General features: G+C 42.0%; 2 long non-coding RNA genes across 2 annotated transcripts; both read left to right on the forward strand.

Annotated features, from left to right (window-relative positions):
- The first annotated feature begins 20,363 nt into the window (after positions 1–20,363).
- LOC131278457 (uncharacterized) lies at positions 20,364–35,935 on the forward strand. The gene is made up of 13 exons (XR_009185749.2): positions 20,364–20,513; positions 20,697–20,781; positions 26,108–26,251; positions 27,579–27,600; positions 29,085–29,505; positions 29,593–29,703; positions 30,366–30,437; positions 30,602–30,706; positions 31,605–31,748; positions 32,583–32,658; positions 33,805–33,860; positions 33,949–34,039; positions 35,839–35,935. It is a non-coding gene; the product is annotated as an uncharacterized lncRNA (long non-coding RNA).
- A 679-nt stretch (positions 35,936–36,614) lies between these two features.
- LOC131278459 (uncharacterized) lies at positions 36,615–53,314 on the forward strand. Its single transcript, XR_009185751.2, has 8 exons — positions 36,615–36,678; positions 36,791–36,826; positions 36,904–36,971; positions 46,917–47,010; positions 48,689–48,768; positions 48,897–48,968; positions 51,494–51,650; positions 53,136–53,314. It is a non-coding gene; the product is annotated as an uncharacterized lncRNA (long non-coding RNA).
- The last annotated feature ends 18,775 nt before the right edge of the window (positions 53,315–72,089 follow it).

Raw genomic sequence — 72,089 nt, forward strand, 5'->3', positions numbered from 1 at the left:
ATAGGTATGTTAGATAATGAGAATAGCATGAATTCTGGAGATAGCCATTTTTATATCACAGAGGAGTGGTTTGGTTTTTTTCCTAATTCAATCAGTGATTTAAGTGTGAATCCAGCAGTGGGTATCAACCTTGCTTGCATATTAAAATCACTTGTGGAGTTTAAAGAACTACATCAGACCCCATCCTAGACCATTTAATGCCTGGAAGTGGGAACCCATTCATCCATTCATCAGGTTTTGTTTTGTTTTTTTTCATTTTTATTTTTAAAGAAGCTTTAGATCACATAAAGGTTACGTAAAAAATACAGGGCATTCCCATATGCCCCATGCCCTCCCCCTCCTACACTTTCCCATATTAACAACACCCTTTGTTAGTATGGTCCATTTGTCACAATTGATGAACACCTGTTGAAGCATGGTTATTAACCATGCACTACAGTTTACATTATAGTTTATACTCTGTCCCGCACAATTTTGTAGGTTATGACAAAATATATAGTGGCCTGTATCCATCCTTGCAATGTCATGTAGTACAATTCCAATGCCCTGAAAATGCCCCCATACTACACAGATTTTTCCCTCCCCTTCCCCTCTGAACCTTTGGTGGCCACAGCCTTTACATCAATGATAAAATTCTTCCATTGATAAAATAATGCCTATAATAGAATAATATAAGAAGTCTACATTAGTCCATTATTCATTCCCCAATCTCGAGGATTTGGGGATGGTGATGGTCACTCTAATTGAGAGGGTGCTTAGATCTCATGGGGCAAATGGATGGAACCATCTTGCTTGCAGCTGCAGACTCTCTCTGTTCCTTGGGATGGTTGTTGTCCATCATCATCTTCTTGTTGTCCAGGGTGAGTCCAATGAACTGGAGAGTAGTGCTGCAATTCTGCTGAGATTCAGGGCTCAACTGGCACATGGACAACCCAAAGATTTAAGTCTCTGGGACATGTATTTAAAACCTATAGTGCTAATTATAGGTTCAAATAAAAGGGGCAAAAGAGCCATGTATAGGGAAAGTGTAAATGAATGTAACTGTTACACTGGAGAACATAAATTCCAAAGTAAGGCACACTGACAGAGTGCCAAAACCCTGTGCTTGTCTGCCCTGCTTATACTGTCTGGATGTCTCTAGAGCCCTCAAGAACTCCACTGTTTGAGGCACTGTGTTCATCAGTATTTTGTAAAGCTCTCCAAATGTTTCCAAAGCATAGTTGAGTTTGTGAATCAGTGCTTGAGTAGACAACTTCTTGTATGAGGACTTATGTATATCTATTATACATTAAAATTTGCTTTTCAATTAATTAGGAGCTCTTGCACCTTCATTTGTTTTCACCTGCTGCTAGTTTGGTACTAGTGTTAATCATAATGTTAGTTTGATCATAATGCAGCCTTAAAATAGCTCTCATACTCTGTTAATTTTTTGTAACTGCTTTATTGAAATACAATTCATGATATACGTTGACCTATATGTCAGTGTGACTTGTTTCAGAGAATGTGATGATAGGAACATCCCATGTCATAGGTTATCAATCTCTTATTCTTATTAAAAATTTTATTTTGTTTTTTTTCCCCCCCAAATATAAATACTCCTTTTACATAGAAGTGTCTGTACACATTTCTGATTATTTCCTTAGAGCAAATATCTTAGTTCTGGAAGAAAGTTCTGGGTCAAAAGGCCTGCATATTTTGGGAAATTGATGTGGCTCCCCCTACCATATGGGAGAATCTAGGTTTGATCCCTAGGGCCTCCTGGGAAAAAGAAGAAGAGAAAGCATGCTTGTATGGCAATCCAGTGCCCCTGTGGCAAGCTAAGTGTCCACATAGTGAGCCAGTGCCTGTGCAAGTGAGCCATGCAGCAAGATGATGTTGCAACAAAATGAGTGATGAAGGGGAGAGTCAAGGTTAAGTGCAGCAGAGACCAGGAACTGAGCTGTTTCACTTGACAGGGAACCTCTTTCCATATCAGAGGTCCCCAGGATCAAAACTGGGTGAATCCTAGAGGAGAAAGACAAGAAGAGAAGACAAAAAGAGAAATAAGATCACACAGTGAATGAATACAGACAACTTAAAACCCCAGCAGGGTAGGGGAGAGGGAGGGATAAAAAAAAAAAAGGCCTGCATATTTTGAAGGTAAAGCCAGTCTTCTTGGTAAAAACACAAAGCTTCTTTATTTTTGGCTGTTGATATTAGGGTAGGAATGCAGTGAAGGAGTGATTAAATCTCTTCATGACTGTTCTTATTGTTTAATTGGGATGGGGACCAGGCATCCATAGCTTTTTAAAAGCTCCCTGGATAATTCTAATGCACACCCAGTTGAGAACTACTAGAATAAGTAAAGAGTACTGCTTTGATTAATTCTAATCCTTAGCTGTGGTGTGGTCCAAGGCCATAACATCAACATCAATATCACCTGGGATCTCATTAGAAATGCAAACCTCATAAACTGCATGTTAGCAACATCTCCAGATCTTGTACCTAACAAAATCGTTACTGAAATTTGTGAAACACTCTCTTAAAAAGTCCCAAACTCCTCATAGAGAGAGGAAGGTCTCCTCTGCCCTTCAAAGATACTGAAGATACTTCCCTAGAGCTGAAGTTCTTGGCTGGATTAGAGGTAAGATGAGAAACCAGCAAAGAGGGAAAGAAGGGCAGTAAAGTAATTGGGAACGGCCTAGAAAAAGTTTAGAAAAAGCCAATAACCAAATCTTTTGCTACTTGTAGTTAATTGGCCAGATCTCCTAAATAAAAACACAAAAAGTTTCTAATCGGCTAGAACCAGCTATCTTTGATGGGATGTACATACCAAAACCAGAATTTCCTGGCAAGTATATTTTTAAACCTCCAAAAGGAATTCTGATTCACACTCTTGGTGAAGAACCATTAGCTTAACTAATTTTTTCCCCTTAACTTTGAAGGGCTAATATATTAGTAGAAATCTATAAGTTTTACTGGTTCTGTGTATTTGCTAACATAATGAGAAAATAAAGCATGTGGTACTGTGGTCTGTAGTCCCACTTTCATTTTGCTTCTAAAACTTGCTTTTAAGTTTTTCCCCTTTATCAATATTTCATAAAATTTTAGGTCACTTTCTTATATTTTTAATATAAGCCTTATGATTTGAATTGCTTTTCTATCCATTTTAAGTATGCATTCACCTATATGCATTGTTATACATATACTTAAAAACCATAAATAGGATGGGTAAATGGCTTTGTTGTTGTTTCTATGACTTAAAACACACACTTATGAATTAAGATTATTTCCCTTTTGAAAGGTGGCATTTTATTTCCAACTTTATTTGTTCACATTTTCCCCTATGGGAAATTTCAAACATATGCCAAAACAGAGTGGTGATGTGTATTGAAATATTAATGATCTTACTCTCCCAAATACTGTAAACATGCTGACCACAATTAGAATGTAATCAAGTTTAGAAAACCAGACATTCAAGAGAGCATGTGATACAGACTCGCTTGATGCCTGCTGTAGGGTCACTGCCCCAATAAGGACATTGATGACCAGACCTCAGAGGCAGGATAAAAATGCAGGGCAGACACCACTCCAGTGAGCATCAATCAGGTGGAAGCAGATGATACCCAGGCAGACTGACACCAGCCGCTCTGCTCCCGACTCCAATGCCTGCGCTGTGCTGTGAGGCTGGCTGTCACCCTCCCTGCAGCACTGCAACCAGCACTCCCTCCCCCAACCATGGCTTTGGACTATGCAACATGTCAGACCTGCTTGCCTTCTTGTGGGCCCTCAGGCTGATGGACTTTAGAGGCTCTGGTGTCCTCCACCTTTAAACGTCTTGTGTGCCCTTGACCTGGTTATTGCCTGTTGGTGGTGTTGGCAGCTTGCAATTAAGCAAGCCAATAAATTGCATCGAGCATTTAAAATGTTGTGCCAAATCTGTTTTTAAATAGGGATGACTTTACTTTTGATTCATGCGAGATTTGCATTTGGCTTGCTGAGACAGTTACACTTACAAAGCAGAAGGAGATGATGAATCCCCACAAAACTGCCACTCAGCTTCAATAGTTATCAATTTTATTTAATCTATTCACCCACCCACTTCCCCTCCCCACCTATATTATTAGCAAATCCCAGACACTATATCATTTCCAACATTAATATTTCAGAATGTTTCTCATAATAATACCATTGGCACACCTAAAGTAAACAATAATTTCTTAATTATCAAATATTCTGATGGTGCTCACATTTTTCCAACTGACTTATAGATGTTTTGTTTTAACAGTTATTTCAAATCAGGATCAAATAAGGTTCATATTGCAATAGATGAATATGTTTCTTTCATCTCTCTCAATCTATCGGTTACCCTTTGCTCTTTTTATTTTCTCATAGTTTATTGAATAAACCAGTTGATCAGTTGATTGTCAGAAAGTGTTTATTATGTTTTGATTGAAAATTTTATTTTACTTTATTTTATTTTTTAAAGGTTTTTTAAAAAAGATTTATTTATTTATTTAATTCCCCCCCGCCCCCGGTTGTCTGTTCTCTGTGTCTATTTGCTGCGTCTTGTTTCTTTGTCCGCTTCTGTTGTCGTCAGTGGCAGGGGAAGTGTGGGCCGAGCCATTCCTGGGCAGGCTGCACTTTCTTTCGCGCTGGGCAGCTCTCCTTATGGGCGCACTCCTTGCGCGTGGGGCTCCCCTACGTGGGGGACACCCCTACGCGGGGGACACCCCTACGCGGGGGACACCCCTGCGTGGCAGGGCACTCCTTGCGCGCATCAGCACTGCACATGGGCCAGCTCCACACGGGTCAAGGAGGCCCGGGGTTTGAACCACAGACCTCCCATGTAGTAGACGGACGCCCTAACCACTCGGCCACGTCCGTTTCCCTGAAAATTTTATTGACATAATTTTAGATTGACATGCAGTTGTAAGAAATTATATAGAAAAGACCTCCTGGACTTTTCCCGATTTTTCCAAATGGTAATATTTTTGTTTATGGTGTGGGTTAGGGATCCATTTTAGGGGTCCACTTTCATTCTTTTACATGTGGATATCCAATTTTCCTAGCACTATTTGTTGAAGAGACTGTTCTTTCCCCACTGAGTAGATTTGCCACCCTTGTCAGAAATCAGTTGGCCATGGACGTGATGGTTTATTTATGAACACTCAGTTTTATTCCATTAGTCTTTTTGTCTGACCTTATGTCCGGACCACGCTCTCTTGATTACTGTAGCTTCTTCTTTTTTTTTTACTTTTTATTGTAGTAACATATATATAACAAAAAATTTTCCATTTAACCACTTTTGGTTTTCAGTTCAGTGGTATTCCTTACATTCACAATGTTATGCTGCCATCACCAACATCCATTACCCAGATTTTTCATCTCCTCAGATTCTCTGCATCCATTGAAGCAATAGCTCCTCTGACCACCACTGCCTATCCTCTCTCCCCCACCCCCAGTACCTGGAATCTATTTTTTGTCTCCATGGTTTTGCTTATTCTAGGTCTTTCATATAAGTAAAATGGTAAAATATTTGTCCTTTTGTATCTGGCTTATTTCACTGAATAGATGTCTTACAGGTCCTTCTCAAACTCTTCCCCCAAAAATTGATGATAAAAAATAGAAAAGGAGAGAATACTTCTTTTTTTTTTTAATTATTTATTTATTTTTTTTAAATTACATTAAAAAAAATATGAGGTCCCATTCAACCCCACCGCCCCCGCCCCCCACTCCCCCCACAGCAACACTCTCTCCCATCATCATGACACATCCATTGCACCTGGTAAGTTCATCTCTGAGCATCACTGCACCCCATAGTCAACGGTCCACATCATAGCCCAGACTCTCTCACGTTCCATCCAGTGGGCCCTGGGGGGATCTACAATGTCCCGTAATTGTCCGTGAAGCACTATCCAGGACAACTCCACGTCCCAAAAACGCCTCCACATCTCCTCTCTTCCTCCCGTTCCCCACACCCAACAGCCACCATGGCTACCGTTCCCACACCCATTCCACATTTTCTCTGTGGACATTGGACTGGTTGTGTCCATTGCACACCTATGTGAAGTGAGGGCTTAGATTCCACATGGGTACTGGATGCACTCCTCCCGCTTCCAGTTGTAGACACTCTAGGCTCCATGTTGTGGTGGTTGACCTTCTTCAACTCCATGTTAGCTGAGTGGAGTAAGTCCAATAAATCAAAGTGTAGGAGCTGAAGTCTGTTGAGGCTCTGGGCCTGGGTGTCATATTATCAGTCCAGAGATTCAAATCCCCTACATATATCTTAAACCCAGCACCAACTACAATTCCAATAAAGTAGCATGCAAGTCTTGTGAAAAGAGATCCCCTCTGAGTCCAATTCCATCACGCAGAAACACCAGCTCCAAAGAAGGGCCATCTGTCATGGCAGTGAACCCCTTCTGCCATGACCATAGAACCCGTGGGTCTCTTTATCCCTCAAAAGAACCAATACCTGGGGTTGTATCTACCTTATCTGTCTCTTAGACTCTGTTCAGTTGTACATAGGGGTATTCCTTCTGACAACCTCCAGACTCTTTTTTAGGGACTCACAGCCTTATAATCTCATTTCTCCTTTCCATTTCCCCCTTACATTAGGTCAAACAGCTTCCTGAAGTCATGTTATTATATGTAGATAGGTATATTCTGCTGTTCTGCATTGAATCTTTAATTCAAGGTCATTTTCTAGTTGCTTCTTCAGCTGGTATGTGGTAGTGATCCCTCGGTGCCAGGGAGGCTCATCCCCGGGTGTCGTGTCCCACGCTGGGGGGAATGCATCGCATCTACACGCTGAGTTTGGCTGTGAGAGTGGCCACATTTGAGTAACATGAAGGCTGTCAGGAGGAAACCCCCAGGCACAATGCTACTCTAGGCCTTGTTCTTATTGCAGGTGTATAGGCTCAAAAGTGTAGCCATTAGTATCAAGAGCCCACTGTTGGGCCCTCCTTCCTTCCTGGTTCTTGCCGTTGCACCTGGAGGATTGCCGCTGCTCTCCCAGGGCCCACAACAGTGACCCCCTGGCCAGGAGCCCAGTACCCCCCCAGCTGTTGTTTTTAATTGTTTCCACTATGAGTATATATAGACATTACCATATACCCTGGGCATATGCCCTGTATAACTCCCTGTCAACCATATATATCCTGTCAATAACATCCCATATCAGTATTCCTCCGCTGCCATTGTTGAACCACTCTGTGATCCAAAACTTCCCGTAAAGTGAATCCCAACATAATGTCAGCTTCAGAAGAGTCTTAGATCACCGAAATTCATATATACAATATACAGTATTTCCCCAGATCCACCATAAAACCTTTTCCCTTCCACAGCAATAATCTTTTAACTTATTCATATCATATTTCCTGAAACTGATGTACAGATTCCGAAACTATAGTTTTCAAACAAGGTGACATTTGTGCTTACTATGTGGTCCATACTTTAGGTTGTACAGTTTTCTAAATTTTTTAGTTATCCTATGTTTTGTCTTATGGTTTTCATTATTAGTCTGTCATCCCCTATATGTTTTTGGTGTAATATTAGCTGTTTTATATTCATCCTTGTGTACTCTCACATAACTCCTCTTTTGCCCCCTTATTTACCTTTCTTCCATCCATTCCACATCCATTTTCCCCTCCCCTTAGGGCCACAACGCCTGCCAATCTAATGCCCTGGGAGCCGTCCTTTCTCACGAGAGATACAGTTCTCTCTATTCGACGGCATTAGTCTTCCCCAGGATATGGGTCCACCCCACCCAATGGTAGAACCCACCTTGGCAAAATGAGCCTTCAGCTATTCCCTCCGGAGTCCGTCCCGCATCAGACCGTACCCCCTGAGCGTCCTAACCAGGTAACCCTCCTACTTATACTTTGATACGTTTTACTCAACATTTAGTTCTCAACGAACTTCTGACACTCTCCCATGTTCGTATGTTGCCCCTCCCTCCCACCTATTTCTTGGACCATATTACCCCTCTTCCTATCCCCACCCCCCTCAAACCCAGAAAACCCCACCCGAAGGTAACCCCTTGCCCCCATTTTGTCCCTTCTTTGTGCTCATACTTACCGCCAGCTCATCACAGATTCCACCCCTGCAGACATTAACTCACATCCTTCCTCCACCCCCCGATTTCCTGTAAGCCACTTTTCCAGACTCTAGCTCTCTGAGGCAGTTAACTTATTTCATATCATTGAGGTCATATAGTATTTGTCCTTCAATGCCTGGGTTGCTTCACTCAACATAAGATTCTCAAGGTTCATCCATGTTATCACGTGCGATTGTAGTGTATTGGTTCTTACAGCTGAGTAGTATTCCATTGTGTGTATATACCACATTTTATTGATCCACTCATCTGTTGATGGACATTTGGATTGATTCCAACTTTTGGCGATAGTGAACAATGCTGCTATGAACATTGGTGTACATATATCGGTTTGTGTCCTTATTTTCAGATCTGATGGGTATACACCCAGCAGTTGTATTACTGGGTCATATGGCAAATCTATGGATAATTTTTTGAGAAACCGCCAAACTGTCCTCCAGAATGGTTGGATCCTTCTGCATTCCCACCAGCAATGGATGAGTGTTCCCCTTTCTTCACATCCTCTCCAGCATTTGTATTCTACTGTTTTTTTCATGGCTGCCAATCTTATGGGAGTAAGATGGTATCTCATTGTAGTTTTGATTTGCATTTCCCTGATAGCTAGAGATTTGGAGCATTTTTTCATGTGCTTTTTAGCCATTTGTATTTCTTTTTTGGAGAAGTGTCTGTTTAAATCTTTTTCCCATTTTTTAAATGGGTTGTTTATCTTTTTGTTTTCAAGATATATGAGTTCTTTATATATGCAAGTTATAAGTTTCTTATCAGATATATGGTTGCCAAATATTTTCTCCCATTGTGTGGGTTCCCTTTTTACTTTCTTGACAAACTCCTTTGAGGTGCAGAAGGCTTTAATTTTGAGGTAGTCCCATTTATCTATTTGTTCTTTTGCTGCTCGTGCTTTTGGTGAGATATTCTTGAAGCCATTTCCTATTACAAGGTCCTGTAGATGTTTCCCTACACTGCTTTCTAAGGTCTTTATGGTCTTGGCTCCTATATTTAGGTCTTTGATCCATCTTGAGTTGATCTTTGTATAAGGTGTGAGATGGTAATCCTCTTTCATTCTTCTACATATGGCTATCCAGTTCTCCAGGCACCATTTGTTGAATAGGCCATTCTCTCCCAGTTGAGAGGGTTTGGTGGCTTTATCGAATATTATATGGCTATATACATGAGGTTCTATATCTGAACTTTCAATTCGATTCCATTGGTCTGTGTGTCTCTCCTTATGCCAGTACCATGCTGTTTTCACTACTGTAGCTTTGTAGTATGTTTTGAAGTCAGGAAGTGTGATTCCTCCTATTTCGTTTTTCTTTTTCAATATGTCTTTGGCTATTTGGGGCCTCTTTCTATTCCAAATAAATTTCATAGTTAGTTTTTCTAGTTCCTTAAAGAAGGCTGTGTTGATTTTTATTGGGATTTCATTGAATGTGTAGATCAGTTTTGGTAGGATAGACATCTTAATAATATTCAGTCTTCCTATCCATGAACAGGGAATATTCTTCCATTTATTTAGGTCTTCTTTGATTTCCTTGAACAATCTTGTATAGTTCTCGATGTATAAGTTTTTTACCTCTTTAGTTAAATTTATTCCTAAGTATTTGATTTTTTTATTTACTATTGTGAATGGTATTTGTTTCTTGATTTCCTCCTGATTTTGCTCATTATTGGTGTACAGAAATGCTACTGATTTTTGCGCATTGATCTTATAACCTGCGACTTTGCTAAACTCATTTATGAGTTCTAGGAGCTTTGTTGTAGATCTCTCAGGGTTTTCTATATATAGGATCATGTCATCTGCAAATAATGAAATTTTGACTTCTTCCCTTCCAATTTGAATGCCTTTTATATCTGGTTCTTGTCTCAGTGCTCGAGCAAGTACTTCCAAGACAATGTTAAATAGGAGTGGAGACAATGGGCATCCTTGTCTTGTTCCTGATTTTAGAGGGAAGGATTTCAGGATTTCGCCATTGTAAACAATGTTGGCTTTAGGTTTTTCATATATACTCTTTATCATGTTCAAAAAGTTTCCTTGTATTCTGATCTTTTGGAGTGTTTTTATCAGGAAGGGGTGCTGTATTTTGTCAGATGCCTTTTCTGCATCTATAGATATAATCATGTGGTTTTTTTCTCTCAATCTGTTTATATGGTGTATTACATTGATTGATTTTCTTATGTTGAACCATCCTTGCATACCTGGAATAAATCCCACTTGGTCATGGTGTATAATTCATTTAATGTGTTGTTGAATACGATTAGCAAGTATTTTGTTAAGTATTTTTGCGTCTAGGTTCATTAGAGAAATTGGTCTGTAATTTTCCTTTCTTGTGGTGTCTTTGTTTGGCTTTGGTACTAGGGTAATGTTGGCATCATAGAAGGAATTAGGCAGTGTTCCTTCTGTTTCGATTTTTTGGAATAGTTTCAACAGGATTGGTGTTAGTTCTTTCCGGAATGTTTTGTAGAATTCACCTGTGAAGCCGTCTGGCCCTGGGCTCTTCTTAGTTGGGAGATTTTTAATGACTGATTCTATCTCTTTGCTTGTGATTGGTTTGTTAAGATCATCAATTTCTTCTTTCGTTAGTATGGGCTGCTTATGTGTTTCTAGGAATTTGTCCATTTCCTCTAAATTGTCATTTTTGTTGGAAAATACTTTTTCAAAGTATCCTCTTATGATAGTCTTTATTTCTGTGGGGTCAGTGGTGATATCACCTTTCTCATTTCTTATTTTGTGTATTTGCATCTTTTCTCTTTTTTTCTTTGTTAGTCTCGCTAAAGGTTTGTCAATTTTCTTGATCTTCTTAAAAAACCAGCTCTTGGTCTTCTTTATCTTTTCAAGTGCTTTCTTATTTTCTATTTCATTTAGTTCTGCTCTTATCTTTGTTATTTCCTTCCTTCTTCTTCCTGTTGGGTTACTTTGTTGTTGTTTTTCTAATTCCGTCAAAAGTGCAGTTAGTTCTCCAATTTTTGCTCTTTCTTCTTTTTTGATATATGAATTTATGGCTATAAATTTCCCTCTCAGTACCGCTTTTGCTGCATCCCATAAATTTTGGTATGTTGTGTTATCATTATCATTTGTTTCAAGGTAGTCATTGATTTCTTTTGAGATTTCCTCTTTGACCCACTGTTTTTCTAAGAGTGTGCTGTTTAATTTCCAAATTGCCGTGTGAAGTCTGGGTCTCTGTCCCTTGCAAATTTCCAGCTTTACTCCATTGTGGTCAGAGATATTGTTTTGTATGATTTCGATCTTTCTGAATTCATTAAGCCTTTCTTTGTGGCCTAGCATATGGTCTATCTTGGAGAATGTTCCATGTGCGCTTGAGAAAAATGTATATCCTGCTGAGGTTTGGGTGTAATGATCTATATATGTGTATTAGATCCAGCTCTTCTAATATACTGTTCAAATGTTTTGTTTCTTTAGTGATTCTCTTTTGAGATGTTCTGTCCAGAGTTGATAGTGGTGTATTAAAATCCCCCACTATAATTGTAGATGCATCTATTCTTTCACTTAGTTTTTCCAGTGTTTGCCTCACATATTTAGAGGCGCCCTTGTTAGGATCATAAATATTTATGATTGTTCAATCTTCTTGACAGATTGTCCCTTTCACTAAAATATAGTATCCTTCTTTGTCTCTCACAATTGTTTCGCATTTAAAGTCTATTTTGTCTGATATTAATATAGCTACTCCTGCCTTTTTTTGGTTGTTGTTTGCTTGTATGATTGTTTTCCAGCCATTCACTTTCAACCTCCCTGAGTCTCTGGGTCTAAGATGTGTCTCTTGTAGGCAGCATATAGATGGGTCGTATTTCCTTATCCAGTGTCCCAGTCTGAATCTTTTGATAGGTGAGTTTAATCCGTTGACATTCAGTGTTATTACGTTTAGAGAGTTATTTATGGTAGCCGTATTTTGGTTGGATTTGTGTTTGTTATATTTTGTTTGTATTATTTTATTTTCCCCTTCTATTTTTGTCTTTCTTGTTGCTTTTACACTCTCCTCCATCTCTGACTGTCCTGTTTTTTCCTTTCTTCCTGCAGAACTCCCTTAAGAATTTCTTGAAGGGGAGGTTTCTTGTTGATATACTCTTTCAGTTTCTGTTTATCTGTGACTATTTTGAACTCTCCATCATTTTTGAATGCTAGTTTAGCTGGATAGAGTATTCTTGGTTGGAAATTTTTTTCCTTTAGTACCTTGACTATATCATACCACTGCCTTCTTGCCTCCATCGTTTCAGATGAGAAATCAGCACTTAATCTTATGGAGCTTTCCTTGTATGTGATGGTTTTTTTTTCTCTTGCTGCTTTTAGAATTTTCTCTTTGTCTTGAGCATTGGATAATTTGACAAGTATATGTCTTGGGGTGGGCCTGTTGGGGTTTATGACCAGTGGAGTGCGCTGTGCTTCTTGGATATGTACATCTGTCTCTTTCAGTAGATTTGGGAAGTTTTCAGTCATTATTTCCTGCAACTCTCCTTCTGACCCCTTTCCCTTCTCTTCTCTTTCTGGAATGCCTATAATACGTATGTTTGAGCGTTTTGCATTATCATTCAGGTCCCTAAGTCCTATCTGGATTTTTTCTACCTTTTTATTGACCACTTCTACTATCTGTTTGATTTCCAATGCACTGTCTTCCACATCACTAATTCTCTGCTCTGCCTCTTCTAGTCTGCTGATATTTGCTGCAAGTGTATTTTTGATTTCTTGAATTGTGGTGTTCATTTCCATCATATCTGTTATTTTTTTGCGCATGTCTGCAATTTCCCCTCCAAGTGTTGTCTTCATGCTGTTAACCTCTTTCATTACTTCATCAAATTTGTCGGTGATAAATGTTTTGAGATCTTTCATTGCTTGTGCGAAGTCCTGCCCCCCTTCCTGATTTTTAGTTTGTTGATTGGATTCAGCCATGTTTTCCTGATTACTGGTTTGGTTTGTAGATTTTTGTTGCTGTCTTGTCAACATTTTTTCTTGACGGGTTTAATCAGTTCCTTAGCTTCTTTGTCTAGTCTTGGAGATTAATTAGCTGTTGTTTTTGCGTAAGTGTTATATCTTCTCTTTGTCACTTTGTTCTTCTTATTCCAATTTCTTATTGCTAGTTAAGCTCACTTTAAAGGGAAGTATTAGTGCTGGGGAAAGGCAATTGTGTAAGGAAGGAAAAAGTGTGAAGTAGTATTGGTGATATATGTTAACAAAGCAACAATATGAGTTCTGGGAGGATGGAGGTTAGATCATGTAAATTATGTAGAGTTATAGTAGTAGGAAAGTACCTATAATGAGGTAGACGACTGAATATGGGAGGAATGTGGTACGTACTAAGAGGCTATTGTTTTCATGAGAGAGGGAAAGAGAAAAAAAGGTAATAGTTTCAGGGACGAATACCAGATGGAAAACTAAACAAAGGTATTAGAAATTAAGAGTTAGACACTTTGTGGATCAAAGAAAGGGAGATGGAATATAGGAGAGATAGCAGATGGTAGAGGATATCAAGTTGTAGGGGAAAGGGGATAGTGTAGATAGGCTAAATCTATTCACAGAGAAATGAGGCAGTGGAGGGTGAGGAAACTCAGCAAATGTGAGGTATTTCTTGTAGGACCTATTGTATTGTTAAGATAAAATAGTATAAGAAGAATATTGGGGACAAGAAAGAGAGGATTAAAAAAAAACAAACCAACAACAACAGCAACAACAACAACAAAAAATAAAAAATAAAAAAAAAACAAAGAACAGAAACCCCGCCGCCAGGCTCGGCTAGGCTTGGCTGGGCTCGGCTGGGCTCGGCTGGGCTCGGCTCCCCCGCCCGCCACCCGCCGCGGCTCGGCTGGGCTCGGCTGGGCTCGGCTGGGCTCGGCTCCCCCGCCCGCTGCGGATCGGCTGGGCTCGGCTGGGCTCGGCTTTCCCGCCCGCCGCCCGCTGCGGCGCAGCGCGGCTCGGCTCTCCCGCCCAGCACGGTGTGGCTGGGCTCGACCGAGCTCGTCTGGGCTCGGCTCCCTCGCCCGCCGCGGCTCGGCTGGGCTCGGCTGGGCTCGGCTTCCCCACCCACCGCCCGCCGCGGTGCAGCGCGGCTCGGCTCTCCCACCCGCCGCCCGCCGCGGCGCGGCTAGGCTCGGCTGGGCTCGGCTCCCTAGCCCGCCGCCCGCCGTGGCACAGCGCGGCTCGGCTCTCCCGCCCGCCGCCCGCTGCGGCGCGGCTAGGCTCGGCTGGGCTCGGCTCCCTCGCCCGCCGCCCGCCGTGGCACAGCGCGGCTCGGCTCTCCCGCCTGCCGCCCGCTGCGGCACGGCTAGGCTCGGCTGGGCTCGGCTCCCTCTCCCGCCGCCCACCATGGCACAGCGCGGCTCGGCTCTCCCGCCCGCCGCCCGCCGCAGAGTGGCTCGGATCCCCCGCCCGCTGCCCACCGTGGCCCAGCTAGGCTACCCTGGCCGCCGCCCACCGGGGCTAGGCCCGGTGCTAGCTGCCTCGGCTCCGCCTACCCAAGGAGGGAATCCTCCACAGGTAGCTGGGATCTCCGTGTATATTTCACAGAGGGATCCTCTCTGTTACCTTCCCTACAAACCGATGTCCAGACACCTCCGGACCAGGAAAAATCCCAAAACAGCCTGGTCCCAAAGAGTCTCCGACGCCTCCCAGCCGATTCCCCCCAGGAGCTAGTAACCGGGAAGTTCACTCAGCCGCCATCTTGCCTCCCGTCGAGAATACTTCTTAACTAACTTCTTCTATGAGACCTGCATTAATTACCCTGATAGCAAACCCAGAAAAAGACATTGCAAGAAAGAAAATTATAGACCAATACCCCTTATGAATATAGATGCAGAAACACTGAACCAAATATTGGCAAGGTGAATCCAACAGCATATTAAAAGGATGATATACCATGACAAATTTGGATTTATTCCAGAAAAGCAAGACTGGTTCTTAGAGGAAGCAATGGCTGAGAAAGATGTACATGGGTATATGAGAATACATGAGGATTTTCAAAGAGATTCCTAGGAAAGGGTGAATGTGATGGGAGCAAGATGTGATTCTAGGTGACTGAGTGGAGAGTCCATGTGGGGATATGTTGAGAGAGGACCCTGGGGAGGTGGCCAGGGCTGGCTCCCTCTCTGAGCATGTGAAGGCCTCTGAGCTTCATCTGGAGGCCAGTGGGAGTCATAGAAGGTTTTTTTAGGTAGAGATGCAGGTGGTTTGGAAAAGCACTCTGCTTCTCCTGGGAGACTGAGGACTTGCCATCCAGAGAAGAAGGTAGAGCGTTGAACTCAAAAGACATTTTTCCATTTTCTGCTCTACCACATTAATATGCTATATTTTCCTCTGAGGAAAGAAGGACAAAATGAGACTTCATTTTAGTCTGAACACTTCAAAAAAGTCTATGGAAGGACAAACTGTCCTAGATGCAAGGAGACAAAAGAGACATTATAACCAAATGCAATGCATAAATCTCTCTGGCACCCCTAATTTAAAAACAAATATCTAAAAAAACATTTTTGGGAAAATTGAAGAAACATGAATATGGACATTATAAACAGTGATATTATGAAATTTTGCTAATTTTCATAGGTGTGATGATGGTCTTGTGGCTTTGTAGGAGAAAGTCCTTTGGAGGAATAAGCTGAGGTATTTAGGGGTGATGGGGCATGAAATCTGAATATTATTCTCAAAGAGTTGAGCAAATAAAAAGTATAGATAGAGAGAAGCAAATGTGGCTCAAACAATTGGGTGCCTGTCTACCATATAGGAGGGCCAGGGTTCGATGCCCAGGGCCTCCTGGTGAAGGCAAGCTGGCCCATGTGGCAAGCTGGCCCATGTGGAGGGCTGGCCTGCATGGAGTGCCGCCCCATGCAGGAGTGCTGGCCCATGCAGAGAGCTGCACAGCAATATGATGTAACAAAAAGACACAGAGGAGAGACAATAAGAGACGCAGAAGACAGGGAGATGAGGTGGCACAAAAGAATGATCACCTCTCTCCCACTGCAGAAGGTCCCAGGATCAGTTCCTGGAGCCATCTAATGAGAATACAAGCAGGCACAGAAGAACACACAGTGACTAAAAAAAAATAGTATAGATAGATAATTGGAAAAACTAAGCATGGCAAAATTTTAATAATGAGGGAATCCAGGTGAAGGGTCATTGTTGTTCTATTCTTTTAACTGTTGTGTTGGTTTGATATTTGTCAAAATAAAGAGTTGAGGGAGATTTTCTTTTCTACTTGAAAGGTTAGTTTATAAATACTAGTAATCCTTTCCAGAGTAGGGCAAAAATGAAAGTCTTTCTCTGGCAGTAGGAAGGACTAAGGTTAGCCACGAGGAGGACTGTCCAGTGGTAAAGGCTGTGGCTGCCACACACTGGGCCACCTCCAGGAGATGGGTAGAGTCGCTGCCTCTTCAGATACTAAAAATCGGCCAGCTAAGGCCCAAGACCATATCCCTGGCGTGACTGTGAGCATAGACTCAGGAGTCAAGCAGGCCTGGGCTTTAGTTTCTGCTCTTGCAGGTCCTCTGACCTCTCTTAGCCTCAGTCTCCCCATGTGTAAATGGGATCATAGCTGCCCTCAAGGAAGCTGTGACATTGACTTGAGATGATGCCTGTAAATGTTTTAGCACAGAGCCTGGTTCAGGGTGTTCAAGTGATTGCACCCCTTTACCGTAAGTGTTTCTCTCATTGACAAAATGCCAGAGAGTGCACTCATTGCCTGGAGCAGAAGGAGAAGCTACGGTGGGATTCTAGTACACCCAGGTCATGGCAGATTTTTGAGGCCCCTGAGCCTAAGCAGTGGCCTCCACGGTGCCCCTCCACTCTGTCACCCTGGCAAAGCCTCCTATCCCTGCTGTTTTTGGGTGAGGAGGAAGGAACACTGGATTGGGGCTCAGAAGACTGGGTGGGAACCCTAGATCAGGCTCTCATTGGCTGTGTGATTGTGGGGTCACCCTGCCCAGCTTGGGACTTCCTCTTTCCCACTGGTCAAATTCAAGGGTTCTGGTCAGTCCACACCTACTGCTCACCACTGTGTGTGCATCAGGGAGCACCATTAGGTTAATGTGTCAGCTTGGCCAGGTAATGATACCCAGTTGTTTGGTCAAGCAAGCACTGGGCTAATTGTAATACAGTGGCACATCATGGACTTTAATCAGTGAGTTGATTGCATAGAGAGCTGATTACATCTAGGATCTCTTGAGGAGATTGGCATCAGCAATGAGTGTTGTCCCATGCAATCAGTCAAGGGACTTAAAAGGAAAAGTGATGTCAGCATGCAGAGAGAGAATTCCCTTCAGACAGCCAGTGTGTGTTCTGGGGAATTCAACAAGGACCTTCATCTGAGCCCCTGACTTGCAGCCTGCCCCACAGAATTTGGACTTGTGCACCCCCACTGTTCCATGAGACAGTTTTATAAAATCTCATTCTATTTACAGATAACTCCTGTCAGTTCTATTTCCCTAGAGAACCCTGACCACAGTCCAGAGAAATAGCTGGACTTGGACACCAGAGGCTCCCAGTATGGGAGGAAGCCATGCCTGGCTTGACACTGATCACTTAAAATGCAAAAACAAAGAACATATTTCTTTAGTGTCTGGAAAAAAGAAAAAATATAAGGAAGGGAGGGAGTGGGGGAGGGAAAGAAATAATTCCCGGTGTAAAAAACCTAAACAGCCATCAGAAGTCAGATGGGTAAAGGAAGCACTGACTGAAGAAGAGCCTAGAGTCAATCTGATGAATAAACCTTCAAATCTTGAGTGTGTGTGTGGGCGGGGGGGGGGCATTTAGTATATTTATTTTATTGTTATCATTGTTTAATCTCAAAGGGGGAAATGGTAAAAACTGTGCTATCTGTATCCTGGAGGGAAAAAACCTTAAGATGCTAATGATTTAAAACCTTTAAATTGAACTTGTATCTGAATTCTGAATCAGGACTTCTGGCAAATACTCACGCCAGCACTATCTATCTGAAATCCTCTGACAGGACAGACCAATGATTCTCAAGGATGACTGCATTATTATCACCTGGGGATTTTAAGAAATCCCAATGCCCAAATTAAATGAGAATCTCTGTGATTGGAACCCAGGCATCAGTATCCTTTCTTATCTCTCCTGGGGGTTTCATTTTCAGCCAATTGGAGAATCACTGATTTAGACTGAGCAAAACCCCTAAGTCGGATACATATCGAATGAGACACATTTTCTCTCCCAGTCTATGCTCAGCCCCTATTCTTTAAATGCCTACCAACAGCAAATGGCTGGGTATCAGTTGTCATTTGTCTGGTACACTGTGTTGTTTACTTGGCCTACATATATCAATTGTCCACTTTGAGTGAGCAGGAGACTTACTCTGGCAGAATCTAAGATTTCATATATAATTTTGAAAAATGGTGTTTAAAATTCTCAAAAATTAATTCTAATAGGTTAGTTGCTTTATCCATTAAATTGAAAGTTTTCCCTGTTTTTATTCCCTTTTGGAATCTGGTGCTCAACTGATTGGCAAAATTCTCATTGTTCCTTTTCCTAAAATATAGTTTGCATTATAACTGGACACGCCTGTAAAAAAAAAAAAAGACCAAGACACCAGCAGATACTCTAGTACAGTTTCCCCAGGATCAACACTCAGAAAGACTGCCTTAGCTTTGTATGTGCAGAAGGAAAGAGCAGCCTGTACCAGTCACCTCCAGGGGACTTCCAAGGAAACTGTTTCTCTTTTGCTCCATTCTCTGAGCTGTCAGAGGACAGAGAGGCTCCCACACTCAGTGGGCAGCAGACAGAGTTGAAAGACTTTCCTATCATTGGAACAGTATGATGGCTCCTCATTTCAAAAGATGCTTTTCAAAGCAATCCTGTGCTTCGTTTTATGGTTTCTTTATATTTACAGCAAGAGATAATGGTTTTGCATATCCAGTAGTGATAGAAAGTTTCCTGTTTACATTAAATTTACTTAACTGTAAAAAGTGATGAGACTTTAAACAATAAGCTTTAAGCTGCTATGGCCTTGACTGAGTCTGGGAAACAAGGTGTGCAATCTCACAGATAAACAGCCCAGGGGGCTGAGCTCAGGACAGGGCCCAAGAAGAATAGGTGGTAGTGGGATCTGTTGTAGACAGCGGGATCCCTGGGACCCTGTCTACCTGCTCCACCTGGACCACCTCTCACCCTGGTACTACCAAGAAATCTGGGTATTGTCCAGTAATCCCCCCAGGAGGAAAACTGATGAATTTAGTGAAAGTGCAAAAGTTCCTTGTAGATCTGAGAGAGATCAAGCATGAGTCAGCTTGGATGTTTGAGCCATTTGCACTCATAACTTAAAGTCCCGATTATCAGGTAGTAGGGTGACATGGTTAAATGACACATCCACAGCTATTTATCCTTTTAGGTTATAGGGAATGATTTCAAGATCACAAAATCTTTCCAACCCAAATGGAATTTCCAGGCCAGAAAGAGATGTATTTTAATGCCATGTTTTCATTATTATTTTCTTTCAGTTGAACTATATTCTCTTTTCTATTGTAATTTATTCTACTCATTTTATTAAGAAGGGTAATTCTCAGGGAGCAGATGTAGCTCAGTGGATGAGCACTGTTTCCCATGTATGAGGTCCCAGGTTCAATCCCTAGTGCTGCCTGAAAAGGAAAAAAAGAGTTATTCTCGATTTCCAAACATATGGGGGTCTCTTGTTAGTATTTTCTCATTAATTTCTAGCATAATTACAATTATAATCAGAAAACATGCTCTGATTTCATTTCTCTGTTAAAATATATTGAAAGTTGCTTTTATTGCCAGAATAGGGTTACATTTTGTAAATGTACCATATGTGCTTGAAAATACTGTTTCTTTAACAGTTGTTAAGTATAATGGTCTCTATTATGTCTGTAATATTTCGATGGCTTCTTATACAAATCTGATCTTTTCTCATTTCTTGCCTGTTTCTGTCAAGTGCTGGGAGAAGGGCGTGAAAACTCCCCACTCTGCTTGTCTTTTTGTTTCCCCTTACAGTTCTGCAATCTGAGGGAATCCCTGGGATTTCAGGAAAGAAGGGAGGGACCTAGAATGGAGGAAAAAGGGGTGGAGGTGGGCGAGCTGGATTGGTAAGGTCTAGATATCAGAAGCGAAGCTTCCACAGAAGACCTGTCAGTTGGTTGGGAAGGCTCGTGACGGAGGATCCGTTAGGGGGAGGGGGCGTTCTAGGTGTGAGGTCGCGCGGGGTCCACTGTGATGGCCAGGAGCGAAGGCAGGGGATTGGTTGAGGGAGGGTCTAAAGCGCCCAGGTTGCCAAGGCAGCCACCAAACCTGAGTAGGGACCGAGGAAGACAGAGCCTCGTCCTCCTGCTCCCGCTGCTCCTGCGAGTCCACTCCCTTGCGTCTGTGGCCCCGCGTCCTGCTGTCCTGCTGGTTTACCGACCCCTCAACCTACTGACCTGTCTCTGAACCGTCCTCCCATCTCTCCCCAGCGCAGTCAGCTCCCCTCCTCCCCTCCCTTCTCCCCATCCCCTCCCTCATCTCTCCCTACCCCCATCCCTCCCCCTCTTAGTAACCCAAGCGCCCCCTCCCTCCCAGCTCACACCCTCACCCGTATCCTTGGCCCCACCTCCATCCTCACCCCCGATTCTCACCCCGCCTCCTCCCGGCACCTTCCAGCACTCCAGGGGACCTGGACATGGAGGCGCCTTGGCTGCTTTTCTGGCTCCTCCTGCTGGGGTGTCCCGGTTCCCCAGCCTCGAGTGTGAGTACACGCTGCCCATGCCGTGCTGTCCTCCTTTTCCCTGGGCTGTTTCTTGCTGTGATATTAAGAACCACTTTTTCTTAGGGTCTGTGAGGGGCCACCGCCCTCTCTGAGGACCCAGGACCTCAGGGTTTTCTTTTTTCTTTGTAAAAAAATTTTAGGAGGTACTGGGGACTGAACCCGGGACCTGGTCCATGTGAAGCAGGTGCTCACCATTGAGCTGAACTCGCTCCACTTGCAAACCATTTCAGAGCTCTTGGTAAATGGATACATTGTTCATAAACCTCAGGGGTTTCTTCACCAGCCTGCCTGGACTTTGGCCGCTGCTGTCCATGCGGAACTCTGGGGCTTGCCGGCTCTGCTTGTCCCCTACACAGAAAAGACTGAAATGGTGGAAACCTGAAAATAGTTAACTTTATATTTTCAAAAAGTAAAGAACTGTACACATACTGAGAGCTATTAAATGGTAGGCTTTAAAGGGGGAAATTGTATGATATGTGAATTATCTCAATGACGTTTTATTAAAAAGTAAGGGCCTTTTGGTTAATAGGCATCATGGGCATCGCTGTTGCTAAGCAGGGTCCTACTCTAGGCTCTGCACTTTTGGAGTCCATCCCATGTACACTTCATTTTCCCTGTATGTATTTATTCATATTTATGAAAGCTTGGCAGCCATGGGAGTGATAATTCGTACTCACTGGTGTTATTACTAGTCTTTAAAAAAAGCAAAATGCCAGTCGCAATCTGTGCATTCCAGTTTCTTCCTTGGCTTTAGCACTTTCGGGGCATCCCTTTCTTTCTGCTCCTGGAGATCGCCCCCCTTCACAGAAGCCCTGAGAAGCCCGTGAGACCTGGAAATCCATGCTGCATCCTGCTGGGATGTTTCCGATGAGAGGATCCCCTGAGGGACATGGCCAGGAGGCAGAGGATTGCTGCCCTTTCCTTTGTTAGAGGTGTCTTGTGGACTCCTGCTTTACTCAAAACAGATACGGTCCTTGATGTCCTTATGATTGTCCCAGCATAGGCTGGTCTAACTGTGAACACTTTCACTTTCACTCTCATTAGAAAAAAAACCAAAAACCAAAAAACAAGTCCCCCAAAAAGAGACGGAGAGAGAGAGACTCAAGACACCCCATAGCAATCAGTAGATTTGTTTGATCTACAGGTGCCAGATTTGCAGAGAGGGCTCTGGGAAGGTCCACTGGTCAGACATACCCATTACATGGAGACAAAATCACCCCAGCTGAATTCCTCCATGCCAGGAGGGCCCATTCTCTTTCTTTTGAGTCTACTACAGGGGTTCATTTCTTGATAATCTTTATTCTGGAATTCCACCCCCCCCCCATACCTTGGCTGTATTTGTCATAGAACATTTAAGTTAGGTTGTCTTCTGCTTCAGCTTTGAGCTTTTGTGGAGGAATTAACCATTACTCTCTTGCATAGCCCACTTCCACCCTTGCTCATGGCCATGTCCTCCCTTACCATCCTAGGGATGGTACTAAAGTGAAATCTTACCATCCCTCTTTTGCAAAGGAGAGTCTTAGGACCAGCCAGAGGGATACTTTGCACCCAGAGTTTGTTTCAGGGGAGCTTTGCTGGCCTTTCTCATGAGGCAGTTATGTTTGTTGCCCTTGCTTGCAGCAATTTGTTTACATGGCTTTGCCTCCCCTCGAAAGTCACATCTATGTAAGGGAAGAGGCTGTGCCTGGCCCATCGACCTCTTTCCAGAGAATACCTACAGGGAAGTGACAGTCATTTACATCCATTCTGAGAATCACTAAGGCAGAATTTGCTCTGTAGAGGCAATATTCTACCTGCTTTAAAAATCAAAGAATGGTACAGAAAAGTAAACTCAAAGCATCACATGGGTGGTGGGACATACAGATTGCTTCCTGTGTTGAAGGCAAATGATTCTATAAAATTACTTGTGAGATTATAAGAACTTTGACACCACCCTATATATAACTGGAGAGTTGATATCACCCATGTCTTAGTGCCAAAGATTAAATAAAAATATCTTCCTTTCTTCATATATTTCTGAATTCTTTCTCTTTTCTCCTTTCTCTCATTCAGATTTTCCTCAGAAGGGAAAGTGTACTTTCCCTCAGGGTCCCAATTCATTGCCAAGCCTTGTACTTTAGGAAATTTAAAATTCTCTCCATTTGGCTTTCCATGTGGTTGTTTCTGAGTTTTAGATTTCATCGTGCAGGACTTTTTGATTATTTAAGGTTTCTGACACTGTCGGACCATAGCTTTGAGTGGTTCTTTCTGATCAGGCTAGCCAGTGTTACACTTCTGATACCAGAGTCCAGATGTAATGAGAATGCCCTGACTGGGGAGGCTTTGCCAGTTAGGGACAAGTTGGCCTTTGTTCTTTCTGTGCATTTGTTGCCCATCTTTAACGATTGCCCTTAGAGCTATAGCGCCTCCAGACGGTGGCTGTTTAGAGATAGCGTAAGTTTCCCCAGAACACATACTTTACCTCCCTCAGCTGTGAGGGCTGAAGATAAAAGGGCCATAGAGCTCAGAGGCTATTTTCTAGACAGGTTTGAATGTGCGGGAAACTGAAACTTGGTGTGTGGATTAGTATGAATTAGGTTGCAAATGTATTTTCTTCTAAAACACTTCTAAAATCTAGTTTTTATAAAAATGATATCTTTGCTTTTTGTGTGTAGTGACCATACTTGCCAGAAATTTTGCATTCCTTTTGCATCATAATTTTTATGGTAATGACTGATTGGTTTAGATGCAATACTATGCAATATGAAGGTGAAATCTGGGTAGTGCCTATTTGAAATTGTCTTTAGAACTAGCTACAATTCTCATAGTTTTAATTGATATGCAAGATTCCTCTACTAGCAAATGTATGAACTACAAAAATCTGACATTACATGCCCTGATTTAGAGAGAAAATGAATGTAGAAAGAATTCTTTAGTGGTTTTTGAAACGTGGGCTTAACAGTATTCTGTTCTAAATTTTTATTGGAATAGTAGTATTTGTATAATATAATAGCAGTTTCCTATCTCTCTGTTATGTCCATACTGTAATCATATGTATATTTCTCTCATTTATATCTTTAATATAGAAATTTGATTGCTACTTTGTTGCATTCATTTATGCAGGTTCAATATATTTTTGGAAATATGATAAGGAATTTAATGCAGGTAATTAATGAATATACAAAAGAAAACCTATTCTTCCCATTCAATGTAAGTTTCAATTTTCTATCAATTGTAAATTGGCTTTTAAATTGATCATTTAAATTGTGAACTATTTACAAAATGTTTGCAGTTTTTTGCCAGGAAATAAAAAACTAAGTTTACCTATCGGGTTATTTTTCTAAACCTTGGTTGAGTCATATGATGTACAATAAACAGCACCTATATAACGTATATAAGCAGTTGATTTTAACATATGTATACAACCATGAGTCTATCACTATGATCAAGATAGTAATCATATCCAACAAGTCCAGAAGTTTCCTCATGCTCCTTTGTAATCCATCTTTCCATCCCCTCTCTCCATTGCTACCACCTTCCCTCAACAACTGATCTGCAGTTTATAGACTTTATGTAACAGAATCCTATAGGATGTATATTTTTTTATCTGGATTCTTTAAAACAACATTATCATTTTGAGATTTATGAATTTTGTTTTGTGTATTAATAGTTTGTTCACTTTCATTGCCAAATAGAATTCTTTGTATGGATATTCTACAATTTATCTTTTACCTTGGAAAGAGACCTGTTATTAGTTTTAACCATTTGGTCATGGCCATTACAACATAAAGTTGTACCTCTGTGAGATATACTTGTCTTTTGCGACTCAATGCTGAATTGGATGGGGGAAAAATCCTAATGGGATGGTGTATAAAAGAGTTCAAACACCTAGGCCTTTAATAAATATTTGGATTCTCATTCAAAAGAGCAATCACTGATATGTGCTCTTTTGGTTTTGCAAATTACCCACAACATCTTTTGAAGCATTTCAATGAGATAGCAACTTTAAGTCATTAGCATTCAACTAAACTCAATTTATCACATCTTTCCATTCATCCATCCACCTACCAATCCTCCATCCATCCCTCTATCCATTAGTCCCTCTATCCATCCATCAATCCATCTTATTTTGGTACATGTTGAAGTAAATTGCTGACATAAATAAACTTCCTTCCTAGATATATCAGTATGTGTGAAACTAATTAGAGCTCAGTATTTGTTTACAGATTTTTCTTTAATGTAAAGTTTCCACAGAATGAAATAGAAAAATCTTAAGTGAACATGCACTGAGCTTTGACAAAATATATATGACAAATATCCCTGTTTGTTTAAAGCTCTGTCTTCAAGGAAACATTTAGAGTTAGTATCAAGTTGTTTTTTTAAAGCATACTATTAAATTCTGAGTTATCTATCTAGACCACTGATCAGGAGCACTGTCAACTTCTCTTCATTCACATCGGAGTGCCATAGAATTAAAATCAAGAAGCTTAGAGAATTCTCACATTATTCATGTCATCATCATTATCACCACTTACATTTTATTTAAACCCTAAAAGTTGACTTTCTGAGTAAAGCTATCTATTGTTTTTTTATAAAATGAATTGCCTCATGCTGATCAAAATTAACTCATCCAAGAGAAAAGTGTGATTCAAAGGGACTTCAGCCCAGCTTTAGACACAGGAATGGGTAGGGTCCATGGTGACCAGGAAATTGTTTTCAGATTTTTTAAAAAAGATTTATTTATTTATTTCTCTCCCTTCCCCCCACCCCAGTTGTCTGTTCTCTGTGTCTATTTGCTGCATCTTCTTCTTTGTCTGCTTCTGTTGTTGTCAGAGGCATGGGAATCTGTGTTTCTTTTTTGTTGCGTCATCTTGTTGTGTCAGCTCTCTGTGTGTGTGGCACCATTCTCGGGCAGGGTGCACTTTCTTTGGGCTGGGTGGCTCTCCTTATGGGGTGCACTCCTTGCACATGGGGCTACCCTATGCAGGGGACACACTTGCATGGCAGGGCACTCCTTGCGTGCATCAGCACTATGCATGGGCCAGCTTCACATGGGTCAAGGAGGCCTGGGGTTTGAATTGTGGACCCCCCATGTGGTAGACGGAGGCCCTAACCACTGAGCCAAGTCCACTTCCCAGGAAATTGTTTTCTGCTTAAGGATAGGCATGCACAATATCCAGCAACACTGCCAACCATGGGCAACACAAGGTGCCAACTCCCAGGCTTTCTTAGAGACCAGTTTAGGGTTTCTGTGCTTGATGCTTTGTGACTGCTATATGACAGATTTCCTTGAAGCTCCTTATGATTTCCAATGTTTATATTCCAGCTGATTGAATATCTGCCTGATGATTTCCATCTGCCTGATCATCTGCCTGATGATTTTTGTGGAATTGCTTGGAAACGTCTCATCATTGTTGCTTATTTGGGAATTGCTTCATTCACCATTTTCATTTGGAACTATGTGCTTGCTGTGAGTATATTAAAGTGCCTTCAGGAAATTCCATATTTTTTAAATTTGCTTTTAGATAACTAACATGAATGCATGTTTGAAATGGATGCTAACCTTGTACAATCCAATCTTTGAAATAAGGACTCAGTGGGCAAGACAACTGTATACTCTTGATGGAACACTTAATTTATAAATCCATTTTACCATAAAGTAGTACTTACTAATAGTAAACATTTTCTGAGCCCTTCATATAGTGCTAGTGGAATTGTAGGTTCACCTAAAAAGCAGTTTAATAATGTGTCTGAAGCCTTTAAAATGTTCATATCATTCTTATTCATTATAAATCTACATATGAGGCTCTACCCCAATGAAATTACCAAACATGCTTTCAGTGACCTTGGAGGAACATATTTGATCAAATGGTATTTATTACAATGAAAATGTGGCAACAGTATAGAAGAGTTAAATCAATGTACATCCTTATAGTGCTGCAGTGTTAGGCAGCTCTTAAAATTCTTATGTTCCAAAGGTATTTCAGGGCATGGACAGTGCTCTTGATCAAAGGTCGAGTGGAAAAAAGCAGAAAACAGGGATTTCTCTATAGTTTAGTTATTATAGTATGTACTTCCACACACACAGGGTTCTCATTTCTGGTTATGCTTGGGCATTTTCTCTGCTCCTCAACCACTCCACTTCTGATTTGTTGACCTGTGTTTAACACAGGACTTTCTTTGTTGGAATTGTTAATCAATTCAGTGAATAGTCGACTCTGAAAAAGATGTTTTAGATTCTGTATGCTGAATAAAAGAAACATATTTTAGTCTAAAGATTTTGCTTTTTCATTTGTTTTCTCAGGGACTTTTTAGCCATTCTGTGTTCTGGATTTCAAATGTCTATTGGATTTGGAAAAAAAATTGCAAATAAATAATAAAAATGTGCGCTATTTCCATGAGGGATGTTTTTGATGTGGGAAAGTTTGTGTGGGAGGGAGGGGCCATATGGGAATCCCTTATATTTTTTATGTAACATTTATGTAATCTAAACCTTCTTTAAAAATAAAAAAAATTAATTAAAAAAATTTAGGTAGATTGTGTTCTTTCAACATAGAATGTTAACAGATCAAGATAAGGCATTTACCTTAGTACTCCTTACTAGGAATGATTTATGAATTATCACTATTTAAACAAGATACTCTGTTTTTTTTTCAAATTTTAAATTCAGTGAATACACATTGAACTAAGTAAGTGATTGTTTTAATTTCATTGAATTATCTCATTGATCAGAAACTAAAAAATTTTATTAAGAATATTTTTTGACATCAAATTTAATTTTTTTTGTACTCTTCTAGGTAAAGCATCGAATATATCAAGGTACGATTTTAGACTGATATTGTCTTTGTAATATATCTTAAATACTGGTGTTGATATGGGTTCTAATTCAGCCAGAAGGATGTATGGTTACTTCTGATGTCTTGTTGACTTCTTACCTCTCAAAATCTTACTATTCCTGGGCTGTCAGCCTGGATGCCAGAGAGGATGGAGGTTCCACCAATGGAGATAGGTGATAAGGAGGAAAAGCTTTAGGAAGCTGTTGATGAGAAGAGTCTGGAGCCTGCAGGGAGGAGTTTGGCATGACCTGGCTGTGGGAGCAAAGTGAGATGAGCAAGACATTGACTGTGCCTGTCAACCGGTTAAAGCTCAGAGGTATCCAGACCTTGCTAGGCAGAGATGTGTCATCATAGAGGTGTAAACCAGTAGCTATGGGGTTTGAGAAGGGCCACTGATTGCCAGAGAGAATGAACAGAGTGGACAGATGTAAAATGGAGATGATGAAATCTGTCTGTGCTTTGTCGATGGTGAGGCTTGAGTGGAGCTCTCTGTAGGGCAGGACAGCTGCATGGCCCATCACAGGCCCTCAAATGCTGCTGTTTATTACAGGGATGACAACATTTGGGTGGTGAGAAGCATGGCCTCAGGGCACCAGAGCACTCAGTTTAGGCAAATAGAAGAAAAGTGCTCCTTGGGGTCAGATGAGAGAACTAAATGCCAATTGGAGGAGTCTGGTTTCCTGGACCCTGTTTGAGGTGCATATAAATGGTGTTACCCATGAGGTAGATGTTTGTTGTTTACCTGTGTGGTGGGAGATAACATTCTCATCTTGGAAGTGAAAAATCTTGTGACTTTTAGATATTGGAAGTTGTCCAAGGTCCTCCATAGACTACATGGTAAAGTCAAGTTTCAACCAGGTACATCTGATTCCCAAGCCAATGCTCTCCAGACCACCCCATGCTGGTGGTCATGACATGGGTTCTGTTGGGTTGCAGGACAACCCAGGATGCTTCTGAGTAGGTCTAGCAGGTGATGTTTCAGAAGGAATTCTAAGAAATTATAGTGGTGTTTTTCTAAGTGAGAGGAGTCATGAGGTTTTCCTCTATAAAGGCATTGCAGTGACATACTAATTTATCTTGATAATTAGGGGACAGAGATGTAAGTGGACAGGATGCTCAATTTCTCTCTCTCTCTCTCTTCTCTGGCAATGGTATACCTATTTGAAGAGCCCCCATTTTTTAAGAAGGGTGCTTAGTGAAGGGAGAGGTGTTAATCTAAGATAATTTACTGTTTCACAATCTTTGAAAAAAATTTAAATAGTAATTTCATTGAGATAGGATTCTTTACATATTTTAAAGTAAACTTATATATCATTCACTAAAAATTACTTTTTTTTGGCATGACTTTAATACTAAGAAGTTTTTGCTCATAGTGCCAAATAATGTGCCTTTTCTGTGAATGTATTGGGTCATTCAATTTTATAGGATTTTCCTAATAATTTCAGAGATTGTTTTTATCTCTTTTAGCCAATGTACAGCAAGTGATGTTGACAATAAGTGCATGGAGGAAAACACTAAAATTCTAGAAAAAATATCCAGTTGGGAAAAAAAGGTAAAATTTACCTTTTCATTTTCTTTTCTTATGGCTTTACCTTGAATTCTCCCACCTTCTTGTCATTCAGGTTTTTTCTTCTTCCATGTTCCAGTTCTACTTCATCATGTTCTATAAACTTCAAATGCAAAGCAGCATCATGAGTACAGAGTAATGCTTTCTTTATGTCTGTGAGGAGTCACCCACTTAGAGACATGTTTTGCAAATCCTATCATTAATATTTTTGAATTCTGAATCTTTTATTGTGTATCTGTACAGATTAACAAATCGAAGGAATGGATTCAAGAAAGGAAAAGGAACAATGATAGTCTGTCTAATCGAATAAATAAACTTAAGGTAAAAATCCCTTTTTTCTTGATTAGTTTCTAAAAGCAAGTAAAAGGAGTGAGTAATAATTACTGATCTTGATATGCTGTCTTCAAGGTTAACATCAAAACCCTGGAAGAAAAAAATGAAAAGCTGACTGACATCCTTGAGCAGACACAATCATGCTTATAGAAAGAGAGACTTCAGAATGCCAAGAATCAGGACTTCGTAAGAGTTTTAGGACTCAATGTTACTATCAGTTGGCTTTTGAGTCTCTGTTCATGGGATGTCCCCTATTTTCCCATGCTGTTACCAAAGGTGAGAGGAGTTCTGCAAGCTGAACCTTCCTCTGAAGATTGAACTGGAATATTCCTAAGTATTTTGGTATTTTACGACCTAAGAAGTATAGATTTTCACAACCATGGGTAATTTTCTCATCATTTGGCATGCTGTCCATGACAAGTAGAGCTGAGAGCCTGAGAGAGATGCCCTAGAATTTAATGCCAATTTGAAGGTTCTCATCCCTCTTAATGTAGAACAGAGACTTTTCAAAGTGATAGTTTGTTTTTTCGCCTTTAAGAAAAAGCTTTCATTAGAGCTGTTTCACTTAAAAGATTCCCCACTCTCTTTCTGTTCACCTTGTCATCCACTAGTCTCTCCCACCCTCTCTTTAGAAGGTTGTAGAGGTCATTGATTATTTATGCCTTCCAGGATTTTCTTCATTTCTCATTTCTGTGCTTGAGTTTTCTCCTAGGGTTTAAACTGGATTGACTGATTTTACTTGAGCTATAGGTGTAGCTCAAGAGATATGTCTTATGATGTTCTTTTGAGTATATGGCCTGTTGTTTCTATTGAAATCAGAATATGTTTTGTTTCTATCCTACATGCAGATTTCAGAAAATGAAAAAATTATAGCCAGCTTGAAAGACTCTATTTCAAAGACTGCTGCAGATATGGCTGAGGTATGGTTGCCTAGGCTTCCTTCAGGATGCACTGTGTACCTTAGTTTTGTTGAGGAACAAATATTTCATGTCTTAGACAATTAAAATTATGTGATGTCTAGTGGGAATTGTGTAAGTCATTTTGTTCTTGAGAATTAATGTGTTAATGTGAATATTTTGCTTAGGTCAAAAATGCCCTTCTTGAAGCTGGCATTACTCTGGTGAAAGCTAAGACAGAAGAGGAGAAGGCAAAGAAGGAAAATGCTGAGACGAAGGCCCAAGAGGAGCAGGTAAAGAAAAGTCACTTCTAGAGACTAGGCAATGAGACATCCCAAAACCCTACCTTCTTGACTATCCTTTCTCGAATCTGCTTGAAAGTCAGGGCAGGGGAGTGCAGGGTTCTCTTCTTATTGGCGAAGGTTGAAATGTGTCCCCAGGGCCATGGTGTGTGTGCACATTCCTTGTCTCTGCTTAATTTTTTGTGACCATCAGGAGGTTTATGCTTTGTCCTACCACACACCAACCAAATTCTAACCCAAGTCACCCATGGAGTGATGGCAGCAGATTCAACTTGAGTAGGTCTTTGATGATCCTCACCAGGGCAATTACTGCCCCACTGACCAGGGGAGGTTCCATCCTGTGGTTCCAAACCTGGGAGACACTGAGCCAGGTCCTCCCATCCACACTGGAAGTGAGACGTGTGAATTGCCTGCTTGTGGACTGTTTTTATATGGTGTGAAAGTGCTTTCTGCAAGATATTCTCAACTCTCACTGGATCAACTTCCTTGACAGCTATTTCTGGTACTCCAAACACTCAATTCTGGCCTAACTCCAGCATTAAAGTTTTGATACTTTGCCTCCTACTTTTAATCAAGGCCATGGTTAGAGTTAGAAAGACTAATCAATGAGGGGTACTGGCATCCTCCTTCCCTACCTCAGTCATGTGGCCCCAAAATCCTGACTTATCGAATGCTTTTTTTTTAGGTACTGGGGATGGGGATTAAACCTGGGGTCTCATATGTGGGAAGCTGGTGCTCAACCATTGAGCCACATTGGCTTCCCTGAGTTCTATTTTTTGATAGCTTGTTTTTGTTTTTAGGAGGCACTGGGACCGCCCATGTGGGAAGCAGGTGCTCAACAGCTTGAGCCCACATCTGCTCCCTCTAATGCATTCTTTTTTGTTTTCAGTCACAGCAAGAATTTGAATGCCAGATAAGAGAGCAGTCTGAATTTCAGGAACAAATCAAAGACTTAGAAAACACAGAAAGATTTTGAAGAAGCTTTGTGTGAAACAGATAATAATATTGTCATAAGTTCACCACGTTAATAAAGGTGGAAATTTGCTTAACTAAAATTTTTTTTATTGACTTTGTAATAATATTACATTAAAAATATATATGTGAGGTCCCATTCAGCCCCACCCCCACCCCCCCTCTCCCCCCCCAACAACACTCGTTCCCATCATCATGACACATCCACTGGACCTGGCAAGTACATCCCCTGGTACCTCTGCACCCCATAGTCAATTGTCCACATCACGGCCCACACTCTCCTCCATTCCATCCAGTGGGCCCTGTGAGGATCCACAATGACCGGTGATTACCTCTGAAGCACCATCCAGGGCAGCTCCATGTCCCAAAGACGCCTCCACCTCTCATCTCTTCCTGCCTTTCCCCATACCCATCGTCCACCATGTCCACTTTTCCCAATCCAATGCCACCTCTTCTATGTGGACATTGGATTGTTTGTGTCCATTGCACCTCTATGTCAAGAGGAGGCTCAGATTCCACATGGATGCTGGATGCAATCCTCCCATTTTCAGTTGTAATCACTCTAGGCTCCATGGTGTGGTGGTTGTCCTTCTTCAACTCCATCTTAGCTGAGTGTGGTAAGTCCAATAGATCAGATTGTAGGTGCTGGAGTCTGTTGAGGCTCAGGACCTGGCTATCACATTGTCAGTCCAGAGATTCAAATCCCCTAAATATATCTTAAACCCCAACATTAACTGCACCTCCAGCACATTAGCATGAAAGTCTTATGAAGGGAGATCCCATCTGAGTCCAGATTCATCACACATAAACACCATTTCCAAAGAGGGGCCATCTGCCCTGGTAGTGCTTAACTAAAATTGAGAGGCTTTTTCTGACTGTCTTTTTCTTTTCCCAGGCTTTGACTGATAGCACTTCTCAACTGAATTGTGTCTCTGAAAGTATATCTGAGGACATGAGTGGAGAACGGGCAGGTAAGATCAACCTCAGTGGGGCCAGACCACTTTCCCCTTATTTAAGTATTCAAATGCCCTTTTGAACCACTTGCATCTCCTCTCAAGTACTGGCATGTGGGCTCCCAGCCCTGGACTTGTGTCCATGTGTGTGTGTATGTCTAGCTAGGTGGGTGCTGGGCATGGCAGAGCAGGGGCACACAAAGAACACTCACATGTCATTTCCCTGAATTGTACCCTTGAAGTAGGTGAACTGTATTGCATGGGGAGGATATCCTAATTACAGTATTACTTTAAGGAAAACACTGAGATACCACTTCACACCCAGGATGTCTATGATTTAAATGACAGACAATGACAAGTGTGGCCAGGATGGGGAGAAGTTCTGATCCCTGTACATCAAGATTGGAAATGTACAATAATGCAGCCCCTTGGAAAAAACAGTATCGCAGTCACTCAAAAAGTGAAACAGCTTTACCTTATGACCCAGATGTTTCACTTCTACTTTATATTCAAGACATACAGAAATGTATGTCCATGCTTAAACTTGCCCTCAAATATTCATAGCTCCATTATTTATAGGAGCCAAAAAATGGAAACAAACTAAATGACCATGATCAATAGATAAAATATGGTGTATCATAACAATGGAATGTTATTTAGCAATAAAAAATGAAGTACAGATACATGCTACAATATGGATAAACTTTGAAAACTATTTTTCAAGCTAAAGACAACACACATATGATTCTGTTTATATGAAATGTCCAGAATAAGCAAATCCATAGAGAAAGAAATTAGATTAGTAGTTGCCAGGGATTAGGAGTCCGAGGTTTGGGCTAAGTGGGGAGTGACTATTAGTATGTACAGGTTTTCCTTTGGGACTGATGGAAATGTTCTGGAATTGGATAGTGGTAAGGACTGCACAACTTTTTTATTTTATGAATAGACTAGAATCCACTGAAAGGTTACTTTAAAAGGGTAAATTTGGTGTGTATTACCTAAATATAAAAAGTCAATTACTCTTAATTCTGCTAATAATTGTGGTTTTCTCTGAATGTTTGAACCTAATGAAGTGTTTACTTCCTTGCAAAACTTTAGAATCAAGAAAAGGTAAAGTTAACAAGCAAAGGATTACAAAGCAACTTAACTCTTCTGTTTGTTTAGGTGACATCAACCCAAGAATGAAAATTGAAATGCACCAGATGATAGATGACTCCCAGGTATAACTCTTTTCATAGTTTCCTATGTGCTGCCTGGGAGTTCTTATTATCCCTCACTTTTAACTGTATTTCTCTTTGGAATTTGCAGGCAAAAATTTCCGTATCAGCAGCTGAGGATGCTCTGAAACCTTTTAAATTTCAGCTGAGTGACTTGATGCCCGCTGTCTGTAAACTGCAGGGTAAGTTGCTTGTTGGAAAGAAATCCCCATTTGAGGAAATGATTTTGCCCTAGAAAAGTAAAGCGTGGCTTCTTGCTGTGGTGGTGTACTTCCTTCTGCCCATCAACCAAGCTCTCAGGCCTACATGCTCACACAGACTGGACAAAGGTGTTCTACTTTACAGAATACAAAAAGAAATTGGAAGATGATTGTTCATTACTGAGGGCTGCAAAAGCTGCAAAAGAAGAAGAATGTAAAAGCCTAAAGCTGCAAGTAGCGATTTTTGATGAAATCTTTGAGAAGCAAAGGATGGCCGCTGAAGAGTAAGATGTTCCTTGTCATGGTTAGGATAATGCTGTGGGAATGAACGTGTGGGCCCAAGCAGATACTTGTAATATTTTAGAATAGTTCCCAGAACGTTTGTCACTTTCATTCACTACAGAGTTAGCTCTGTTTTTACTGCCTTGATTTCCACAATCTGTACTTTTCTTTGCATTCTAAATGGTTGTCAGAGATAGGGCAGAAGGGGTACTGTTACCACCAGTTACTGCTGCTCAGCTGCTTCTGTCTTTTTAATGATCCTTTTCCTTTGTTCTCCAGCACTTCCTTTATCCTCGCTTTCTCTTTTACCAAGTTACTGGATTCAGTCTTCTCTTCCATTTATTCTATTAGCTCTTGCAAATCTTGAGTATTTTGTAGGGCATGTGTTTCAGTAGAATAAAATCTTCGATGGAATCTTTAGCTATCAAAAGTGTCATTTGTTTTGGGTATAAAATAAGGCTAATATTCCAACCAAATGCTGTAGAGTGGTTTGGCGAGGAGTATACTCTTGGAGAGTTAGACTTGAGTAAGCCATTACTCTTCATAAATGTGCCTCTCCCATTTAGAATTAGGTTACATTAAAAAATATACAAAAAACAAAACAAAAAAATTTAAAAAAAAGCATGTGCAGTGCATTTTGTGTTCTTCCTCTATAAAAAGAGATTTCTCTGAAAATGGACTTTCTGTGGTGATTGTCATTTGTGACTGCCCTTGTACTTTATTCTCCAAGTATGTGGTACTCTGAGAAGATCTGTTTTTTTGAGCAAATACAATTTAGTTGTTTTTCATTGTTAAAGCCACTACTCTCTTCTGCCATCAAAGCCTGAAACCACATCACTCACTATTTCCACTATTTCCTCTATTTGCTTCATTCTGTGCTCACCAGGCATTGAGGTTCACACTTCATTGTCTGATCTTCTTTAGAGAAAATTTCTCATTTCAGTTCTTGTTTTTTAAAGAATGAATTTCTCCCTACAGTGGCCCTATGGTTCCATAAATATCTATTGTTTTCTTCCTGACAGGGATTCAGCAATTCCAACATCCATTCAGCCCCCTGTTTGCTTCCCTAGTCTCCCTCCAAAGCCCCCTCCCTAGCTCTGGCTTGGATCCCCTTTCCTGCCCCAGTCTCCTAACTACTCTCCTTAATTCAAGTTCCTGCCCCTCTGTGCCCATCGCAATATCTTACCTATCCTTGCTAGAGCTACTGGGGTGGACTTTCTAGACTATGCATCATTCATGTTGTTCCAGGCTCAGTCTATAGAGAACAGGCCACTCCCTGCAGGGCCAATGCAGCCCCCTGCACAGGGCAGAGTCCTTCCCTTCCATGGGTCTCTGGTCGCCTCTCCCAGTTCCTTCCCTGCAGCCCCCTCCCAAGCACACCCCCTGCACCCCTCTGTGCAGCTGCCTCAGGTCCCAGAAGCCTCTCTACCTCTGTGTGGACTCAACAGCAAAAACCTCATGGGTGACTGGATGTGGTGTGTATTTCTGTGCCATCTTAGGATGCTCCAACTGAAGGCTCATGAGCAGCAAGAAAGGCAGGCACGGCTGTCAGAGGGAGAGGAGAAAGCGAACATGGCTGCAAAGGAAGTCCAGAACTACAAGTGAGTTCCCCCATCAAACACCATGAGTTATGAAAAACCCTGAGGGAAGTTTTTGTTTTAGTCCTTTTGTACACCATTTAAAGAAAAGTAGCACAGAACCAGAAAGAAATGGTCAGAATACCTAGAAAATTCACACAAGGGGCAAAAAAACTTACAAATGAAGGAAAGTATGATGTTTTCAAAAATTTCCCAATCCTTCTTGTTTATCAGAATGTGCAGAAACTTGGCTCATGCTAACGTTTCTGGGGATGGTGTAAATGATGGAACTCCTTAGGAAAGTAGTTTGGTGTAGGATGAGTCACAATACCGAAACATGATTGTGCCATTTGAGAGCTCCAGTTGTTGCAGCCTGGGCAATGTGCTAAGGACATAAGTAAAGGAAGAATCAAGCTATGATGAAAGATGTTCTTTAGCAGGAATAATCAGGGAAATCCTGAGACTGGCTAAGAACATTAAAGCACATCACTCAGAACTTCCAAGGCTGTAAAGAATAAGCGAGGGAACTATGGAGCAATGCTTTTATCCTGTTGTGTCCTTCTAATCATGTGCCATGAGCTTTCACATGTATGGATAATGTCTTCAAGGGGCAGTTTTTAGGGTGATGGGAACAGGGCAGATCCCTTAAATTTGTCACCAATATTGTGCTTTTTACTGATATAAGCTATTGTAACTCACAGGCAAAACATTAAGGAAATGGAAGAGAAGCTGCAGGCAGCAGAGTGCTCATTCAGAGAACAGGTAACAACTGATAGAGTCTGATGTTTGCAGATTCTTCAGCACCCCATGCAGATGATTATAATGGCCTTGAGGATCCCTAAACACTTATTTTTGATTTGTTGTCTTTTTTCAGATCGCTGTTCATGAGAAGAAAACTCATGACAACTGGGTAAGCTGTTTCTTTCTTTCCTTCCTTCTGTGTACCGTCTACTGCAACTAAAAGTGAATATGTTTTTTAATCTATAGATGAAAGTTCTTGCTTTGGAGAGAGAATTGCTTGAACAGACCGGAAAGGCTGACTACTTGAAATATAAGTATGGGCTTTAAAAAAAAAATTTTTTTTATTTTGAAATAATTTCAAATCTATTTGAATAATTACAAAAAGAATAGCAAATCCATTCATAGAACTCCATCATGCCCTGCCCCAGATACTTAGGTCCACCAATTTTAACATTTTGCCACATTTTCCATATCATTCTTTCTATCCATTTGTCTTTCTCTAATATCTATCTATCATCTATCTATCATCTAAGTTTATCGATATATGTTTTAAATATTTGAGACTAGGTCTGTCCACATCATGTTCCTTAAAAGTCATACTTGATACTTGGCAAGATGGCGGCTGAGTGAACATCCCTGTTAGAGTCTTCTGCAGGGAATCGGCTGGGCGGCGTTGGAGACTCTTTGGGACCGGATTGTTTCGGGATTTTTGCTGGTCCGGAGGTGTCTGGACATCGATTTGGAGGGAAGGTAACAGAGAGGATTCGTCTGTGAAATATACACGGAGATCCCAGCTACCTGTAGAGGATTCCCTTCTTGGGTAGGCGGAGACGAGGCATCTAGCCCCGCTCGGTGGGGCTGAGCCAGGCCGGGCCGCAGCGGCGGACGCCGGCGCGCTGCGCCAGCGGTGAGCGGGGCCGGGCGGGGCCGAGCCAGGCCGAGCCGGGCCGCGGTAGCGTTTGGAGCCGGGCGGGGCCGGTGCAGGCCCCGGCTGCGGGCCGCGGTAGCGCTTGGAGCCGGGCGGGGCCGGTGCAGGCCCCGGCTGCGGGCCGCGGTAGCGCTTGGAGCCGGGCGGGGCCGGTGCAGGCCCCGGCTGCGGGCCGCGGTAGCGTTTGGAGCCGGGCGGGCCCGGGTCAGGCCGCGGCGGGTACGGAGCCGGGCAGGGCCGGTCCAGGCCGCGGTGGCGGGAGGTGGACGCCGGAGCCGGCTGGGCCGCTGTAGCGAGCGGAGCTGGGCGGAGCCAGGCCAGGCCAAGGCGGCGTGAGGAGCCGGGCAGAGCCGGTCCAAGCCTCCGCGGCGGGCGGAGCCGGGCCTGCGGAGGGGTTTCTGTTTTTTTTTGTTTGTTTGTTTGTTTGTTTGTTTGTTTGTTTGATTTTAATTTTACTTTTTTTTTTTTTTTTTTTTTTGAGCATCTGCAGTACTGGGGAGTTCGTGGGCCCTGGGCAGCCTATTGGGGGTTTGTGGGAAGGGAGGTGCTTGCAGACCCATTTGGGCAGACAGACGGGGGGGTTTTAGGGCAAAGCGGGGGGAAGTTGTTGTTTTAGATAGTGTTGCAATTGTGACACGTGTGTACCTGTATCTCTCTTCTCCCTATCCGTTCCCCACCGTTTGCCCATCCTCTTTTTCTTTCTTCCTTTCTTCTTGCCTTTCTTTTTTCTTTATTATAGTTAGTTTTTTTTTTTTTTTTTTTTTCGGTTTTCTCTTTCCCTCTTGTCCCTCATCTTCCACTTATTTTTACTTTAATTCAAGTATACAATAGGTGCTACAGGGAACACCTCACATTTGCTGGGTTTTCCCATCCTCCACTGCCTCATTTCTGTGTGAACTGATTTAGGCTACCTACACTATCCCCCTTCCCCTGCATCTTGATATCCACTATCATCTACTGTCTCTCCTATATTCCACCCCCCACCTCCCGTTCTTTGATCCACAAAGTGTCTAACTCTTAATTTCTAATACCTTTGTTCTGTTTTCTGTCTATTATCCACTCTTGAAACTATTACCTTTCTTTTCTTTTTCCCTCTCTCATGAAAACAATAGCTGTGTAGTTCATACCATATTCCTCCCAAATTCAGTCATCAACTTCATAAAAGGTACTCTACCTACAGCTATAACTCTATACAATCTACATGAATCTAACCTCCATCCTTCCAGATCTCATATTCCTGCTTTATTAACATACATCACCAATACAACTTTACACTTTTCCCTTGCTTACACAATTGCCTTTCCCCAACACTAATACTTTCCTCTAAAGTGAACTTAACCAACAACAAGTAACTAGAATAAGAAGAAAAAAGTGACAAAGAGAAGATATAACACCTGTGCAAAAATAACAACTAATTAACCTCCAAGAGCAGACAAAGAAGCTAAGGAACTGATTAAATTCGTCAAAATAAAGAGATGACCAGAAAGCAACAAAAATCTACGAACCAAACCAATAATCAGGAAAACATGGCTGAATCCAATCAACAAACCAATAATCACGAAGGGGAGCAAAACTTGGCACAAGCAATGAAAGATCTCAGAACATTTATCACCGACAAATTTGATGCAGTAATGAAAGAGGTTAACAACATGAAGACATCACTTGGAGGGGAAATTGCAGACATACGCAAAAACATAACAGATATGATGGGAATGAACACCACAGTTCAAGAAATCAAAAATACACTTTCAGCAAATATCAGCAGACTAGAAGAGACAGAGCAGAGAATTAGTGATGTGGAAGACAGTACATCAGAAATCAAACAGATAGTAGAAGGGGTCAATAAGAAGATAGAAAAAATCCAATTAGGATTTAGGGACCTGAATGACAATGCAAAACGCTCAAACATACGTATTATAGGCATTCCAGAAGGTGAAGAGAAGGGAAAGGGGTCAGAAAGAGTGTTGCAGGAAATAATGGCTGAAAACTTCCCAAATCTACTGAAAGAGACAGATGTACATATCCAAGAAGCACAGCGCACTCCACAAGTCATAAACCCCAACAGGCCCACCCCAAGACATATACTTGTCAAATTATCCAATGCTCAAGACAAAGAGAAAATCCTAAAAGCAGCAAGAGAAAAGAAAACTATCACATACAAGGGAAGCTCAATTAGATTAAGTGCTGATTTCTCTTCTGAAACCATAGAGGCAAGAAGACAGTGGTATGATATAGTCAAGGTACTAAAGGAAAAAAATTTCCAACCAAGAATACTCTATCCAGCTAAACTAGCATTCAAACATGATGGAGAGTTCAAAATATTCGCAGACAAACAGAAACTGAAAGAGTATACCAACAAGAAACCTCCCCTTCAAGAAATTCTAAAGGGAGTTCTGCAGGAAGAAAGGAAAAAACAGGAAAGGCAAAGTTGGAGGAGAGTATAAGACCAACAACAACAACAAAAAAGACAAAAATAAATATACAAACAAAATATGACAAACACAAATCCAATCAAAATATGGCTAACACAAATAATTCCTTGATAGTAATAACACTGAATGTCAATGGATTAAACTCACCTATCAAAAGATTCAGACTGGGACACTGGATAAGGAAATATGACCCATCCATATGCTGTCTACAAGAGACACATCTTAGACCCAGAGACGCATGGAGATTGAAAGTGAAAGGCTGGAAAACAATCATACAAGCTAACAATAACCAAAAAAAGGCAGGAGTAGCTATATTAATATCAGACAAAATAGACTTTAAATATGAAACAATTGTGAGAGACAAAGAAGGATACTACATTTTAGTCAAAGGGAAAATCTGTCAAGAAGATCGAACAATCATAAATATCTATGCCCCTAACAAGGGTGCCTCTAAATACGTCAGGCAAACGCTGGAAAAACTAAGTGAAAGAATAGATACATCTACAATTATAGTGGGGGATTTTAATACACCACTATCAACTCTGGACAGAACATCTCAAAAGAGAATCACCAAAGAAACAAAACATCTGAATAGTATATTAGAGGAGCTCGATCTAATAGACATATATAGATCACTACACCCAAACACAGCAGGATATACATTTTTCTCAAGCGCACATGGATCATTCTCCAAGATAGATCATATGCTAGGCCACAAAGAAAGGCTGAACGAATTCAGAAAGATTGAAATCATACAAAACATTATCTCTGACCACAGTGGAGTCAAGCTGGAGATTTGCAAGGGAAAGAAGCCCAGATTTCACACCACGATTTGGAAATTAAACAACACACTCTTAGAAAAACAGTGGGTCAAAGAGGAAATCTCAAAAGAAATCAATGACTACCTTGAAACAAATGATAATGATAACACAACATACCAAAATTTATGGGATGCAGCAAAAGCAGTACTGAGAGGGAAGTTTATAGCCATAAATTCATATATCAAAAAAGAAGAAAGAGCAAAAATTGAAGAACTAACTGCACATTTGAAGGAATTAGAAAAACAACAACAAAGTAACCCAACAGGAAGAAGAAGGAAGGAAATAACAAAGATAAGAGCAGAACTAAATGAAATAGAAAATAAGAAAGCACTTGAACAGATAAACAAGACCAAGAGCTGGTTTTTTGAGAAGATTAACAAAATTGACAAACCTTTAGCAACACTAACAAAGAAAAAAAGAGAGAAGATGCAAATACACAAAATAAGAAATGAGAAAGGCGATATCACCACTGACCCCACAGAAATAAAGACTATCATAAGAGGATATTTTGAAAAACTATATTCCAACAAAAATGACAATCTAGAGGAAATGGACAAATTCCTAGAAACACATAAACAGCCCATATTGACAAAAGAAGAAATTGATGATCTTAACAAACCAATCACAAGCAGAGAGATAGAATCAGTTATTAAAAATCTCCCAACTAAGAAGAGCCCAGGGCCAGATGGTTTCACAGGTGAATTCTATAAAACATTCCGGAAAGAACTGACACCAATCCTGCTGAAACTATTCCAAACCATCGAAACAGAAAGAACATTACCCAACTCCTTCTATGATGCCAACATTACCCTAGTACCAAAGCCAAACAAAGACATCACAAGAAAGGAAAATTACAGACCAATTTCTCTAATGAACCTAGACGCAAAAATACTTAACAAAATACTTGCTAATCGTATTCAACAACACATTAAACGAATTATACACCACGACCAAGTGGGATTCATCCCAGGTATGCAAGGATGGTTCAACATAAGAAAATCAATCAACGTAATACACCATATAAACAGATTGAAGGAAAAAAATCACATGATTATATCTATTGATGCAGAAAAAGCATTTGACAAAATACAGCACCCTTTCTTGATAAAAACACTCCAAATGATTGGAATACAAGGAAATTTTTTGAACATGATAAAGAGTATATATGAAAAACCTAAAGCCAATATTGTTTACAATGGAGAAATCCTAGACTCCTTCCCTCTAAACTCAGGAACAAGACAAGGATGCCCACTGTCGCCGCTCCTATTTAACATTGTCTTAGAAGTACTTGCTCGAGCACTGAGGCAAGAACCAGAAATAAAAGGCATTCAAATTGGAAAGGAAGAAGTCAAAATTTCATTATTTGCAGATGACATGATCCTATACATAGAAAACCCTGAGAGATCTACAACGAAGATTCTAGAACTCATAAATGAGTTTAGTAAAGTCGCAGGTTATAAGATCAATGCGCAAAAATCAGTAGCATTTCTGTACACCAATAATGAGCAAGATCAGGAGGAAATCAAGAAACAAATACCATTCACAATAGTAAATAAAAAAATCAAATACTTAGGAATAAATTTAACTAAAGAGGTAAAGAACTTATACACTGAGAACTATACAAGATTGTTCAAGGAAATCAAAGAAGACCTAAATAAATGGAAGACTATTCCTTGTTCATGGATAGGAAGACTGAACATTATTAAGATGTCTATCCTACCAAAATTGATCTACACATTCAATGCAATCCCAATAAAAATCAATGCAGCCTTCTTTAAGGAACTAGAAAAACTAACTATGAAATTTATTTGGAAAGGAAAGAGACCCCGAATAGCCAAAGACATACTGAAAAAGAAAAACGAAATTGGAGGAATCACACTACCTGACTTCAAAACATACTATAAAGCTACGGTGGTGAAAACAGCATGGTATTGGCATAAGGAGAGACATATAGACCAATGGAATCGAATTGAAAGCTCTGATATAGAACCTCACATATACAACCACATAATATTCGATAAAGCCACCAAACCCTCTCAACTGGGAGAGAGTGGCCTATTCAACAAATGGTGTCTGGAGAACTGGATAGCCATATGTAGAAGAATGAAAGAGGATTACCATCTCACACCTTATACAAAGATCAACTCAAGATGGATCAAAGACCTAAATATAAGAGCCAAGACCATAAAAACCTTAGAAAGCAGTGTAGGGAAACATCTACAGGACCTTGTAATAGGTAATGGATTTATGAATATCTCACCAAAAGCACGAGCAGCAAAAGAACTAATAGATAAATGGGACTTCCTCAAAATTAAAGCCTTCTGCACCTCAAAGGAGTTTGTCAAGAAAGTAAAAAGGGAGCCCACACAGTGGGAGAAAATATTTGGCAATCATATATCTGATAAGAAACTTATAACTTACATATATAAAGAACTCCTACATCTTGAAAATAAAAAGATAAACAATCCATTTAAAAAATGGGAAAAAGACTTAAACAGACACTTCTCCGAAGAAGAAATACAAATGGCAAGAAAGCACATGAAAAAATGTTCCAAATCTCTAGCTATCAGGGAAATGCAAATCAAAACCACAATGAGATACCATCTTACACCCATAAGATTGGCAGCTATGAAAAAAACAGAAGAATACAAGTGCTGGAGAGGATGTGAAGGAAGGGGAACATTCATCCACTGCTGGTGGGAATGCAGAAGGATCCAACCATTCTGGAGAACAGTATGGCGGTTTCTCAAAAAACTAGCCATAGATTTGCCATATGACCCAGCAATACCATTGCTGGGAATATACCCAGCAGAACTGAAAACAAGAACACAAACCAATATATGTACACCAATGTTCATAGCAGCATTGTTCACTATTGCCAAAAGTTGGAATCAACCCAAATGCCCATCAACAGACGAGTGGATCAATAAAATGTGGTATATACACACAATGGAATACTACTCGGCTGTAAGAACAAACACACTACAAACACATGTGATAACATGGATGAATCTTGAGAACCTTATGTTGAGTGAAGCAACCCAGACATTGAAGGACAAATACTACATGACCTCAATGATATGAAATAAACAAGCTGCCCTAGATAGCAAGAGACTGAACGATAGGCTTGCAGGAAATCGGAGGGTGGAGGAAGGATATGAGCCGATGTCTGCAGGGGTGGAATTTAAGACGAGATGGTGGTAAGTATGAACACAAAGAAGAGATAAAAGGGGGGCAAGGGGTTGCCTTTGCTTGGGGCTTTGCGGGTTTGAGGGTGGCTGGGGAGGGACGGGTGGGTAACGTTGCCCAAAAGTGGGGGGAGGGAGGGGTAGCATACGAACCAGGAGAGGGTCAGGTGTTGGTGGAGAGTAAAATGCCGAGAAAATCATATCAAAATATAATAAAGAGGGTTACCTGTTTAGAATGCTCGGAGGGGAGGGTCTGATGCAGGACGGGCTCCTGGGGAATGTCTAAATGCTCATTCTGCCAGAGTGGGTGACACCATGGGGTAGAAACCCAAGTAGTGAGAGTGGGGGTGGACCCACATCCTGGGGAGGACTAATGCCATCAAATAGAGGGAACTGTATCCCTCGAGAGAAAGGGTGGCTCCCAGGGCATTGGGGCAGTTGAGCAAGTTAGGCCCTGAACACTATTCCATCTATCTCTGGAAGTGGCTCCTCAGGAAACGGAGGTTGGCTATCACTGAGGGCACCAAGGTGGAAGGGAAAATGGACGTTAAATGTGTGGAACCAAAGTAAATGGGGGGTAAGAGAGGAGTTTCCTGAGAGTACACAAGGATGGATATAAAACTTGTAATATTACACCATAACATATAGGAGATGACAGACTGATAATGTAAACCATAATGTAAAACATAGGATAACTAAAAATGTAAAGAACTGTGTATCCTAAAGTATGCACCATAATGTAAACACAGATGTCACCTTGTTAGAAAGCTAATGTCTCAGACTCTGTACATCACTTTAAGTAAATATGATATGAATAGGGCGTAAGAGTATCACTGTGGAAGGGAAAAGGTTTTCTGGTGGATGTGTGGGAGTGCTGTATATTATATATATACATTGCTGTGGTCTAGGACTCCTGTGAAGAAAAGCTGAATAATTAGGGGGGGGGGGGAAAAAAAAAAAAAAAAAAAAAGAAAAAAATAGGATGTGGAATTTTTTCAAGTCAACATTCTTTATCTAAGTTCTTTATCTAACTTTATCCAAGTTCTTTATCTATCCTTTAAACTCATCGCTATATGCCATTCCCTAGTAAGGGACCATGACATTATATTGGGCTTCAAATTTCGGGGAGTTCTGGATCACAGAGTGTTTCAACAATGGCAATGGAGGGATACTGGTATGGGATACCAATGACAGGTGATATATGACTGACAGGGAGCTGTACAGAACATATGTCCAGGGTGCATGGTAATGTTTGGATATACTCACAGTGGCAACAATTAAAAACCACAGTAGGGGGGGTACTGGGTTCCTGGCCAGTGGTGCTCTGTCGTGGTCCCTAGGGGAGCAGCGACAGTCTCCCAGGTACAGTGGTGGGGACCGGGAGGGAGTGAGGGTTCAACAGTGAGCCCCTGATACTAATGACTATGCTTGTGAGCTGATAAACCCAAAATAATAACAAGGCCTAGAGCAACTTTGTGCCTGGGAATTTCCTTCTGTCAGCCTTCATGTTACTCAAATGTGGCCAGTCTCGAAGCCAAACTCAGCATGTAAATGCAATGCCTTCCCCCCAGCGTGGGACATGACACCCGGGGACGAGCCTCCCTGGCAACGAGGGACCACTATCAACTACCAACTGATGATGCAACTGGAAAATGACCTTATACGGAAGGTTCAATGCGGATCAGCAGAATATCCATGTCTACATAAAATACCATGACTTTAAAATGCTGTTTGACCTAAAGTAAGGGGGAAATGGAAAGGAGAAATGAGTTTATATGGCTACGAGTTTCTAAAAAAGAGTCTGGAGGCTGGCAGAAGGTTTGCCCTCATGCACAACTGAGCAGAGTCAGAGAGACAGATAAAGCAGATACAACCCCCAGATATTGGTTCCTTTGAGGGCTAAAGAGACCCATGGGAGTTATGGTCATGGCCGATGGGGTTAACTACCAGGGCAGATGGCCCCTCTTTGGAAATGGTGTGTATGTGTGATGAATCTGGACTCAGATGGGATCTCCCTTCATAAGACTTTCATGCTAATGTGCTGGAGGTGCAGTTAATGTTGGGGTTTAAGATATATTTAGGGGATTTGAATCTCTGGACTGACAATGTGATAGCCAGATCCTGAGCCTCAACAGACTCCAGCACCTACAATCTGATTTATTGGACTTACCACACTCAGCTAAGATGGAGGTGAAGAAGGACAACCACCGCACCATGGAGCCTAGAGTGATTACAACTGAAAATGGGAGGATTGCATCCTGCATCCAGGTGGAATCTGAGCCTCCTCTTGACATAAAGGTGCAATGGACACAACCAATCCAGTGTCCACATAGAAGAGGTGGCATTGGATTGGGAAAAGTGGACATAATGGACAAAGGGTATGGGGAAAGGCAGGAAGAGATGAGAGGTGGAGGCGTCTTCGGGACATGGAGCTACCCTGGATGGTGCTTCAGAGGTAATCACCGGACATTGTAAATCCTCACAGGGCCTACATGATGGAATAGAGGAGAGTATGGGCCATGATGTGAACCAATGTATATGAGGTGCAGAGGTGCCCAAAGATGTACTTACCAAATCCAATGGCTGTGTCATGATGATGGGAACGAGTGTTGTTGGGGGGCGGGAGAGGGGGGGTGGGGGGGTGGGGTTGAATGGGACCTCACATATATATTTTTAATGTAATATTATTACAAAGTCAATAAAAAATAAAAAAATTAAAAAAAAAAAATTACACTCACAAAAAAAAAAAAAGTCATACTTAGAGGTATGATATTTTGATGTCCATTTTTAAAAGAGTGTTTTCAAGTTTTTAATTCCAAGTTGTTTGGTAGCTACTAAAGTGTGCGATTTTCTCATTTTTATTCAATACTGATCTCTTTCTATATTCAAGACTGGAAATAACCCAAAATAAGAAGCCCCAAAGGAGGGTAGCATTAAGACACAGTTGCTGGGAAGTCCTGATATGAACCACCCTCCACCGACAGGTAGGCAGCACCCTGTGAAAAGCCATCTTTCAGTTTGCCAAAAGCTGCTGGGAACAGTTCCCTGGAAATGGGTTGGCTTTTATAATGGGAATTTAGTAGGTTAAAAGCTTCCAGTTCTGAGGTCAGGCAAGTGTCCAAATCAAGGCCTCCTTCAGAGATGTTTTCTCAACAGGTTGCAGCTGTGGGTGATCAGGCCCATGGCAGGACATAATGGTGGCTCTATTCTCTCTCCCTTATCCTCCAGACTTACTTTCTCCCTGAGGTCAGCTGTGGGTGATCAGGCTCATCACTCCTCTCTCTTTCACCTTCTCAGGGGGCCTTTCTCCATTCCTCTGTGCTCTGCTGACTCCAGACTCTGGGACCTTTCCCTCAGCCTCTCAGGATTTCTCTGTCACTGCAGCTTTTTTCTCTGTTTCTGCTGCATTTTGTTCTCCATTTATAAAAGATTTACAGAAAGAGGATTAAGATCCATCCTGGGTCATGCAACCTAATTATAGGCCCTTAACAGAAGACATGTAATGAAGAGTTCCCATGTACAATAGTTTTACATGCACAGGAATGGAGTAGCTCTAACAGCATGGTTTGTTTTTGGATCCATAAAAAGCTTCAAACTGTCACAAGCTCTAAAACAATTTCTGCTGCAAAGCCCACATAAAATGTTTTTGGCTCTGGTGGGCAGTCCTTGTGCAGCCTGAAAACAATCCCATGCCCTTGCCAAAGAGAGTGAGTTGTTTCATGGGGTGACCAGATGCTGTCATCTCAGCTCCCCCAGCCAGAGTGGCTTCTTGGGTCCATCCCCTGTAAATGGAGGCAGCTCATGTCCCTCATATGTTAGCAAACACCCTCTACCCCATGCTTGGGGTTACTCTTAACTGAAGAGATATTACTAGAACATATTTGGTTTGGTGCGCAGTTCCTCCCTTGTAGTAAACTTCTTTTGAGAAAAATCACACCAAACATCTTAGAATGTGGCATCTATGACTTAACTGGAGAAGCAATTTTCTTGATTTGTCTTAATAAATATGTAGTCTACTACAACAGCTGCTTTAAGATAGCAAGCTTGTATTTATTACTGTTGGTGATCACATTGTTTTTTTGTTCATTTGAACTTTTTATTGATAATTACAATGCTCTATACACTTCCAGGAAATTTTCCTCCTCTAACCTAATAAATGTAAGCCTCACACTTCATGATTAATATCCCTATAGTTCTTTCTTTTCCTCATTACCAAGATATAAATGTCAGGGCTTGAAGAGCAGGAGCTGTTCTCTTAATATGTAGGGTTTGTTGATGTTCTTCCCATCCAAGGCTCTTCTTCTGATTTCTACTCTTGATTTAGTCTTTGGCTTCCCCTATGTCTCTCAGGAGACCCCTGGTTTTCATGCTGATGTCCAGCTAGTCTGAGCCTTGACCTGTCCACAACTGCTTGATTCATTAAGAAAACACTTGGGCCTGCAGCCAGAGCTCCATTATGTCCTCCTCAAGGGTTAGGGGATACTCTCCACTCCCCATATTCCTCAGGATTATCTGAGCATCTTGGTAACTCCATGCTTCTGGTGAGGGACCCAAGTGGGTTAAAGAGCTAGAGATGGCAGGAAGGCGGTGGAGGGTTTGCTATTCTTCCCCACCCAATGTGCAAATCTGAAGAAACCCACAGCAGTTCTCCTGCCTTCCTAGATCCAAGACCTGGTGCAGCAACCCTGTGGAGCAACAGCTCCAGAAACTCATTCCCTGCTGGGGGGACAGAGGAGGGCAAGGTAAGTGCTGCCTCGCTTTCAATGGTAAGCAGCTATTTCAGGAAACTAATCGCTTAGTACAAATCCTCTCTGGCCTCATTTTGGTGTGGTCACTGATCCCCTTACTGTCTCATTTCCTTTTCAAATAGCAAACTCCTCCACTGAGGCCTGAGGGCAGCACCAGGCCCAGGAGACTACCTTGGGCAGCACCTGGAGAAGCTGTAAGTCCTTAGGGCTGAGGCTGAAGGGTGTGTGTGCTTGCTCGTTCTGGAAGGAACAGGAGGAGAAAGACCCTTCTCTCCACTACTTCACTTCTTCTGGTCCATGTTTTAGTTTTCTGGCTGCCAAAGCACATACCTGCAATAGATTGACTTCAGCAATGGGAATTTATTGGCTCATGGTTTTGAGGCTACAAGTCCAAATGAAAGTGTCATCAAGGTGGTACTTACTTCCCAAAGGCATCCGTGGTCTTGGCTTTTCTGTCATATGGCAATTCACATGACTGCCTCTCCAGACCTCTTAAGCCATCTCTTCCTACTTCTGTTGACTTCAGCTTCTGGCCACTCCTTTTGTGTCTTTCTGTCTGTCTGAATTTCATTCTGTTTTATATATAGGACTCCAGTAACAGGATTAAGAACCATCCTCTCTGAAATAACCTTATCCAAAGGTCCTACTTACAGTGGGTTCATACTCACAGGAATGGATTAAGAACATGTCTTCCCTGGGGGTACTTAGCTCCAGACCACCACAGTGCAGTTGATTTGTTATGGATCTCCTTGACTTGCTGGTGTCCAAAGACAATTCTACATGGAGTTTGCAGACTATAGCATTGTATTAGGGACACCACAAAGTTTTGCTACAGCAAAAGAAGCCAGATCACTTCCAAGAATGGAGGTAGTATCGGGTTTCTAGGGATAGCAGGTGATTTTTATAGATGTAAAAAAGGAAACTTACCTGGCTCCTATTGATTGGATGAGGGCTTGCCTTCCTATACAGGCTGGTTTGGAGCAGATGGGCTTTGTTTTGTATTGGGTCAAACAAAGGGAACTAGGAGCTTGGTTGGCTCTCTAGGTCAGTTAGCTTAGTAGGGATTTCCTGATTCAAAAGATATTAAGAGGAAACTCAAGGGAATTCAAAGAGGCAGGAGAGCACAGGTCTTTTGGTTCCCAGGGGCCCCAGGGCTTTATTTAATTTTATCACTGGATTACTGAAATGTGCTTTTTTTTCATTTTAAGGAGGTAGCAGGAATTGAATCTGGGACCTCATACATGTGAAGGTGGTGCTCAGCCACTGAACCATATATGCTCCCCCTGAAATGTGTTTTTGTTGTTGTTATTTGTACCTTCTCTCATCTTGAATTAGCTGATTACCTGTTTAGAACCTGTGCTGTCATCCTCATTACTGAGAAAACATGAAAAGTCCCCCTTCCCTCTTATATTGTATGCTTCAGGCAATTTTGAGTGCACTTAGACAAAGGGAGTCCATTGAAAATCCATAATTTATCATTGCCCCATCTGTGTTTGGAAATGTACTATTGCAGAATCCCTCCACTTACACCCTCGGTAAAAATTATCTGAATTATCAGACATTACATAATTTAGTAGAAATGTCGAGTAGGAGTGAAATAGTGAGACATGAAAGGCAGCCACGACCTGGAGGGCGCTTTGCCAGCAAAGGCCTTATGGGCTGTTTTACATGGTAGGGGTTCTCATGTGGCCTGTGCAGCTGTTAGAGCTGGTCAGTCCTCTGAACGTGCCTCATGAGATTTGTCAGCCTTGAAGTCAAAGTACACTTAGTTCGGTTATGGGGACTTCCTACCTCACTTTTCCATAGGATGAAATTCATCTGCATCTCATAATGTACTTAACATACAGGATTACCTGTGAAATTTAGATAAATATTATAGCTGAGCAGCTCTAACTTTGATGGGTAATGTTTCTGTCTGAAAACACTCTCCCAGGTCCCCTGCAGGACTCCAGGAATATGATCTCCCCAGAGGGCTCTATGGCCCTGGGCAGCTGCTCTAGAGAGTAGAAGAACCCTCTGTCAGGGGGGTAGACAGAGGCAATGAGCAGAGGCTGTCAAGCAGACTGGGTATTGACACAGCTCTCCCTCTTCCTCTTGGAGACCCTGTTCCCTTTCATTTAGAGCAGGACGGTCAGGTTTAACTTTTTTTTAAAATCAATTTTATTGATATATATTAATAAAGCATAAACCCAACCAAAGTGTACAATCAATGGTATTTGGTATAATCACAGAGCTGTTCATCTGTCATTTCAATCATTATTAGAGCAAGAGTTCTAGAATCGGAGGTGAGATGTGAGAGACCTGTGGAAGGATCTGAACAGTAGCTTTCATTCCCTGTGTAGAGAATGGACCTCTCATCCCCTCTCATTCTTTCTGTTTCCAATATGCAAAGAGTGAGCCTCTGTGGTGTTGCTGAAGGGCCCTGGGAATAGACATGTGTCTGCCTGGATTGTGCTTTCTCCTTAGTTTGGAATGACCTCTGTTAATGCTTTGGGACAGGTCCCTCACTCCCCAGGCACCCAAAAGCCCCTGCCTCTAAGCTGTCCAAGGGACTGAATGTGGGGGGTCCAGTTTCCCGGCACTGATGCTCTCTGGAAACCTGGCTGAGGGGAAGGTGCCAGGTGCTGATCTGCTTCACTGGGTTTCAGCTTCCGTTGCTATCAGTGTTTCATCTGTCACATGAGAGTATCTCCAACCTTCATGTCCTTCTGCCCTGCAGGTTAATATGGCTGTAAGGGGACCCCCTCCTTTCCCAGGACCGCCCTTCATGTACTATCCCATGGGACGCCCCCCACCACCACTGCTGAGATGCTGGCCACCTCCTCCACCCTGGGGACCTCTTGGACCTCCCCCACCAGCACACACTCCACCATTTGGTAAGAGGATTTGAACAGTATGAATTCTTTGCAGCAAAGGTCACAGTTGCTACTTGGGTTTTCCAATGCAAGGGTCACCCTGGCTGAGGACATTGTAACCCTCCTCAAGTGTTTAGGACACATGATGGGCTGCATCATCTCCCCACAGGAGCTGTCCCTTGGAGACAAGGAAGAAGGTTGATTTTAGACAGCCAGAAATATCTGTTCTGGCACTGTGTACAGAGCCACAGCTTGTGCCCAGCTCTGTCAGGGCTAAGACACACCCCTAACTCTAAGAGCTTAAGATACCCCACAGGAGAGTGGCGCTGTCATGTCATGGCACAGAACATGTGATTGCCCATAATGGAAGCACCAGTGGAGGTCCCTGGAGTACAAAAGAGGGAGATGGGAATCACCTCTGAAATAATCAGGAGGATTTTGAAGAGAAGGAAGAGTTAATTGGTGCAAGAAGGATGTTTTTTTACATTCAAATAGATGAACCTGGAAGGCCATTCCTGTTGGGGCAGCACCTTAAGCCTGCAGTTTGACAGCAAACGTGAGGTCCAAGCAGAGCTGCTAGCAAGGGTGTCCAGATGGCACAGGAGGGAAATGACCTTGATCAAAATGTCCTTGTTGCCATAAATTCCTACTCTGTAATTTGAAATGTAGATGATATTTTTCCTTTGGACTTCTGAAGGTTCTGGATCTGCATGACAGAATCCCAAGTATGGGGTGTGAAATTTAATTTGGTTGTATCAGGACATTATGTTTGCCTGAATTTACTACACCCCAATGAAACAAAGTGGAGGCTAGACCTGGTTCACAGGAGCACTGTGTGGGCCTCGAGAATGAGCGAGACTCTCTGTGGGGCATTCACAATCCCCAGCTGGACCTCCATCACCACGTCCCCTGCAGTGTCTGGGTTCCCACCAGACTCACAGCTTCACATCCACAAACATACCATGCTATAGCCTGATTCTTTGCCTGTGCTCCTGTGCCTCAGCTCCTAATACCAACCCTCCCAGGGGGTCTATTCTGACCCTCAATTTTGTCATGTTTGAGACAGGGATAATAAGGCCAGTTTTGTGGATGAAGAGATAAAGTACATGAAGAGAGCATCTTGCAAAATATCTGGCCCATGTTGGACCTTCACACTTCTCGTAGTTGAAATGAAAACATTTGCACACAACCTTCATTACATTACATTGCTTTACACTAACCTATGGCTAGACAGAGTCTGGGCCCAGAGACTCGCAATGCCCCATTTCATTGAGTCTGTGTTATATTAAAATTCAGCTCCTACCAGATAAAAAAAGAGAATGTGCACACAGTTAAATTCTGAACCTTCATCTGAGATGTGGTCACGGTTGTTGCATTACATACAGACCCACAGCTGCAGAACACACTAAAGTATTCATCCAGGAGCTGCAGCCATATTGAGAAGACAAAATGTATAAAGGAAAAATGAGATCAGATTGAAATAACCAGGGCCCTTTTGCCTTACAGGACAATTATATTGACCCTTGAAGAGGATTGTCAGCAGTGGTCAGCAGGCTGTGGCCATTAGAAAGCTAGAAAAGGTGTCAGATCTGCCTTAAGTTCTGAAGGCTTTCCCTGTCCCATCCTGTTCCCACCCTCCTTCATCCCCTGGGTGTTTTCCCAATAAACTTCTTGCTATTATTCTACCCCCTGTCCAGTGTCTGCTTCCTGGAGGACCAACAACCACCACCCCCCCCTCAGGCACTGCACACCCAAGGGGGGTTAACATTTTCTTACTAGGAAAAAAGCCAACACCAAGGTGATGAGGCAGAAGCAAGATTCCCCTCTGGGGCATTACTGACTGGGAGGGTCCCAGGGAAGCTTCCTGAGTGGAGGAAACATCCATGTCCTGCTCTGGGAGGAGGTGGTGTGAACTCTCAGTAAATTGTCCCTGAGCCCCAGTGACTGCCAGTTACAGTGTGCCACATGATAAGACAGACAGGTATTTGACTCTGTGGAGAGCCAATTTCTGTGGTGGGGGATGTGTGAAGGGCCAGAAGTGGCCAAAAGAAACCAGTGAGGAGACATCGCAGTGGTCCAGACCCTTGTTAGTGCCCTGGAGCACTGTGCCAGCTGCCCCCTGTAGCAGCAGTTCAGAGAGGCTCTGACAGAAGCTGAGCTAGAAGCAGAGTTTTCTTGTCAAGTCCCACAAGCTCCCACAATCTGCCCACAATTTCCTTTCTGAGGGATGGACAGAGCAAAAGTTAGTGGTGGTGACCCCCTCCCATGGGGAGTGCGCTCAGTGGAAAAATCTGGCTCCCCTCCAAGTTCTACGATCCATTGCATTCTGTCCCATCAGCACTGAAAACCCACAGGGCCTTCCCTCCTGCCAGTTGTGGGAGGTCCCTTTTGCCAGCAACCAGGGTTCCCAGGTGAGACACCAAGGTGTCTAGGCCTGGATATCCACAGGCTGCTCCAGGAGAGGCTGCCAACAGCAGGGAGTCAGTAACTAGGCAGGAGCAGACATCTGGAGCTGCCTCTGCTGTGAGCAGGGCCTTGGCCAAGGGCTGGGATACGTGGTGCCCCTGACTTCTGGACTGGGCAGGAGCAGAGGACTTTAGGGAGTGAGCCAGAGAGAGGCAGAGAGAGAGAGACAAAGATGGGGAAGACAAATACATGGATATTGAGATGAGGAGGGAGAAAGAAACAAAGTTGTACAGAGGGGGAAAGAGGAAGGAAGGGTGAGAGAACACTATAGAGAGTCAGGGAGAGAGTTGGGAGGAGATGGATAGAGCCAAAGAGAAGGAATAGCTTGGGACAGAGGAAAGGAGACACGTGCAGCGCACACACACAAGCAGAGATCCGGAGCTGAACAGAGAGAGAGAAATGGTCACAGAAGAACACACAGCACATGGACACAGAGAGCAGACAACTGGGGGGGATGGGAGATAAATAATTTAAAAAATAAATCTTTTTAAAAAGTATATATTAGCTATATCTATTACAGTACCTTAAAAAAAGGACACAGAAAAAGGAGTGGAATGGAGGCAGAGATGAAGAGGCCATGACAACTCAGGAGAAGGACCCAGAGCAAGCAGTAGGGAGAGAGAATCAGAAAGAGACAGAAATATAGAGGAACAGCTAGAGTTGGTGAGAAACAAGGGCAAAGAAATTGGGGGGAAGAGAAAGAGGGAGATGGGAGGGAAAGAGACACGGAATCAGGGAGACAGAACCAGGCAGAGAGAAGCAGCAACAGGGAGCAAAGGGGGGGATGGAGGGAGGAAGTGGGGCATGGGGAGAGGGAGTGATGGGCCTGAGGTGGAGATCTAGGAGGGTCCTGGAGAGTAGGGGTGTGGGCAAGGCAGGAGGGCCATGGAATCAGGGACTGGGGAGTCCTGGGCACTGATGTTTTCAGGTCCATTTGGCCAAGATCTACAGGGTCATTGTGGTAAAAAATACAGGTCCCTCTTTTTGGCTGGAGCTGCTCTGTCCACTCAGGGAATCTGTTACTGAAGGGGGTGACTTCTGGGAGAGAGGGTGGCCATTTGGCAGGTTTGCCCTGGAGGGCAGGTTTGCTCTGTGGGGAGATGATCCTTAAGCAGTCTCCCACACTGCCCCAGTCCCTGCTGCACTCCCCATCTCTGCCAGCTGAGCCCTCATCAGCTTCCAAAACTAGGCCCCAGCCCTTCTGCTACCCCCAAGGTCACATAGCCTGGATCTGGCAGAGCTGGGGTTGGGTCCCCCAATGTGATGGGGCCCCTAAAACCCTGGGTCTCCTCCTGCTGTCAACCTAAAGAGTGGGAGCCATCCCTTCTGAAATGTATTAAGAACCCACTTCATGTTGGACAGTGTGCACAGAGCAAAAATTTTCACATGTGTTATCTCATATACTTAATTCTCCCATTAACCCATTGCATAGATGAGGAGATTGACTAACCCAGCAGTAAAAGTTTCTCACCCACACTCCATGTCCACAGCAGGTGGGCAGTGGCTCTGCTCCACCTCATCTTCCTGGTGAGATTTGGGCCAATGGCGCAGCCTCCATCTGGAAGCTGGACAGTCTTGGGTTAGAGGGACAAGAGACAGGGTGGGCCACTCCCTGCCTCTGCAAGCCTCTGCTAAAAGAGTGACCCACAGTTACACAACAACCAAAAGAATATTGAGTTCCCATCCTGGGGAGCTCTGCCACATTCTCTGATGGAACACAAAGAATCCCCCAAATACAGAGGCAATGGCTGGTGAAGGAGGATGGTCCATTGACCATCCCTTGATATTGATGACTGTGCTTTTGAACCTTTACTCTTGAAATTGAAGCTTAGACTATTATAGGGTGCCTAAGTGTTACCTCCTGTGAGCCTCCTTTTTGCTCAAATGTGGCCTCTCTCTAAGCCAAACTCAGCATGGAACTCCCAGGGATGCACCTCCCTGGCACTGAGGAATTACTACCAAGTACCAAGGAGCAGTGGAACTACAAAAATAACTTGACCCACAGGGGGAAAATGTAAAGACAAATGAGTTGATATGGCTAAGAGATCTCAAAGTGAGTCAGGAGATCATTCCAGAGGTTACACTTAGCACATCTCAGCAGAATCTCATTGACTGTCAAATTAGACTCTTCCCCAAATAATGGGGCTCCTGAGCGCTCTGGAGTCACCCAGGCACTATGGTCAGAGCAGATAGCTCAGGAGTTTGGTGCCTTGCCAGGCTGCGGTCACTCCTCGGGCTGAAGTGTGGTTTGCTGGCCTGGCGGGGGAGCGGCCGCGGCAGGCCAAGCTGCTGCCCCCATAATAGGGTGGCTGGTCGGACTCACCGCCACCCCTGAAGGGAGCTCGGCATGGGCGCAGAGTGCCCTCGGGTCTCCCCTTCTCGGCAGCCATGCTTCCGCGGCCACCCCTCCTCCCGCATGGCGCCACACGATGCCTTGTGGGGCGGCACCCTTCTTCTTCTTTCTCCCTGCGCAGGCGCAGGGCAGAAAATTCCAGTCTGCCCTTTTCCCCTCCCCTGACAGCAGCAACAGCCAGGCATGGGCGGAAAAATCCAGTCTGCCCTTTTCCCTCCCCCCGACAGCTGCAACAGCCAGGCGTGGGCGGGAAACTCAAGTCTGCCCTCCACCCCAGCAACAGCAGCCACCAATCCCTAAACCCTGCCCCTTCCCCCAGCAACAGCGACAGCCAATCCCTAATCACCACCCCTCCTCCATCCAGTACCGCCCACTGACCTTTCGCCGGCGACCAATCAGAACAGGGCGTGGCTTCCACCAATCAGCCTTCCCCAGCCCCTATAAAACTGTTGCCTCTCCCTCAATAAAGTGGACTTGCATGTTTACCTTGTCTCCGCAGTAGTTCTTCTGCCGTGCGCCCTCCAGTCCTGAGAGCCCCCGACAAGGGCCTGGCCTCCCTTGTCCCCAGTTCGTCGCCTGCTTTGCCGGGCGACCCCTTTGTCGCCTGCTTCTCCGGGCGACCCCTTCGTCGCCGGCTTCGCCGGGCGACCCCGTCAGCCGAACCGTGCAACCCCTTGTGAGACCGATCCCTCATCTGCTGCCGGACCGACCCCTCATCCCAAGCGGGACTGATCCCTCGTCCCAAGCGGGACCGACCCCTTGTCCTGAGCTGGACCAACCCTTCGTCTGCAGCCAGACCCCACCTCTACCGACCGAGCAAGCCACCGCACCAGGCTACCTACTTTGGGGTTTGTGCTCCCCAGTGTGACAAAGTTGGACACAGTTGTGTTTTCCCTATACATGGCTCTTCTGTCCCTCCTATTTGAACCTATAGTTGGTGCTGGAGATGGTAGGTGTATGTCTAAGAGACTTGAATCTTTAGGCTGTCCATGTGCCAGCTGGGCCCTGAGTCTCAACAGTGTTGCAACACCTACTCTTCAGTTCATTGGTTTTATCCAGGACAAGTAACAAAGAGGTGAGGATGGACAACATCATACCAAGGAACCAAGAGAGTCTACAACTACAAGCAAGAGAGTCCCAGCCATAAGGGACTGAAGGCCCCTCTCAACTAGAGGTGAAGTGGGCATCACCATCCATGAATCCTCAGGATTGGGGGATGAACAATATACTCCAGTGGACTTATTGGTATTCTACTATAGACTTATTGTGATTCTAGCAATGGAAGAAATTATATCATTGATGTGGTGGCATTGGCCACTGGAGGTTCTGAGGTCAGAGAGAGGGAGTTGGTGAGCATTTTCAGGAGTTGGGAATTGTCCTGAATGACATTGCAACAACAGAAACAGGCCATTATATATCTTGCCACAACCTACAGTATTGAGTGGGAGAGAGTATAAACTACAACGTAAACTATAATCCGTGCTCCAAAATTCAAGTGCAATGAATGTACCACTAATGAACAATGTTTTTAGTGTGGGTAAATGTGGATGGTGCAGGGAGTGGAGCATATGGGAATCCCCTATATTTTTTATGTTTTTATGTACTCTAAATATTTTTTATTAAAAATATATTTTAAAAAACAAAAATAAAAGAATGACCCAGTTCTCTACCCCCACATTTCACTGACCAAAATCTGACTCATGTCCATGCATGACTTGATGGGGTGGGGCAGTGTAATCCGCACACTAGACGGGACAGCAAACATCATGATCACTTCTAAAGGCCACCCTGAGACCTCAGGGAGTTTTTGTTTTGCTCAGCTTTGCTTTTTTTTTTTCCCCTCCCGTATTCACTCTCCTACTTCCGTCTCCCTCTCAACAACCAGTTTCTGGATTCACAGTCTCTTCTTTGCTGACCAAAACCTCAACCAAACTAAATGTCATTTATTTCCTGGTTGGATCTTCAAGGACACCAACGTGGTCCTGAAGGTAGAGGCCAGTTCCCCCTCCTTTTGTTCCCCTTTTTCCCCCTGCATGCTGAGCATCCCCTGGGGACCAGGCTCCCTGACGCCTCCTAACTGGGTGTGGCAGCTCCCTCTGCCTGGCCTGCTTTCTCCCTTTCTCCCCTCGACCTCCTCAACCCACTTCTGAAGGCTCAGCTCAGATGTTTACTCTTGGAAACCCTCTCTGAACCTGCTGCCACCCCTGACCTGACTGTGGACAGATGGTCTTGTATAACTCTTGTCACCTGCTCACATCCCTGGCCACCCTTGGATTCCAGCCAGGGCTCAGCCAACACTTCCAGGCAGGCTATGACATGTATCCCACATAGCTTACTTCCTGTGCTGTTCCCCATGGGGCAGTTTTCAGCCAATGGGAGACAGGAACAGATGGCTAAATCCTTTTTTTTTTTTTAATCCCTCAGGCAGGCCATTCTGATAAACTTTATAGATGGATCCCTAGAACATCCTTTGGAGATTAGGCCTTCATTGCTCACATGTGGTGTACTAGATAACAGCCTTTGTCCTCAGTTTGCTTCCTCCTTCAAGCTCCCCACTCTGTCACTCTGCTCCCTACACCCACTTGCCCTAATAAGCACCTGCTCTGAAGTCTGGCTCCAGACCCTGCTTTCTGTGGGGGTAAGGAGCCCAGACCAAGACAATGAGGCCCCACTCTGTGCACCCAGAACCTTCTGTACCCCCACCCTCACAGCCCTTTCACACTGTCATGTGCCTCCATGCTTCATGCTGGTTCCTTTAGCCTGAAAGTGCACTCCTTCAGGGCAGGAACTAGATCTGATTCCCTCTGTGCCCCAGCACCCAGCAAGGACCTGGCTCTGAGGATGCTATCAATACAGATGGGAGGGCTGAGTGATGAAGGAAAGCAAATGCCGCTTCATGATTAGCTTTCTCTTCATACTATTAGAGTCCTTAATCTGAGCTCAGTTTTCTTCTCTGTCAAATGGACCTGAATGTACCAGGTTGACCTGAACACTGGGCAATATCCAGAGCTTGCACAGTTGTGGTCCACTTGCAGAGGACGGGCATTGTATCTGTTATAACCTCTGAAGTGGTTATGCAATGAGTGATGGCATAATACAATTTATAATCCCCTTGGCCTGCCAGTCAGGACATTATTGCAATTCTGGAGAATTTTTATTTTGGGGTTGGGAGTGATATCTGCAATATTTCCAATTCTGTGCTTAAAATGGGCTTCAGAGGCTTATGCTGCACTACTCCAAATCCTCAAAGTTCAGGGGCACACATCAGCACATATATCAGTCCTGCCTGACTGGGGTATGGTGAAGCTGGAATGGGTTGGTGGAGCCCCTGGTGGGATACATGAGATGCTGGTCTCTCGGCCAGGGCCCAGCACACAGTAGGTACTTTATAAGGTGGTGGTCTGTTTCCTGAGCTCCTTTTTATTTATTTATGTATTTCATTTTATTTTATTTATTTTTTACTTGTTTCTTTGTATTTTGTTATTTTTGTCCATTTTTTTCTTCATTTTCTTTTAAATGTTACATTAAAAAATATGAGGTCCCCATCTACCCCCACCCCACCCATGCCACCACTCCCACATCAACAAACTCTTCCATCATTGTGGCACATCCACTGCACCCGTTAAAAAACAACAAACTAATCCCAAAAGAAGAATAAAGAAAGAAATAACAAAGATCAGAGCAGAACTAAATGAAATAGACATGATGAAAGCACTTGAAAAAATAAACAAAACCAAGAGCTGGTTCTTTGAGAAAATCAATAAAATTGACAAATCCTTAGCTAGATTAACAAAGAAAAAAAGAGAGAAGATGCAAATACACAAAATAAGAAATGAGAAAGGAGATATCACCATTGATCCCACAGAAATACATACTATCATAAGAGGATATTTTTAAAAACTATATTGCAACAAAAATGACAATTCAGAGGAAATGGACAAATTCTGAGAAACACATAAGCAGCCTACATTGACAAAAGAAGAAGTTGATGATCTCAACAAACCAATCACAAGAGATAGAATCAGTCATTAAAAACCTCCCAACTAAAAAGAGCCCTGTGCCAAATGGCTTCAGAGTTGAATTCCAGAAAACATTCTGGAAAAACTAACACCAATCTTGCTTAAACTCTTCCAAAAAATTGAAACAGAAGGAACATTGCCTAATTCTTTCTATGATGCCAGCATTACTCTAATACCAAAGCCAAATAAAGACACCACAGAAAAGGAAAATTACAGACCAGTCTGTCTAATGAACCTAGTTGTGAAAATCCTCAACAAAACACCTGCTAATCATATTCAACAACACATTAAACAAATTATACACCATGACCAGATGGGATTCATTCCTGGTATGCAAGGATGGTACAACATAAGAAATTCAACTAATTTAATACACTACATAAACAGATTGAAGGGGAAAAAATCACATGATCATATCTATAGATGCAGAAAAAGCATTTGACAAAATACAGCAGACTTTCTTGATAAAAACACTGCAAAAGATTGGAATAGAAGGAAACTTTCTGAACATGATAAAGAGTATATATGGGGAAACGGACTTGGCCCAGTGGTTAGGGCGTCCATCTACCACATGGGAGGTCCACTGTTCAAACCCCGGGCCTCCTTGACCCGTGTGGAGCTGGCCCATGTGCAGTGCTGATGCACGCAAGGAGTGCCCTGCCACACAGGGGTGTCCCCCATATAGGGGAGCCCCACGTGCAAGGAGTGTGCCCTGGAAGGAGAGCCACACAGTGTGAAAGAAAGTTCAGCCTGCCCAGGAATGGCACCATGCACATAGAGAGCTGACACAACAAGATGATGCAACAAAAAGAAACACAGATTCCAGTGCTACTGACAACAACAGAAGCAGACAAAGAAGAACACACAGCGAATAGACACAGAGAACTGACAACTGGGGGGAGGGGAGAAAGAGGAATAAATAAATAAATAAATCTTTAAAAAAAAAGAGTGTATATGAAAAACCCACTGCTAATGCCATTTATAATGGTGGTATCCTAAAATCTTTCCCTCTAAGATCAGGAACAAAACAAGGATGCCCACTATCACCCCTACTATTTACCATAGTCTTAGAGTACTTGCTCAAGCACTGAGGCAAGAACCAGACATAAAAGGCATTCAAATTGGATAGGAAGAAGTCAAAATTTCACTATTTACAGATAATATGATCCTATACATAGAAAATCCTGAGAAGTCTACAACAAAGCTTCTAGAACTTATGAGTTCAGTAAAGTCACAAGTTACAAGATAAATGCACAAAAAATCAGTAGCATTACACCAATAATGAGCAAACTGAGAAGGAAATCAGGAATCAAATACCATTCACAATAGTAAATAAAAAAATCAAATACTTAGGAATAAGTTTAACTAAAGAGGTAAAAGACTTATACACAGAAAACTACACAACACAGTTCAAGGAAATAAAAGACCTCAATAAATGGAAGAATATACCCTGTTCATGGATAGGAAGACTAAATACTATGAAGATGTCTATCCTACCAAAACTGATCTACAGATTCAATGCAATCCCAATAAAGATCAACACATCATTCTTTAATGAACTAGAGAAATTAACTGTGAAATTTATTTGGAGAGGAAAGAGGTCCTGAATAGCCAAAGACATATTGAAAAAGTAAAATGAAATTGGAGGAATCACACTACCTGTCTTTAAAACTTACTATAAAGTTACAGTAGTGAAAACAGCATGGTATTGGCACAAGAACAGACACATTGACCAATGGAACCGAATTGAGAGTTTTGATATACATCCTCATATAAACAGCTGTATATTATTTGACAAGGCCACCAAACCCTCTCAACTGGGAGAGAATGGCCTCTTCAACAAATGGTGCCTAGAGAACTGGATATCCATATGTAAAAGAATGAAAGAGGATTATGAACTTACACCTCATACAAAAATCAACTCAAGGTGGATCAAAGACCTAAATATAAAACCCAAGACCATAAAGAGCTTGGAAAGCAAAGTAGGGAAGCATCTACAGGACCTTGTAATAGGAAACGGCTTCATGAAGTTCACCCCCAAAGCATGAGAAGGAAAAGAACAAATAGATAAATGGGGCTTACTCAAAATTAAAGCCTTCTCCACCTCAAAAGAGTTTGTCAGGAAAATGAAAAGAGAGCCTACACAATGGGAGAAAATATTTGGTAGCCATGTATCTGATAGGAGACTTATATCTTGCATATATAAAGAACTCCTATATCTTGAAAATAAAAAGACAAACAGCCCATTTAAAAAATGGGAAAAAGATTTGAACAGACACTCCTCCAAAGATGATATACAAATGGCTAAAAAACACATGAAAAAATGCTCAAGATCACTAACTATTAGGGAAATGCAAATCAAAACAACAATAAGGTACTATCATACTCCAGTAAGACTGGCAGCTATCAAAAAATCAAAAAACTACAGTTGTTGGAGAGGATGTGGAGGAATGGGAACACTCATCCACTGCTGGTGGGAATGCAGAAGGTTCCATCCATTCTGGAGGACAGTTTGGTGGTTGCTTAAAAAACTAGTGATAGATTTGCCATATGACCCAGCAATTCCACTGCTGGGTATATACCCAGAAGATCTGGAAACAAGGACGAAAATTTATATATCCACACCAATGTTCATAGCAGCACTATTCACTATTGCCAAAAGTTGGAATCAACCCAAATGCCCATCAACAAATGAATGGATCAATAAAATGTGGTATATACATACAATGGAATACTACTCAGTTATAAGAACAAATACAGTACAAACACATGTGATAACATGGATGAATCTTGAGAACATTATGTTGAGTGAAGCAACCCTGTCAAAAGATTCAGACTGGAAGATTGGATAAGGAAATATGACCCATCTATATGTTCTCTACAAGAAACACATCTTACACCCAGAGATTCAAGGAGGTTGAAAGTGAATGGCTGGAAAACAATCTTCCAAGCAAACAATAACCAAAAAAAAAAAAAAAAAAAAAAAGAAGGCAAGAGGGTGGGGGACTTGGCCCAGTGGAGGTCCGCGGTTCAAACCCCGGGCCTCCTTGACCCGTGTGGAGCTGGCCCATGCGCAGTGCTCATGCACGCAAGAAGTGCGGTGCCATGCAGGGGTGTCCCCCATGTAGGGGAGCCCCACACATAACGAGTGCCCCCTGTAAGGAGAGCCGCCCAGTGTGAAAGAAAGTGCAGCTTGCCCAGGAATGGTGCTGGACACACGGAGAGCTGACACAACAAGATGACACAACAAAAAGAAACACAGATTCCCATGCCACTGATAACAACAGAAGCTGACAAAGATGCAGCAAATAGAGAGAACAGATAACCGGGGTGGGGGTGGGGGTAAGGGGAGACAAATAAATAAATACATAAATCTTTAAAAAAAAAAGGCAGGAGTAGGTATATTAATATCAGATAAAATAGATTTTAAATGTGAAACAATTGTGAGAGACAAAGATGGATACTACATATTAGTGAAAGGGATAATCTTTCAAGAAGAATGAACAATCATAAATATTTATGCTCCTAACAAGGGCACCTCCAAATACATGAGGCAAACCTTGAAAAATTAAGTGAAAGAATAGATGCCTCCACAATTATAGTGGGGGACTTTAATACACCACTATCAATTTTGGACAGAACATCTCAAAAGAGAATCAATAAAGAAACAAAAACTCTGAACAGTATATTAGAGGAGCTGGATCTAATAGAAATATACAGCTCATTACACCCAAATACAGCAAGTTATACATTTTTCTCAAGTGCACATGGATCATTCTCCAAGATAGACCATATGCTAGGCCACAAAGAAAAGCTCAATGAATTCAGAAAGATTGAAATCATACAAAATAATATTCTGACCACAGTGGAGTGAAGCTGGAAATCTGCAAGGTCCAGAGGCCCAGATTTCACACCAAGATATGGAAATTAAACAGCACACTCTTAGAAAAACAGTGGGTCAAAGAGGAAATCTCAAAAGAAATTAATAACTACAAACTAATGAAAATGATAACACAACATACCAAAACTTATGGGATACAGCAAAAGCAGTACTGAGAGGGAAATTTATAGCCATAAATATATACATCAAAAAAGAAGAAAGAGCAAAAATTGAAGAACTAACTGCACTTTTGGAGGAATTAGTAAAAAAACTACAAAATAACCCCACAGGAAGAAGAAAGAAAGAAAGAACAAAGAAAAGAGTAGAATTAAATTAAATAGAAAATAAGAAAGCACCTGAAAAGATAAACTAAACCAAGAGCTGGTTGACAATCTCAACAAACCAACCACAAGTAAAGAGATAGAATCAGTCATTAAAAACCTCCCAACTAAGAAGAGCCCAGGGTCAGATGGCTTCACAGGTGAATTCTACAAACATTCCAGAAAGAAATAACACCAATCCTGCTGAACTCTTCCAAAAAATCAAAACAGTAGGAACATTACCTAACTCATTCTATGATGCCAAAGTTACCCTAGTACCAAAGCCAAACAAAGACACCACAAGAAAGGAAAATTACAGACCAATTTCTCTAATGAACCTAGAAGCAAAAATCCTCAACAAAATACTTGCTAACCATATTCAATAACACATTGAATGAATTATACACCATGACCAAGTGGGATTCATTCCGGGTATGCAAGGATGGTTCAACATAAGAAAAATCAATCAATGTAATACACCATATAAACAGATTGAAGGAAAAAAATCACATGATTATAGATGCAGAAAAAGCATTTCACAAAATATAGCACCCTTTCCTGATATAAACCCTGCAAAAGATTGGAATACAAGGAAATTTTCTGAATATGATAAAGAGTATATATGAAAAACCCACAGCCAACATAATTTACAATGGTAAAATCCTAAAATCTTTCTCTCTAAGATCAGGAAAAGACAAGGAGGCCCACTCTCTCCCCTTCTATTTAACATTGTCTTAGACCTACTTGCTCAAGCACTGAGGCAAGAACCAGATATAAAAGGCATTCAAATTGGAAAGGACAAAATCAAAATTTCATTATTTGCAGATGATGTGATCCTATACATAGAAAACCCTGAAAGGTTCTACAACAAAGCTTTTAGAACTCATAAATGAGTTTAGTGAAGTCGCAGGTTATAAGATCAATGTGCAAACATCAGTAGCATTTCTGTACACCCATAATGAGCAAGCTCAGGAGGAAATCAAGAAACAAATACCATTTACGATACTCAATAAAAAAATCAAATACTGGGAAATGGACTTGGCCCAGTGGTTAGGGCATCCGTCTACCACATGGGAGGTCCACGGTTCAAACCCCGGGCCTCCTTGACCAGTGTGGAGCTGGCCCATGTGCAATGCTGATGCACGCAAGGAGTGCCCTGCCACGCAGGGTTGTCCCCCGCGTAGGGGAGCCCCACGCGCAAGGAGTGCACCCGTAAGGAGAGCTGCCCAGTGCAAAAGAAAGTGCAGCCTGCCCAGGAATGGCACCGCCCACACTTCCCCGTGCTGCTGACGACAACAGAAGCGGACAAAGAAACAAGACGCAGCAAAGAGACACAGAGAACAGAGAACCGGGAGAGGGGGGGAATTAAATAAAATAAATAAATCTTTAAAAAAAAAATCAAATACCTAGGAATAATTTAACTAAAGATGTAAAAAACTTACAAAGAGAACTACACAACACTGTTCAAGGAAATCAAAGAAGACTTAAATAAATGGAAAAATATTCCCTATTCATGGATAGGAAGACTAAATATTATTAAGATGTCTATCCTACCAAAACTGATCTACACATTCAATGCAATCCCAATAAAAATCAACACAGCATTCTTTAATGAACTAGAAAAACTAGCTATGAAATTTATTTGGAAAGGAAAGAGGCCTCGAGTAGCCAAAGACATATTGAAAAAGAAAAACGAAATTGGAGGAATCATACTACCTGACTTCAAAACATACTACAAAGCTATAGTAGTGAAAACAGCGTGGTATTGGCAAAAGGAGAGACATGCAGACCAATGGAACTGAATTGAGAGTTCTGATATACATCCTCATATAGTCATATAATATTTGATAAAGTCACCAAACCCTCTCAACTGGGAGAGAGTGGCCTATTCAACAAATGGTGCCTGGAGAACTGGATATCCATATGTAAGAGAATGAAAGAGGATTACCAACTCACACCTTATACAAAAATCAAGTCAAATGGATCAAAGACCTAAATGTAAGAGCCAAGACCATAAAGACTTTGGAAAGCAGTGTAGGGAAGCATCTACAGGACCTTGTAGTAGGAAATGGCTTCATGAACTTCACACCAAAAGCCTGAGCAGCAAAAGAACAAATAGATAAATAGGAATTCCTCAAAATTAAAGCCTTCTGCACCTCAAAGGAGTTTGTCAAGAAAGTGAAAAGAGAGCCTACACAATGGGAGAAAATATTTGGTAACCATATATCTGATAGGAGACTTATAACCTGCATATAAAAAGAACTCCTATATCTCGAAAATAAAAAGACAAACAGCCCATTTATAAAATGGGAATAAGATTAAACAGACACTTCTTCAAGGAAGAAATACAAATGGCTAAAAAGCACAGGAAAAAATGCTCCAGATCTCTAGCGATTAGGAAAATGCAAATCAAAACTACAATGAGATACCTTCTTACTCCCATAAGATTGGCAGCTATGAAAAAAATAGAAGACTACAAATGCTGGAGAGGATGTGGAGGAATGGGAAGACTCATCTGCTGGTGGGAATGCAGAAGGATCCAGCCATTCTGGAGGACAGTTTGGCGGTTTCTCAAAACACTAACCATAGATTTGCCATATGACCCAGCAATTCCACTGCTGGATATATACCCAGTAGAACTGAAAACAAGGACACAAACTGATATATGCACACCAATGTTCATAGCAGCATTGTTCACTATCGCCAAAAGTTGGAATCCACCCGAATACCCATCAACAGATGAGTAGATAAATAAAATGTGGTATATACATACAATGGAATACTACTCAGCTTTAAGAACGAATACACTACAAACACATATGATAACATGGATGAATCTTGAGAGCCTTATGTTGATTGAAGCAACCCAGGCATGGGAGGACAAATACCACATGACCTCAATGATATGAAATAAGTAAACCAAGCTGCCTCAGAGAGCTAGAGACTGGATGATAGGCTTACAGGAAATTAGGGAGTAGAGGAAGGATGCAAGCTGACATGTACATGGGTGAAATCTATGATAAGTTGGAGGTAAGTATTTGTACAAGGAAGGGATAAAATGGGTGTACAGGTTTACCTTTGGGTGGGGCTTGGCAGGCTTGAGGGGGGCTAGGGATGGGAGGATGGGTAATATTGCCCAAGAAATTGGGGGGAAGGTGGGGGAATATATGAACATAGGAGATTGTCAGGTATTTGGTTGAGAGTATAATGCTGAGAAAACTTTTTCAAGAATATAATAAGGAAGGTTACCTGTTTAAGATGCTTAAAGCAGATAATGTGATGCAGGACAGGCTTCTAGGGAGTGTGTGAGTGCTCATTTTCCCATAGTGGATTATATCATTGGATAGAGACCCATATAATGAGGGTGAAGGTATAGCCACATCCTAGGGAGGACTGATGCCCTCAAATAGAGGGAATTGTATCTCTCAAGAGATATGGTGGCTCCCAATGCTTTAGGGCAGTCGAGCATGTCAAGCCCTCAACACTGTTGCAAGTATCTCTGAACATGGCCCTTCAAGCAATGAAGATTGACAGTCACTGTGGGCCCTAAGGGGAGGGGGAAAGAGGTATTGAATAGATGGAATCAGTGTAACTGTGTGGGTAGTAGAAGTATTCCACAAAATTATGCAAGGATGGATATAAGACATGTTAAATTATGCCAAAAATATATAGGGGCTGATAGACTAAAATGTAAATCAGAATGTAAAACATAAGATAACTAAAAATTTAGAAAATTGTATAGTCTAAAACAAAAACCACAATGTAAACCCAAATGTTATCTTGTTTGAAAGCTATTGTCTCAATATCTATACATCAGTTTCAGTAAATATAGTATGAATATGTAAAAAGGTTATTGCTGTGGAAGGGAAAGGGTTTTATGTTGGATATGTGGGAGTACTGTATTTTGTATATATGAATTACTGTGATCTAAAACTTTGTGAAGATAAGCTTAATAATTAGGGAAAAAAAGAAAAGAAAAAGAAAGGATGTAGACACTGAGGAAAAGATGGAAGAATTTGCCTTGCCAATTTGCATACAGGGTAACACTTATTGCTGTGATGGAAGGCAAAACATCAAAAACAAAGCTTTTGCATTTAAAAATTTTTTGATACCCCAATTTATTTTTACCTTAATTTTTCTAAATTCTATATCTAACCTTTAAACTCATCACTATATTCCATTTTACTATTAATGGAACCTGTAAATATATTGGGCTTCATTTTTGATGAAGTTTTGGATCACAGAGTGGTTAAACAATGGCAGGGGAGGAATACTGGTGTGGGATGTTACTGACAGGGCACACATGGTTGGCAGGGAGTTCTCCAGGGCATATATCCAGGGTACATAAAAATGTTTGGATATTTTCACAGTGGTTACAATTAAAACAACAACTGAGGGAGTGCTGAGTTCCTAGCCAGGGGAGCTCCATCACAGTCCCTAAAGGAACAGCAACAACCCCCCAAGTGCAACGGCAAAGACCAAAATAGAAGGAAGGTCCAACAATGAGCCCTTGATACCAATGACTATGCTTGTGAGCCTGTGCACCTGAAATAAGAACAAGGCCTAGAGCTGCAGGGTGCCTAAGAGTTACTTCCTGAGAGCCTCCATATTGCTCAAATGTGGCCATTCTCTAAGCCAAACTCAGCATGTTATGCATTACCTCCCCCTAGCATGGGACATGACTCCTGGGGATGAGCCTCCCTGATGCTGAGGGATTACTACCAATCACTAACTGGTGATGCAACTAGAAAAAGATGTTGAATAAAAGGGTGAAATGGTAAAGATAAATGAGTTTATATGACTAAGATTCTTCAAAAAGTAGTTGGGAGGTCATCAGAGGTGCTGCACTTATGCACACCTCAGCAGGATCCCAGAGAGAGCCAAAGTAGGTACAATCCCAGGTGCTAGTGCTCCTGAGGGCTACAGAGACACACAGGTTCTACAATCATAGCAGATGCCTCTGGAGTTCAGTGCCTTGTCAGTAGGCCCTACTTTGGAATTTGTGTTCCTCAGTGTGATGGAGTTGGACTCAGTTGTGACGTTTCTACCTCTTTCATGCCTCTTCTGTAACTTTCACTCAACCTGTGGTTTGTGCTGGGGTTAGTGTATACTCAGGAGAGTTGAATCTCTGGACTGGCCATGTGCCAGCTGGGCCCTAAGTCTCAGCAGAGCTGCAACTCCTACTCTCTGGTTCGTTGGTCTTATCCAGGTCAGCTAACAGGGAAGTGAAGATGGTCAACCACCACACCAAGGAACTTAGAGTGCCTACAACTACAAGTAGGAGAATCTCATCCATTAACCAGGAGGGATCTAAGCCTTCTCTCAATATAGAGGTGGAGTGGACATCACCATCCCAGGGTCCACGGGATGGAGGAATAAAATATGGGTTAGAGTGGACTTACTGGCATTCTATTATAGAACTGTTGTGACTAGTAATGGAAGAAATTGTAGCATTGATGTGGAGAAAGTGGCCATGGTAGTTGCTGAGGGCAGGGAAAGGGAAGAAGAGATGTGATGTGAGGGCATTTTCGGGACTTGGAGTTGTCCTAAATGATATTGCAGGGACAGATGCTGAACATTATATATCCTGCCATAACCCATTGAATGTATTGGGGGAGGGTGTAAACTACAATGTACACTGTAATTGAGGCAGTGTAGCAGTGCTCCAAAATGTATTCACCAAATGCAATGAATGTGCCACAATGATGAAAGAGGTTGTTGATGTGGGAGGAGTGGGGTGGGGTGGGTGTGGGGTATATGGGAACTTCTTATATTTTTTAATGTAACATTTTTTGTGTTCTATGTATCTTCAAAAAATATAATTAAAAAAGAAAAAGAAAAACAATTCCCTCTCAGTAAAGCTTTTGCTACATCCCTTAAAAATTTAAAAAATAATTGAAACTTTGTGCTTACCATAGGTTCTGAGGGTTGGGGAGGGACGAATAGAATAGATGGAACATAGGACATTTTTAGAGCATTAGAATTGTTCTGCATATCTTGCAATGATGGCTACAGGCCATTTTAAATTTTGTCAAAATCTATAAAATTGTATGGTGCAAAATGTAATCCATAATATAAGCCATTGACCATGTTTAGTAGCAATGCTTCAATATTTGTTCATCAATTGCAACAAGTATACCATACTCATGTAAGGTGCTATCAATAGGAGAAAATGTGAGAAGGAGAGGGGGTAGGGTATAGGGAAATAACATATATTTTCTATGAAACTTTTCTGTATCTAAAGCTTCTTTGAAAATAAAGTGAAAAATATAAGACACTGGGGGAACATACAGAAGAAATTGTCATTGTACATAACAGATAACAAATGTGATGATGAAAAACACAGTAACAAAAATATTTTATTTCTTAAATTTTTAATATTTTTATTTTATTTCTTTTTATTATTATTTTATTTTTATGATTTTTATTCATTAATTTTTTTGCTATGGTTTTGGGGAAATTTTGGATTGCAGAAGGGTTGCAACTGTGGCAGGGGAGGATCACTGGTGTGGAATGTCCATGATGGGGAGGAATGTGTGGGGAAGGGCACACCTGGAGCATGCTTTTATGGAATATGAATATGCTCACATGCTCATGTGGTGTTGTCTCAGTGTGTGGAAACCCACACAATCAAAGGAATATTGAATCCCCATCCTGGGGAGTTCTACTATGTTCTCCAATATTGCAGCAAGAATCCTTAGAGAGATCAGTCTGTAGTTTTCTTTTCTTGTGGGTCTTTATGTGGTTATTTGATATTAGGATGATGTTGTCTACATAGAATGAGTTAGGCGATGTTCCTCAACTTCTATTTTTTGGGAGAGTTTAAACAGCATGGGGTTTGTTCTTCCCAGAATGACTGGTAGAATTCATCTCTGAAGCCATCTGGTCCTGGATTCTTAATTGGGAGGTTTTTGATGACTAATTCAATCTCATTATTTGTAATTAGTCTGCTGAGTTCAACAATTTCTTTTTTCATTAATGTAGGCTGCATGTCTGTTTCTAGAAATTTGTTCTTTTTATCTAAGTTATCTACCTTGTTGGCATACAATTTTTCAAAGCATCCTCTGATGATACTCTTTATTTCTGTTGAATCAGCCCCTCCCTCATTTTCTATTTTATGTATTTACATCCTCTCTTTTTTTCTTTGTTAGTCTAGCTAAGAGTTTTTGTCTATTTTACTAGTGTTCTCAAAGAACCAGCTTTTGGTTTTGTTAAATTTTCTAGTGTTTTTTATTCTCTCCTCTAATCTTTGTTATTTCCTTCTTTCTGACAGTTTATTGATCCTCCATGTTTGGACATCCTTGTTTAGTTGCTCCACATTCTGCATCTCCTCTTGTTTTTCAGTTTGCTCATTAGACTGGCCCATGTTTTCCTGTTTATTAGTATGGCTTGTGTTTTTTTTTTTTTTTTTTTTTTTGGTGC

This window comes from Dasypus novemcinctus, chromosome 5, assembly GCF_030445035.2.
Source record: "Dasypus novemcinctus isolate mDasNov1 chromosome 5, mDasNov1.1.hap2, whole genome shotgun sequence".
NCBI classification, from domain to species: Eukaryota; Metazoa; Chordata; class Mammalia; order Cingulata; family Dasypodidae; genus Dasypus; species Dasypus novemcinctus.